Below are 72089 nucleotides of genomic sequence, written 5' to 3' on the forward strand. Positions count from 1 at the left end.
AGCCAGGTACATTACATTTACATTACATTTAAGTCATTTAGCAGACGCTCTTATCCAGAGCGACTTACAAATTGGTGAATTCACCTTCTGACATCCAGTGGAACAGCCACTTTACAATAGTGCATCTAAATCATTTAAGGGGGGTGAGAAGGATTACTTATCCTATCCTAGGTATTCCTTGAAGAGGTGGGGTTTCAGGTGTCTCCGGAAGGTGGTGATTGACTCCGCTGTGCTGGCGTCGTGAGGGAGTTTGTTCCACCATTGGGGGGCCAGAGCAGCGAACAGTTTTGACTGGGCTGAGCGGGAACTGTACTTCCTCAGTGGTAGGGAGGCGAGCAGGCCAGAGGTGGATGAACGCAGTGCCCTTGTTTGGGTGTAGGGCCTGATCAGAGCCTGGAGGTACTGCGGTGCCGTTCCCCTCACAGCTCCGTAGGCAAGCACCATGGTCTTGTAGCGGATGCGAGCTTCAACTGGAAGCCAGTGGAGAGAGTGGAGGAGCGGGGTGACGTGAGAGAACTAGGAAGGTTGAACACCAGACGGGCTGCGGCGTTCTGGATGAGTTGTAGGGGTTTAATGGCACAGGCAGGGAGCCCAGCCAACAGCGAGTTGCAGTAATCCAGACGGGAGATGACAAGTGCCTGGATTAGGACCTGCGCCGCTTCCTGTGTGAGGCAGGGTCGTACTCTGCGGATGTTGTAGAGCATGAACCTACAGGAACGGGCCACCGCCATGATGTTGGTTGAGAATGACAGGGTGTTGTCCAGGATCACGCCAAGGTTCTTAGCGCTCTGGGAGGAGGACACAATGGAGTTGTCAACCGTGATGGCGAGATCATGTCAGAAGGTGAATTCACTAATTTGTAAGTCGCTCTGGATAAGAGCGTCTGCTAAATGACTTAAATGTAAATGTAAAAATCATGGAACAGGCAGTCCTTCCCCGGGAGGAAGAGCAGCTCCGTCTTGCCGAGGTTCAGCTTGAGGTGGTGATCCGTCATCCACACTGATATGTCTGCCAGACATGCAGAGATGCGATTCGCCACCTGGTCATCAGAAGGGGGAAAGGAGAAGATTAATTGTGTGTCGTCTGCATAGCAATGATAGGAGAGACCATGTGAGGTTATGACAGAGCCAAGTGACTTGGTGTATAGCGAGAATAGGAGAGGGACTAGAACAGAGCCCTGGGGGACACCAGTGGTGAGAGAGAGTGGCGAGGAGACAGATTCTCGCCACGCCACCTGGTAGGAGCGACCTGTCAGGTAGGACACAATCCAAGCGTGGGCCGCACCGGAGATGCCCAACTCGGAGAGGGTGGAGAGGAGGATCTGATGGTTCACAGTATCGAAGGCAGCCGATAGGTCTAGAAGGATGAGAGCAGAGGAGAGAGAGTTAGCTTTAGCAGTGCGGAGCGGAGCGCCTCCGTGATACAGAGAAGAGCAGTCTCAGTTGAATGACTAGTCTTGAAACCTGACTGATTTGGATCAAGAAGGTCATTCTGAGAGAGATAGCGGGAGAGCTGGCCAAGGACGGCACGTTCAAGAGTTTTGGAGAGAAAAGAAAGAAGGGATACTGGTCTGTAGTTGTTGACATCGGAGGGATCGAGTGTAGGTTTTTTCAGAAGGGGTGCAACTCTCACTCTCTTGAAGACGGAAGGGACGTAGCCAGCGGTCAGGGATGAGTTGATGAGCGAGGTGAGGTAAGGGAGAAGGTCTCCGGAAATGGTCTGGAGAAGAGAGGAGGGGATAGGGTCAAGCGGGCAGGTTGTTGGGCGGCCGGCCGTCACAAGAAGCGAGATTTCATCTGGAGAGAGAGGGGAGAAAGAGGTCAGAGCACAGGGTAGGGCAGTGTGAGCAGAACCAGCGGTGTCGTTTGACTTAGCAAACGAGGATCGGATGTCGTCGACCTTCTTTTCAAAATGGTTGACGAAGTCATCTGCAGAGAGGGAGGAGGGGGGAGGGGGAGGAGGATTCAGGAGGGAGGAGAAGGTGGCAAAGAGCTTCCTAGGGTTAGAGGCAGATGCTTGGAATTTAGAGTGGTAGAAAGTGGCTTTAGCAGCAGAGACAGAGGAGGAAAATGTAGAGAGGAGGGAGTGAAAGGATGCCAGGTCCGCAGGGAGGCGAGTTTTCCTCCATTTCCGCTCGGCTGCCCGGAGCACTGTTCTGTGAGCTCGCAATGAGTCGTCGAGCCACGGAGCGGGAGGGGAGGACCGAGCCGGCCTGGAGGATAGGGGACATAGAGAGTCAAAGGATGCAGAAAGGGAAGAGAGGAGGGTTGAGGAGGCAGAATCAGGAGATAGGTTGGAGAAGGTATGAGCAGAGGGAAGAGATGATAGGATGGAAGAGGAGAGAGTAGCGGGGAGAGAGAGCGAAGGTTGGGACGGCGCGATACCATCCGAGTAGGGGCAGTGTGGGAAGTGTTGGATGAGAGCGAGAGGGAAAAAGATACAAGGTAGTGGTCGGAGACTTGGAGGAGTTGCAATGAGGTTAGTGGAAGAACAGCATCTAGTAAAGATGAGGTCGAGCGTATTGCCTGCCTTGTGAGTAGGGGGAAGGTGAGAGGGTGAGGTCAAAAGAGGAGAGGAGTGGAAAGAAGGAGGCAGAGAGGAATGAGTCAAAGGTAGACGTGGGGAGGTTAAAGTCGCCCAGGACTGTGAGAGGTGAGCCGTCCTCAGGAAAGGAGCTTATCAAGGCATCAAGCTCATTGATGAACTCTCCGAGGGAACCTGGAGGGCGATAAATGATAAGGATGTTAAGCTTGAAAGGGCTGGTAACTGTGACAGCATGGAATTCAAAGGAGGCGATAGACAGATGGGTAAGGGGAGAAAAGAGAGAATGACCACTTGGGAGAGATGAGGATCCCGGTGCCACCACCCCGCTGACCAGAAGCTCTCGGGGTGTGCGAGAACACGTGGGCGGACGAAGAGAGGGCAGTAGGATTAGCAGTGTTATCTGTGGTGATCCATGTTTCCGTCAGTGCCAAGAAGTCGAAGGACTGGAGGGAGGCATAGGCTGAGATGAACTCTGCCTTGTTGGCCGCTGATCGGCAGTTCCAGAGGCTACCGGAGACCTGGAAGTCCACGTGGGTCGTGCGCGCTGGGACCACCAGATTAGGGTGGCCGCGGCCACGCGGTGTGGATCGTTTGTATGGTCTGTGCAGAGAGGAGAGAACAGGGATAGATAGACACATAGTTGACAGGCTACAGAAGAGGCTACGCTAATGCAAAGGAGATTGGAATGACAAGTGGACTACACGTCTCTAATGTTCAGAAAGTTAAGCTTACGTAGCAAGAATCTTATTGACTAAAATGATTGAAATGATACAGCACTGCTGGAGTAGGCTAGCTGGGAGTGGCTGCGTTGTTGACACTACACTAATCAAGTCGTTCCGTCGAGTGTAATAGTTTCTACAGTGCTGCTATTCGGGGGCTAGCTGGCTAGCTAGCAGTGTTGATTACGTAACGTTACGTTAAAAGAACGACAATAGCTGGCTAGCTAACCTAGAAAATCGCTCTAGACTACACAATTGTCTTAGATACAAAGACGGCTATGTAGCTAGCTAGCTACGATCAAACAAATCAAACAGTTGTACTGTAATGAAGTGAAATGAAAATGTGATACTACCTGTGGAGCGAACCCTAATGTTGGCCGGGTTGCTAGGTTCAATTCGGTAGACGTTGGCTAGCTGTTGGCTAGCTAGCTCGCTGTATCTCCTACGTTAAGGACGACAAATAGCTGGCTAGCTAACCTCGGTAAATTAAGATAATCACTCTATGTCTACACACTCTAACTACACAATTATCTTGGATACGAAGACAGCAAGGACAAATATGTAGCTAGCTAACACTACACTAATCGAGTCGTTCAGTTGAGTGTAATAGTTTCTACAGTGCTAGTGGACGTTAGATAGCTGCTGGGCAGATAGCAGTGTAGACTAGCAGGTACAATAAAACACTCTGACCCTCAGAAACACCTGACTAGCCAGGTACAATACAATACAACACTCTGACCCTGAGAAACACCTGACGAACCAGGTACAATACAACACTCTGACCCTCAGAAACACCTGACTAGCCAGATACAATACAATACAACACTCTGACCCTCAGAAACACCTGACTAACCAGGTACAATACAACACTCTGACCCTCAGAAACACATGACTAACCAGGTACAATACAACACTCTGACCCTCAGAAACACCTGACTAGCCAGGTACAATACAATACAACACTCTGACCCTCAGAAACACCTGACTAGCCAGGTACAATACAATACTCTGACCCTCAGAAACACCTGACAAGCCAGGTACAATACAATACTCTGACCCTCAGAAACACCTGACTAGCCAGGTACAATACAATACTCTGACCCTCAGAAACACCTGACTAGCAGGTACAATACAATACAACACTCTGACCCTGAGAAACACCTGACAAGCCAGGTACAATACAATACAACACTCTGACCCTCAGAAACACCTGACTAGCCAGGTACAATACAATACTCTGACCCTCAGAAACACCTGACTAGCAGGTACAATACAACACTCTGACCCTCAGAAACACCTGACTAGCCAGGTACAATACAATACAACACTCTGACCCTCAGAAACACCTGACTAGCCAGGTACAATACAACACTCTGACCCTCAGAAACACCTGACTAGCCAGGTACAATACAATACAACACTCTGACCCTCAGAAACACCTGACTAGCAGGTACAATACAACACTCTGCCCCTCAGAAACACCTGACTAGCCAGGTACAATACAACACTCTGACCCTCAGAAACACCTGACTAACCAGGTACAATACAACACTCTGACCCTCAGAAACACCTGACTAGCCAGGTACAATACAATACAACACTCTGACCCTCAGAAACACCTGACAAGCCAGGTACAATACAACACTCTGACCCTCAGAAACACCTGACTAGCCAGGTACAATACAATACTCTGACCCTCAGAAACACCTGACTAGCAGGTACAATACAACACTCTGACCCTCAGAAACACCGGACTAGCCAGGTACAATACAATACAACACTCTGACCCTCAGAAACACCTGACTAGCCAGGTACAATACAATACAACACTCTGACCCTCAGAAACACCTGACTAGCCAGGTACAATACAATACAACACTCTGACCCTCAGAAACACCTGACTAGCCAGGTACAATACAACACTCTGACCCTCAGAAACACCTGACTAGCCAGGTACAATACAATACAACACTCTGACCCTCAGAAACACCTGACTAGCAGGTACAATACAACACTCTGCCCCTCAGAAACACCTGACTAGCCAGGTACAATACAACACTCTGACCCTCAGAAACACCTGACTAGCCAGGTACAATACAATACAACACTCTGACCCTCAGAAACACCTGACAAGCCAGGTACAATACAACACTCTGACCCTCAGAAACACCTGACTAGCCAGGTACAATACAATACAACACTCTGACCCTCAGAAACACCTGACTAGCAGGTACAATACAACACTCTGACCCTCAGAAACACCTGACTAGCCAGATACAATACAATACAACACTCTGACCCTCAGAAACACCTGACTAACCAGGTACAATACAACACTCTGACCCTCAGAAACACATGACTAACCAGGTACAATACAACACTCTGACCCTCAGAAACACCTGACTAGCCAGGTACAATACAATACTCTGACCCTCAGAAACACCTGACTAGCCAGGTACAATACAATACTCTGACCCTCAGAAACACCTGACTAACCAGGTACAATACAATACTCTGACCCTCAGAAACACCTGACTAGCAGGTACAATAAAACACTCTGACCCTCAGAAACACCTGACTAACCAGGTACAATACAATACTCTGACCCTCAGAAACACCTGACTAGCAGGTACAATAAAACACTCTGACCCTCAGAAACACCTGACTAACCAGGTACAATACAACACTCTGACCCTCAGAAACACCTGACTAACCAGGTACAATACAATACTCTGACCCTCAGAAACACCTGACTAGCCAGGTACAATACAACACTCTGACCCTCAGAAACACCTGACTAACCAGGTACAATACAATACTCTGACCCTCAGAAACACCTGACTAGCAGGTACAATACAACACTCTGACCCTCAGAAACACCTGACTAGCCAGGTACAATACAATACAACACTCTGACCCTCAGAAACACCTGACTAGCAGGTACAATACAACACTCTGACCCTCAGAAACACCTGACTAGCCAGGTACAATACAATACAACACTCTGACCCTCAGAAACACCTGACTAGCCAGGTACAATACAATACAACACTCTGACCCTCAGAAACACCTGACTAGCCAGGTACAATACAACACTCTGACCCTCAGAAACACCTGACTAGCCAGGTACAATACAATACTCTGACCCTCAGAAACACCTGACTAGCCAGGTACAATACAATACAACACTCTGACCTCAGAAACACCTGACTAGCCAGGTACAATACAACACTCTGACCCTCAGAAACACCTGACTAACCAGATACAATACAATACAACACTCTGACCCTCAGAAACACCGGACTAGCCAGGTACAATACAACACTCTGACCCTCAGAAACACCTGACTAGCAGGTACAATACAACACTCTGACCCTCAGAAACACCTGACTAGCCAGGTACATTACAATACTCTGACCCTCAGAAACACCTGACTAGCCAGGTACAATACAATATTCTGACCCTCAGAAACACCTGACTAGCCAGGTACAATACAATATTCTGACCCTCAGAAACACCTGACTAGCCAGGTACAATACAATATTCTGACCCTCAGAAACACCTGACTAGCCAGGTACATTACAATACTCTGACCCTCAGAAACACCTGACTAGCCAGGTACAATACAATATTCTGACCCTCAGAAACACCTGACTAGCCAGGTACATTACAATACTCTGACCCTCAGAAACACCTGACTAGCCAGATACAATACAACACTCTGACCCTCAGAAACACCTGACTAGCCAGGTACAATACAATACTCTGACCCTCAGAAACACCTGACTAGCCAGGTACAATACAACACTCTGACCCTCAGAAACACCTGACTAGCCAGGTACAATACAACACTCTGACCCTCAGAAACACCTGACTAACCAGGTACAATACAACACTCTGACCCTCAGAAACACCTGACTAGCAGGTACAATACAACACTCTGACCCTCAGAAACACCTGACTAACCAGGTACAATACAACACTCTGACCCTCAGAAACACCTGACTAGCCAGGTACAATACAACACTCTGACCCTCAGAAACACCTGACTAGCAGGTACAATACAACACTCTGACCCTCAGAAACACCTGACTAACCAGGTACAATACAACACTCTGACCCTCAGAAACACCTGACTAGCAGGTACAATACAACACTCTGACCCTCAGAAACACCTGACTAACCAGGTACAATACAACACTCTGACCCTCAGAAACACCTGACCAGCAGGCTGTGTGTTACCGATTCACTGTGTCAGAGTTTTTAAGGCTCCATTTGATACCTTATCTCTTCAACAGTCATGTGGTGGAGTGGCACCCTGTGGCCTTGCATTTCTCCTCTGTGTCGTTAGCAGGAGCAACTAGACATCAGTATAACTGCCATGGGGGGCCTTTGAGCTACCCCCCCCCCCTCCCTCCCCAACACTGGGACACAGTGAGTATGACTGACAGGACATCCTCGTGAGTAATATTAGAACCTCATTAAACCAGAGGAGAGGGAAAAAAAACACATTTCCAGGCCTGTCTAATTAGTTTTATCTTTACCTGGCCGCCCGTCCGTCCCAGCGTTTCAGCTTTACCCAGTTCTGTCCCATAATGCCCTGTGAAACTGGACTATACTTGTCACTTGTCTCTATTTAAAGTTTGTGTCACATCGTGAGTGATCGGATGAGCACCCATGTTTTAAAATGCCCTGGGGCAATGTTGGAAACCATCTCATTAATGGGTTGCAGGTTTTCAACAAGGGTTTAAAATATTAAATGTTGGAGTCAGAGGATGTGTGTGTGCCAGTGGAATTGCCATGACACATTTGGAAGAAAGTTACTGACGATAAATAATTTCACACAGTTTGTTAATAAAACAAAACGAATGCACCTGGATAAGACAAACATTTAAATCTGTTCTCTCGTGCCTGGGCTCGTTGCCTTCTACCTGGAACCCTCTGTGTTTCTGGTTGGTGGTTCTTGACATTGGTAAATCATTTGGGGATTGTTTCATTTAACTTAACACCATTTGAATATTGGTGAAACATAGAAATGTAGCAATTCTACTGGATAAAAAAAGCTAATCGACATTCTTAACATTGTGTCTTTATCTTAAAAAGTGAAAGACTCCTTTACTTGCTGTTGATTAGTTTACTACCTCCTCGGTGCCAGCGAGGGACAACTAATTAGCAGTGAAATAATTTACTCTCCTTGAAAAGCTTTAAAACAACAACAGACAAAATAAACAGGGAGATGAAAGTAACAACCTCTAAGACAGAAAAGCATTTTCTCAGAGCAGCACAACCCTTTATTTAATCACATGAAGTGCATCCCAAATGGCACCCTATTCCCTATATAGTATACTACTTTTGACCAGCGCCCTATGGGACTTGGTCTATAGTAGTGCACTACTTTTGACCAGAGCCCTATGGGACATGGTCTATAGTAGTGCACTACTTTTGACCAGAGCCCTATGGAAATTGGTCTATAGTAGTGCACTACTTTTGACCAGAGCGCTATGGGACATGGTCTATAGTAGTGCACTACTTTTGACCAGAGCCCTATGAGATTTTGTCTACAGTAGTGCACTACTTTTGACCAGAGCCCGATGAGACTTGGTCTATAGTAGTGCACTACGGGGAAAAGGCTACAATTTGGGATGCACTATGATGGTCCATTGCATTAGCAGCTCTAGCCAGATCTCCTCTGTAACTGCTCATTGCTTCCCAGCTGGTGATGGCTAGGCCACAGACCACAGACTCTCTCTCCCACTAGGAAGACAGACTACATTCCTGAACTAACATCTCATCATCTTCACTTGCAAGCCTAAGAGTATGTGGAGGTAGAGGAGGAGGTGGAAGAGGAGGAAGTGGAGATGGAGGAGAAGGTGGAGGAGGAGGAGGTGGAGGAGGAGGAGAAGGTGGAGGAGGAGGTGGAAGAGGAGGAAGTGGAGATGGAGGAGGAGGAGGAGGAGGTGGAAGAGGAGGAAGTGGAGGTGGAGGAGGAGGAGGTGGAGGAGGAGTAGGAGGAGGTGGAGGAGGAGGTGGAGGAGGAGCAGGTGCAGAAGGAGCAGGTGCAGAAGGAGCAGGTGGAGGAGGTGGAGGAGGAGGAGGTGGAAGAGGAGGAAGTGGAGATGGAGGTGGAGGAGGAGCAGGTGGAGGAGGAGCAGGTGGAGGAGGAAGTGGAGATGGAGGAGGAGGAGGAGGAGGTGGAGGAGAAGGAGGTGGAAGAGGAGGAGGTGGAAGAGGAGGAGGTGGAAGAGGAGGAAGTGGAGATGGAGGAGGACATTAAAGCAGAGTTGTAGAACAGCATTTCCTGTTAACAAACGATAGATGTTTTTTGGTGTTTGTGTTGATGAACCTCACCGATATTGTCTTGGTGTTTGTGTTGATGAACCTGACCGATGTCTTGGTAATGGTGTTGATGAACCTCACAGATGTTGGCTTGGTGTTTGTGCTGATGAACCTCACATATGGTATCTTGGTGTTTGTGTTGATGAACCTCACATATGGTATCTTGGTGTTTGTGTTGATGAACCTCACAGATGTTGGCTTGGTGTTTGTGCTGATGAACCTCTCATATGGTATCTTGGTGTTTGTGTTGATGAACCTCACATATGGTATCTTGGTGTTTGTGTTGATGAACCTCACATATGGTATCTTGGTGTTTGTGTTGATGAACCTCACATATGGTATCTTGGTGTTTGTGTTCATGAACCTCACAGATGTTGTCTTGATGTTTGTGTTGATGAACCTCACAGATGTTGTCTTGATGTTTGTGCTGATGAACCTCTCATATGGTATCTTGGTGTTTGTGTTGATGAACCTCACTGATGTTGTCTTGATGTTTGTGCTGATGAACCTCTCAGGTTTCTTGTAGATACAGATGAGGCATCTGCACTAGTTTAATGTATTAATATACTGGCTATAAGCAGAACTGAACAGTGATTGTTAACATTTACTCTGTGATTTTAACCTAACATATATTATTGGCTGCACTGTATGACCTTGTGATTGGACACACGAGCTCAGCAGACTCACAACTCTGGATCATAGGTGTATTTCTGTTTAGCAAAACGTTAATGGATGTATTACAGTGTAGATGAGACTGATCCTTCTTACTGCAGAATCTCAACACCAGACTGATCCTTCTTAGAGCAGAATCTCAACACCAGACTGATCCTTCTTAGAGCAGAATCTCAACACCAGACTGATCCTTCTTAGAGCGGAATCTCAACACCAGACTGATCCTTCTTAGAGCAGAATCTAAAACACCAGACTGATCCTTGTTAGAGCAGAATCTAAAACACCAGACTGATCCTTCTTAGAGCAGAATCTAAAACACCAGACTGATCCTTCTTAGAGCAGAATCTCAACACCAGACTGGTCCTTTTAGTGCAGAATCTCAACACCAAACTGGTCATTCTTAGAGCAGAATCTCAACACCAGACTGATCCTTTTAGAGCAGAATCTCAACACCAGACTGATCCTTCTTAGAGCGGAATCTCAACACCAGACTGATCCTTCTTAGTGCAGAATCTCAACACCAGACGGATCCTTCTTAGAGCAGAATCTCAACACCAGACTGGTCCTTTTTAGTGCAGAATCTCAACACCAAACTGGTCCTTCTTAGAGCAGAATCTAAAACACCAGACTGATCCTTCTTAGAGCAGAATCTAAAACACCAGACTGATCCTTGTTAGAGCAGAAGCTCAACACCAGACTGATCCTTCTTAGTGCAGAATCTCAACACCAGACTGGTCATTCTTAGAGCAGAATCTAAAACACCAGACTGATCCTTGTTAGAGCAGAATCTAAAACACCAGACTGATCCTTCTTAGAGCAGAATCTAAAACACCAGACTGATCCTTCTTAGAGCAGAATCTAAAACACCAGACTGATCCTTCTTAGAGCAGAATCTAAAACACCAGACTGATCCTTCTTAGAGCAGAATCTAAAACACCAGACTGATCCTTCTTAGAGCAGAATCTCAACACCAGACTGGTCCTTCTTAAAGCAGAATCTCAACACCAGACTTGTCATTCTTAGAGCAGAATCTCAACACCAGACTGATCCTTCTTAGAGCAGAATCTCAACACCAGACTGATCCTTCTTAGAGCAGAATCTCAACACCAGACTGATCCTTCTTAGAGCAGAATCTCAACACCAGACTGGTCCTTGTTAGAGCAGAATCTCAACACCAGACTGATCCTTCTTAGAGCAGAATCTCAACACCAGACTGATCCTTCTTAGAGCAGAATCTCAACACCAGACTGATCCTTCTTAGAGCAGAATCTCAACACCAGACTGGTCATTCTTAGAGCAATATCTAAAACACCAGACTGATCCTTGTTAGAGCGGAATCTCAACACCAGACTGGTCATTCTTAGAGCAATATCTAAAACACCAGACTGATCCTTCTTAGAGCAGAATCTCAACACCAGACTGATCCTTGTTAGAGCAGAATCTCAACACCAGACTGATCCTTCTTAGAGCAGAATCTCAACACCAGACTGGTCCTTCTTAGAGCAGAATCTCAACACCAGACTGATCCTTCATAGAGCAGAATCTCAACACCAGACTGATCCTTCATTAAATCCCCAAGGGACTCTAAGTCAAATGCAGTAAGGCACCTGAGATGAATAAGTGTTTGTCTGACATACAACTTAATGTAACCTCCAGTACCCTTTAGACTTCAATTACAGCATGTGACAAATGGTTCAGATTTCTATTTAACGTGAGGATGGTATTAAATCAAGCAGGTTTCCCCTCTCCCTGTAAGTCTTAGATCAGAACTGATTAAATACCCACCCCATAAAGGGTAAGCAAATGTCAGCTAACGTGTAATTGAAAGGGGGGGGATTCAAACTTGCTTAAAATGTGCCGCTCCAAAATGTCTACAGGTAAATAAATGCAGACTCTGTGTTGAGTACAGTACTACTCTAATCACTGCCAATTTGCAAAGAAAGTCTCTTTTTCTAACCCATTTACAATGAAACCTAACAATTCCATTGCTTTATTTAACAGAAATAGCTTATTCTTTTTATTTATTTTTTAAGTCCTATTACAATGTCTTGTTCTTGCACATAATATTGATCTGCTTCAGTATACTGTACCAATTTGGACACTATTCCCCTTAAAATATAGATACTAGTAATTCTCCCTGGCGCTCACCCAGCTCACAGATACCCTGAGTGTCCCTGGTGGTTAGCTTTGCAGGTGCTGATCAATAGCTCTTTCCATATCTATTTTTTTGGTAAAAAAAAAGATTGCTTCACTTGAGGTAAAAGATATATAACTGGCAAGCTCCATTGATGTTCCTCTCTACCTCCCTGACAGAGAGATTTGTTTGAATTCATCCAGCTATGATTAACCTTCAGAACTACGCAGGTCTTGTCTCATTCGTTTGTAGGGATTTCTTTGTGTTTAAGGTGAGGGCACCATGAAGGCTGAAGAGGGGACTGTCTTTTCCTCTGAGGGTTTCTCCATATTTTTATCTTAAGAGTTTACCCTCTTACACAGTTACGTTATCTTTGCGAAAAAAAGAACATACTAAAGTTGGATAAAGTTTATATAAAGTCATTTAAATGTCATTTGACAACATGTATTTTTTAACATCTAATTTCCTATTCTTACACTCCTTGGAAAAAAATAGTTGCTAAAAAGGGTTATTCAGCTGTCCCCATAGGAGAACCCTTTGAAGAACCTGTTTTGGTTCCATGTAGAACCCTTTCCACAGAGGAAAGGAGTTCTATCTTGAACCAAGAGGTTCTACCTGGAACCAAAATAGGTTCTACCTGGAACCAAAAGAGGTTCTACCTAGAACCAAAAAGGGTCCTCCTATTTAGGACAGCTGTAGAACCAGTTTCAAACCCTTTTCTTCCCTAAGATTGTACCAGCGATGGGGTATCCATCTTGCAGTCTCAATGTCTCACACTAGTATAGGGCCTTTATTGTGTGCTTTATCCTGTTACATGTTGGCACTGTACCCCAACACCGAGCATCAGCTGCCACTATGAAGTCATTCCAGTTCATTTCACAACTCACCTCCGGGAGGAATATTTTTTATTTTTGTTGGAAAAGTAAAAGGTTCCAATAAGAGCTGAGTTTTCCGTCTTGGGTCCCCCCTCCCCCCATAATTCTCCTGTGCCTAACCTTGCATCCAACTCAATCAATACCGCCTACTGTGCCTCAGGCTACACTACAGAAAATACTACATCCAATTTACACACAGAAATAACCAACTTTCCAACAGGTACCACATAATCACCACACAAAAAGAGCTCGGACAAATCTGTTATATATTCTAAACAGCTCTTCTGAACCCCATTTACATGTGAAAAATCACACCATTTCTCCGCTGCCATGTCTCGCACATCAAGTGGCAGCCAAATGCCGCTTCCTGTTTGTTTAACAAAAAAAAAAGCGAATGTTTTGTCTGGTTGTGTCACACCTTAGCATATTGCTCCGATGTTTGTGTACCGTCGGGCTTGAGTTGTATTCCCCTGTTGGTCTGTCTGAACACTGCCTATACCTGGGTGTTCTCAGAGGAGGCAACTTGGGCCACTCGCTCGCGGAGCGCGGAGAAGAAAGTCATTTCACAACGGCAGGTTTTTTTTGTATTTTTTTAAATCACACAACGTTAGGCTAGGAGTGGCATTGACAGAGAACATAGCGTTGCAGCTCGGCCGGCAGGGCGGGTGAGAATGACTTGTCTTCGACAATAAATTAACAACTAGTGCCAAGATGACACCTTACTCAACCACGTCACTTGTCTCTGATGTCGAGAAAAAAACACGGCAGCCGTGAATCATGTGACGACACGACCACTTTCTATTTGTTAAGAGACAGATCAGTTTAAATCTAGCAGTGGGCCTGCCCTACAATCCACGCAGGTCACCTGACCCAGGATGGGAAAGCACAATTGTGTTAAAAGAAAGAGATGTGGGAGGAAACAACTAACTGTGGTGTGGGACAGCTTTGGACAATACGAACACCATTTTGAAATATTAGATTGAAGTTTACAAAGGGGTGCAATCAAAATTGGTGTTTTTTAATGTGTAAATGCTGTTTTATAACCTCTTAGATTTTAATCTAAATGTACCAAAGATCCTCTGTTATTAAGAGACATCACACTGACCTCCATGACACCCTTCTTTGTCCGTGTCTATGAATCTCTCCCAGAAAGTGTCAGTGTGTGAATTACAATAATTTATTTTGTCTGTGTGTGTCTGCGTGTGTGTGTCTGAAAGTGCGTGTGTCTGTGTGTGTGTGTGTCTGTGTGTGTGTGTGTCTGTGTGTGTGTGTGTGTCTGTGTGTGTGTCTGTGTGTGTGTCTGCATGTGTATGTGTGTCTGCGTGTGTCTGCGTGTGTCTGCGTGTGTGTGTGTGTGTGTGTGTGTGTGTGTGTGTGTGTGTGTGTGTGTCTGTATGTGTGTCTGTGTGTGTGTGTGTGTGTCTGTGTGTGTGTCTGTATGTGTGTCTGCGTGTGTGTGTGTGTGTCTGTGTGTGTGTCTGTATGTGTGTCTGCGTGTGTGTGTGTGTGTGTGTGTGTGTGTGTGTGTGTGTGTGTGTGTGTGTGTGTGTGTGTGTGTGTGTGTGTGTGTGTGTGTGTGTGAGACACAAAGAAGGATGAATGGTTGGACAGAAATGCATTATCCATGTGTTGGGCTGCCAGTTGCTGAACTCATATAACCCCCATTTCACTTGCAGAAAATTGGTGAGATTTCAAATAAATTGTGATTTCTTTTTCAGTATCCCTGTGTTTTAATACTATTGAGCAAATATAGGGGTCAATTGTGAAACATGCTGGAAAAAGTAGTCCCAACTAAAATATATAGGTTTCTGAAAAATCAACGAACGCTTCTAGCAGCTAACGTTATCTCAACGAGAGTAACCATTTAAAACACAGGGGTTTTATTCTAATGACCCATTGGCCTAACCAATCATGTGACGTGCGGTATTTCCCATGACCCTAATCGTCCCGTTAGCATCGCAAATCAACGTTCCCTTTTTTTGCACTTTGTTTACTGTACATGCCAATAGTGTAATATTATTCAACAACAGCGTGTCCTGCGCCACAATGATTGATTATGACAGGGAGCCAAGGTCACAGTGGAGGAACAGCCCTGGTGTAGACAGGCCTGTCTGACTCACACAGTTAACACTATATCCACATTGTATGAATGTCACCAGCAATCCAGTGATTTATTGCTCGGAAGGTTATGTTAAAAAAAATAAAAAATCTGCCCCTCCTGCGTAGCTGACCAAATTGCACCTTTTTTTGGGGGGAAAGGTAGCACAAATATTTCAGAGCATAGATTATCTCATCTCTGTTTAGCTCTATTGTACAGAATGTTCCTTGTTTTATTCCTTCCTTGTTATATTCCTTCCTTGGCATTTTACTTCCATGTTATATTACTTCCTCGTTATATTCCTTCCTTGTTATTTTACTTCCTTGTTATTTTACTTCCTTGGCATTTTACTTCCTTGTTATATTACTTCCTCGTTATATTCCTTCCTTGTTATATTCCTTCCTTGTTATATTACTTCCTCGTTATATTCCTTCCTTGTTATATTCCTTCCTTGTTATATTAGTTCCTTGTTATATTACTTCCTTGTTATATTACTTCCTCGCTATATTACTTCCTTGTTATTTTACTTCCTTGTTATATTACTTCCTTGTTATTTTACTTCCTTGTTATATTCCTTCCTTGTTATATTCCTTCCTTGTTACATTACTTCCTTGTTATATTACTTCCTCGTTATATTACTTCCTTGTTATATTCCTTCCTTGTTATATTACTTCCTTGTTATATTTTTTGTTTTTTCTTAAAGGTTGATAAGCATTAGATATTTTATTAATTATATTTTAAAATAATAAAATATGACTATATATATAGCAAGATATTTGTGTGTCCTTTCGCCATCCCTTGTTGTGTGTAATTGAAAATAGAATTGATTTTGGTTGAATGCACTTCCTAGGTCATACGCGTGTACCGTGAGAGATTGTGTTCTCGTCCACTGGACCATTCATCTGGACGTTTGACCTCAGACCTGTGTAGAGTTGGCTGTTTCCAATTTAATGTGATGTACAATCACTGCTTCCAAAGAAACACAAACTGACAGGAACAACAACAACAAAAATATGTAAATGTCATGCAAATGTAGTCAGATAAAAAATAAAATAATTTATTAACACACACAGTAAAAAAAATAAAGAATCATTTCCTCAAACACAACGACTTAAAAAGAAGAAATCCAAGAACCCTGTCATCGACTAAAAGAACATTCAGGTGATTCAAACAACGAATCACAGTAGCGCTGAGAGGAATCAGTCGTGAAACGATGTGGAAACGTAACCCTGCGAGTTACAACATCTAGGCTGACACCTGTTAGACTCCGTAGGTTGTTAATGATCTGGGAACAGACGGTGAGACAATCCTTCCTGTGGAGCGAAACCAAATGTAGATGACATGAATAAGCTAGGTGAGTACGGAGCTGTCCCACATTTCACACTCTCTCTCTCTCTCTCTCTCTCTCCTCCACATGGCTCTCTCTCTCTCTCTCTCTCTCTCTCTCTCTCATCACCTCCACAGAGCTCTCTCTCACTACCTCCACCGGGCTCTCTCTCTCTCATCACCTCCACAGAGCTCTCTCTCACTACCTCCACCGGGCTCTCTCATCACCTCCACATGGCTCTCTCTCTCTTATCACCTCCACAGGGCTCTCTCTCTCATCACCTCCACAGAGCTCTCTCTCACTACCTCCACGGGGCTCTCTCTCTCAGTACCTCCACAGGGCTCTCTCTCTCACTTCCTCCACAGAGCTCTCTCTCTCACAACCTCCACAGAGCTCTCTCTCTCACTAACTCCACAGGGCTCTGTAGGTGGAAGGGGGATGACAGGGTGGTGGAGGAGGGCGGAGCAGTAGAATCACATACCATCATGCAGTGGAGCTGTTCTGCATGCACTTTGTCATGTCACGTCTGAAGGAGCAACCTCACTACCTCAATCCCAGCCATGGCTCTCTCTGAGCTGAGCCTCCCCTTCTCTGTCTGCTGAGCCTGTCTCCTCTTCTCACTCTGAGCTGAGCCTGTCTCCTCTTCTCTGTCTGCTGAGCCTGTCTCCTCTTCTCTCTCTGAGCTGAGCCTGTCTCCTCTTCTCTGTCTGAGATGAGCCTGTCTCCTCTTCTCTCTCTGAGCCTGTCTTCTCTTCTCTCTCTGAGATGAGCATGTCTCCTCTTCTCTCTCTGAGCCTGTCTCCTATTTTCTCTCTGAGCTGAGCCTGTCCTCTCTTCTCTCTCTGAGCTGAGCCTGTCTCATCTTCTCTCTCTGAGCTGAGCCTGTCTCATCTTCTCTCTCTGAGCTGAGCCTGTCTCCTCTCTCTCTCTGAGCTGAGCCTCTCTCCTCTGAGCTGAGCCTGTCTCCTCTTCTCTCTCTGAGCTGAGCCTGTCTCCTCTTCTCTCTCTGAGCTGAGTCTGTCTCCTCTTCTCTCTCTGAGCTGAGCCTGTCTCATCTTCTCTCTCTGAGCTGAGCCTGTCTCCTCTTCTCTCTGAGATGAGCCTGTCTCCTCTTCTCTCTCTGAGATGAGCCTGTCTCCTCTTCTCTCTCTGAGCCTCTCTCCTCTTCTCTCTCTGAGCCTGTCTCCTCTTCTCTCTGAGATGAGCCTGTCTCCTCTTCTCTCTCTGAGATGAGCCTGTCTCCTCTTCTCTCTCTGAGCCTCTCTCCTCTTCTCTCTCTGAGCCTGTCTCCTCTTCTCTCTGAGCTGAGCCTGTCTCCTCTTCTCTCTCTGAGCATGTCTCCCCTTCTCTCTCTGAGCTGAGCCTGTCTCCTCTTCTCTCTCTGAACTGAGCCTGTCTCCCCTTCTCTCTCTGAGCATGTCTCCTCTTCTCTTTGAGCTGAGCCTGTCTCCTCTTCTCTCTCTGAGCATGTCTCCTCTTCTCTTTGAGCTGAGCCTGTCTCCTCTTCTCTCTCTGAGCTGAGCCTGTCTCCTCTTCTCTCTCTGAGCCTGTCTCCTCTTCTCTCTGAGCTGAGCCTGTCTCCTCTTCTCTCTCTGAGCCTGTCTCCTCTTCTCTCTGAGCTGAGCCTGTCTCCTCTTCTCTCTCTGAGCTGAGCCTGTCTCCTCTTCTCTCTCTGAGCTGAGCCTGTCTCCTCTTCTCTCTCTGAGCTGAGCCTGTCTCCTCTTCTCTCTCTGAGCCTGTCTCCCCTTCTCTCTCTGAGCTGAGCCTGTCTCCCCTTCTCTCTCTGAGCATGTCTCCTCTTCTCTTTGAGCCGAGCCTGTCTCCTCTTCTCTCTCTGAGCTGAGCCTGTCTCCGCTTCTCTCTCTGAGCTGAGCCTGTCTCCTCTTCTCTCTCTGAGCTGAGCCTCTCTCCTCTGAGCTGAGCCTGTCTCCTCTTCTCTCTCTGAGCTGAGCCTGTCTCCTCTTCTCTCTCTGAGCTGAGCCTGTCTCCTCTTCTCTCTCTGAGCTGAGCCTGTCTCATCTTCTCTCTCTGAGCTGAGCCTGTCTCCTCTTCTCTCTGAGATGAGCCTGTCTCCTCTTCTCTCTCTGAGCCTCTCTCCTCTTCTCTCTCTGAGCCTGTCTCCTCTTCTCTCTGAGATGAGCCTGTCTCCTCTTCTCTCTCTGAGATGAGCCTGTCTCCTCTTCTCTCTCTGAGCCTCTCTCCTCTTCTCTCTCTGAGCCTGTCTCCTCTTCTCTCTGAGCTGAGCCTGTCTCCTCTTCTCTCTGAGCTGAGCCTGTCTCCTCTTCTCTCTCTGAGCCTGTCTCCCCTTCTCTCTCTGAGCTGAGCCTGTCTCCCTTTCTCTCTCTGAGCATGTCTCCTCTTCTCTTTGAGCTGAGCCTGTCTCCTCTTCTCTCTCTGAGCCTGTCTCCCCTTCTCTCTCTGAGCTGAGCCTGTCTCCTCTTCTCTCTCTGAGCATGTCTCCTCTTCTCTTTGAGCTGAGCCTGTCTCCTCTTCTCTCTCTGAGCTGATCCTGTCTCCTCTTCTCTCTCTGAGCCTGTCTCCTCTTCTCTCTGAGCTGAGCCTGTCTCCTCTTCTCTCTCTGAGCCTGTCTCATCTTCTCTCTGAGCTGAGCCTGTCTCCTCTTCTCTCTCTGAGCTGAGCCTGTCTCCTCTTCTCTCTCTGAGCTGAGCCTGTCTCCTCTTCTCTCTCTGAGCTGAGCCTGTCTCCTCTTCTCTCTCTGAGCCTGTCTCCCCTTCTCTCTCTGAGCTGAGCCTGTCTCCCCTTCTCTCTCTGAGCATGTCTCCTCTTCTCTCTCTGAGCTGAGCCTGTCTCCTCTTCTCTCTCTGAGCTGAGCCTGTCTCCTCTTCTCTCTCTGAGCTGAGCCTGTCTCCCCTTCTCTCTCTGAGCCTGTCTCCTCTTCTCTCTCTGAGCTGAGCCTGTCTCTTCTTCTCTCTCTGAGCTGAGCCTGTCTCCTCTTCTCTCTCTGAGCTGAGCCTGTCTCCCCTTCTCTCTCTGAGCATGTCTCCTCTTCTCTTTGAGCCGAGCCTGTCTCCTCTTCTCTCTCTGAGCTGAGCCTGTCTCCTCTTCTCTCTCTGAGCATGTCTCCTCTTCTCTTTGAGCCGAGCCTGTCTCCTCTTCTCTCTCTGAGCTGAGCCTGTCTCCTCTTCTCTCTCTGAGCTGAGCCTGTCTCCTCTTCTCTCTCTGAGCTGAGCCTGTCTCCTCTTCTCTCTCTGAGCATGTTTCCTCTTCTCTCTATGAGCTGAGCCTGTCTCCTCTTCTCTCTCTGAGCTGAGCCTGTCTCCTCTTCTCTCTCTGAGCTGAGCCTGTCTCCTCTTCTCTCTGAGCTGAGCCTGTCTCCTCTTCTCTCTCTGAGCTGAGCCTGTCTCCTCTTCTCTCTCTGAGCTGAGCCTGTCTCCTCTTCTCTCTCTGAGCTGAGCCTGTCTCCTCTTCTCTCTCTGAGCTGAGCCTGTCTCCTCTTCTCTCTCTGAGCTGAGCCTGTCTCCTCTTCTCTCTCTGAGCTGAGCCTGTCTCCTCTTCTCTCTCTGAGCTGAGCCTGTCTCATCTTCTCTCTCTGAGCTGAGCCTGTCTCCTCTTCTCTCTCTGAGCTGAGCCTGTCTCCTCTTCTCTCTCTGAGCTGAGCCTGTCTCCTCTTCTCTCTCTGAGCTGAGCCTGTCTCCTCTTCTCTCTCTCTCTTCCCTCTAAATGACTGCCTCTTGTGACAGATGACAACTCCAGGGCTGAAAATACAGAAAGTACCAGAGCCATGAAAGTGTAGTCAGTCACAAACACAGCTACAAAAGATGTGACACATTTTATACCCTTATAGCTTCCTCCTTTATTGACTGGTGCTCACAGCTAACGACTGACTTCACTACTGTGATTTATTCACGTTCAGGGCGGACGTCTTAGGGATCCCGACGACTGTTAGTCTGTTAATAAGGATGGAGGTTATTACCTCGAGCGTAGAGGATGTGTTGTGTAGATGGGATGTTAGTTAAGAGTGAATCTGAAACTTGATAGAATATTTACAGAGATTGTTAAAAAACAAAAACATTTGTACACGGCACTAATGTGTTTGTTACTGTGTGAGTTCAAGCAGAAATCAGAGAGAGCACAGACGTCCTTTAACGCTACATCGCAGGCATACGTACGTTGTAACATATCTGTCATGGCTTCATATCTATAAGTTCACATAAATGTATTAAATTAAATCCGTGCAAAGATGTTTGAATACTACCATTGCTACTTTGGCTAAAGGGCAGATTTTCCGTTGTCCTGATTTTCAAAGCCAGATTAAATTATCCATTAAACGTAAACACGTCACCTCCCACTGTTTCCCCGCTAGTGTCGGAACTACCCAGGGGGTTGCAGAACATGTAAATTGTGATAGAGCATGTAATTCCTGCTTTGGCTCCCTAATGACTTTGATTAAAATCTGACTTGTGCCAGACAGACATTTCCTCCATTTCTTTTTTTTTTTTTTTTTTTACCGATGATGAAAATGAGAAGATGAGATGATGCAAGGTGACAATTAATTCTGTCCTCTCTGGTGTTCAGGGTTCAAACATTAAATGCTAGAATACTTGTAGAATACTTGTATATATCATATATATATATAAACTTGTATATATATTAATGTGTCAGGTGATAGTAAAATCAATCGTTGTGGTATGTCGTATTGTATTATGTGTGCTGCATACGAGACCTTTTAAGGTTCAATACGTTCAAGTATAACGGTCTTAGTTACTTCAATGATACAGACTTACTTAGATGCCAAGCAGTGCGATTTAATAGGAGGTTCGCTGGCGTACAACGGTAAGACTGCTGCCAATGTTCAGAAGGTTATTCTGTCCTGTAAGTACATTCTAAAGGGGTCACCAGTCAACAACATGAGTGTAGATCTTACTGCCATGTTCAGAAGGTTATTCTCTCCAGTAAGTACATTCTAAAGGGGTCACCAGTCAACAACATGAGTGTAGATCTTACTGCCATGTTCAGAAGGTTATTCTCTCCTGTAAGTACATTCTAAAGGGGTCACCAGTCAACAACATGAGTGTAGATCTTACTGCCTGAGTAAAAGAGTAGATGAGGCTTCCCGGGGAGGCTAAATGCAGAGTCATGTTAAACCTTATCAAGCCCCCCTCCCCCTCCCTCTTTATGTAAATATTTTAGAGCCATTTCATTTCATTCCACTCAAATGCCCGTACCCGGGAGTCTGAAAGAGAAATGCTACATTTTAATATTGCATCGATGATAAATTATAGCCTCATCCTAAAACAGTCCGACGTTAGTTGTTAATAGATAAGAGTTTCTGGGTGAAAAGGATTCGACTGGTGTAAGGATGACACAGTTGAATAATGAATGGGGATTGGAACTGAAACACACGGCTGAACTGTGTTAAAGGGATGGAGCAGGACGGTGGCTCTCGTCGGGACATCTGACATCGACAGACGCCGTTTAACTTCATACTCATTCCAACGAGAACCTCGACCTGACAAAGGAGGGGTTTCAAAAACAAAAACACTCTTTCAAAACAATTACCCCCAAAAAAAACAAAAACAATACAAGTATTGCTGAAGGTTCTTCTGGCAAGTTAAAATGTTACGTTTCAGAAGTGGAAGCAGAGTCCGTAGCCGATTAATATCCTTTGTTGCAGATATTTTTGGTGCTTAGATACAACAGGTTACTGTCACGACTGACTTCAGTGTCTTGCCGGATCAGATCAGAGAGAGGGCAGCTGTCTGAGTCACTCCTCTCCTTCCCTGTAACTCTTCCCCAGGTCGTTGCTGGATCAGATCAGAGAGAGGGCAGCTGGCTGAGTCACTCCTCTCCTTCCCTGTAACTCTTCCCCTGGTCGTTTCTGGATCAGATCAGAGAGAGGGCAGCTGTCTGAGTCACTCCTCTCCTTCCCTGTAACTCTTCCCCAGGTCGTTGCTGGATCAGATCAGAGAGAGGGCAGCTGGCTGATTCACTCCTCTCCTTCCCTGTAACTCTTCCCCAGGTCGTTGCTGGATCAGATCAGAGAGAGGGCAGCTGGCTGATTCACTCCTCTCCTTCCCTGTAACTCTTCCCCTGGTTGTTGCTGGATCAGATCAGAGAGAGGGCAGCTGGCTGAGTCACTCCTCTCCTTCCCTGTAACTCTTCCCCTGGTTGTTGCTGGATCAGATCAGAGAGAGGGCAGCTGGCTGAGTCACTCCTCTCCTTCCCTGTAACTCTTCCCCGGGTCGTTGCTGGATCAGATCAGAGAGGGCAGCTGGCTGATTCACTCCTCTCCTTCCCTGTAACTCTTCCCCAGGTCGTTGCTGGATCAGATCAGAGAGAGGGCAGCTGGCTGAGTCACTCCTCTCCTTCCCTGTAACTCTTCCCCTGGTCGTTGCTGGATCAGATCAGAGAGAGGGCAGCTGGCTGAGTCACTCCTCTCCTTCCCTGTAACTCTTCCCCTGGTCGTTTCTGGATCAGATCAGAGAGAGGGCAGCTGTCTGAGTCACTCCTCTCCTTCCCTGTAACTCTTCCCCAGGTCGTTGCTGGATCAGATCAGAGAGAGGGCAGCTGGCTGATTCACTCCTCTCCTTCCCTGTAACTCTTCCCCAGGTCGTTGCTGGATCAGATCAGAGAGAGGGCAGCTGGCTGATTCACTCCTCTCCTTCCCTGTAACTCTTCCCCTGGTCGTTGCCGGATCAGATCAGAGAGAGGGCAGCTGGCTGATTCACTCCTCTCCTTCCCTGTAACTCTTCCCCTGGTCGTTGCCGGATCAGATCAGAGAGAGGGCAGCTGGCTGAGTCACTCCTCTCCTTCCCTGTAACTCTTCCCCAGGTCGTTGCTGGATCAGATCAGAGAGAGGGCAGCTGGCTGAGTCAATCCTCTCCTTCCCTGTAACTCTTCCCCAGGTCGTTGCTGGATCAGATCAGAGAGAGGGCAGCTGGCTGATTCACTCCTCTCCTTCCCTGTAACTCTTCCCCGGGTCGTTGCTGGATCAGATCAGAGAGAGGGCAGCTGGCTGAGTCACTCCTCTCCTTCCCTGTAACTCTTCCCCTGGTCGTTGCCGGATCAGATCAGAGAGAGGGCAGCTGGCTGAGTCACTCCTCTCCTTCCCTGTAACTCTTCCCCAGGTCGTTGCTGGATCAGATCAGAGAGAGGGCAGCTGGCTGAGTCAATCCTCTCCTTCCCTGTAACTCTTCCCCAGGTCGTTGCTGGATCAGATCAGAGAGAGGGCAGCTGGCTGATTCTCTCCTTCCCTGTAACTCTTCCCCTGGTCGTTTCTGGATCAGATCAGAGAGAGGGCAGCTGTCTGAGTCACTCCTCTCCTTCCCTGTAACTCTTCCCCAGGTCGTTGCTGGATCAGATCAGAGAGAGGGCAGCTGGCTGATTCACTCCTCTCCTTCCCTGTAACTCTTCCCCAGGTCGTTGCTGGATCAGATCAGAGAGAGGGCAGCTGGCTGATTCACTCCTCTCCTTCCCTGTAACTCTTCCCCTGGTCGTTGCCGGATCAGATCAGAGAGGGCAGCTGGCTGATTCACTCCTCTCCTTCCCTGTAACTCTTCCCCTGGTCGTTGCCGGATCAGATCAGAGAGAGGGCAGCTGGCTGAGTCACTCCTCTCCTTCCCTGTAACTCTTCCCCAGGTCGTTGCTGGATCAGATCAGAGAGAGGGCAGCTGGCTGAGTCAATCCTCTCCTTCCCTGTAACTCTTCCCCAGGTCGTTGCTGGATCAGATCAGAGAGAGGGCAGCTGGCTGATTCACTCCTCTCCTTCCCTGTAACTCTTCCCGGGTCGTTGCTGGATCAGATCAGAGAGAGGGCAGCTGGCTGAGTCACTCCTCTCCTTCCCTGTAACTCTTCCCTGGTCGTTGCCGGATCAGATCAGAGAGAGGGCAGCTGGCTGAGTCACTCCTCTCCTTCCCTGTAACTCTTCCCCAGGTCGTTGCTGGATCAGATCAGAGAGAGGGCAGCTGGCTGAGTCAATCCTCTCCTTCCCTGTAACTCTTCCCCAGGTCGTTGCTGGATCAGATCAGAGAGAGGGCAGCTGGCTGATTCTCTCCTTCCCTGTAACTCTTCCCTGGTCGTTTCTGGATCAGATCAGAGAGAGGGCAGCTGTCTGAGTCACTCCTCTCCTTCCCTGTAACTCTTCCCCTGGTCGTTGCTGGATCAGATCAGAGAGAGGGCAGCTGGCTGATTCACTCCTCTCCTTCCCTGTAACTCTTCCCCTGGTCGTTGTTGGATCAGATCAGAGAGAAGGCAGCTGGCTGAGTCACTCCTCTCCTTCCCTGTAACTCTTCCCCAGGTCGTTGCTGGATCAGATCAGAGAGAGGGCAGCTGTCTGAGTCACTCCTCTCCTTCCCTGTAACTCTTCCCTGATCGTTGCTGGATCAGATCAGAGAGAGGGCAGCTGGCTGAGTCACTCCTCTCCTTCCCTGTAACTCTTCCCCTGGTTGTTGCTGGATCAGATCAGAGAGAGGGCAGCTGGCTGAGTCACTCCTCTCCTTCCCTGTAACTCTTCCCCAGGTCGTTGCTGGATCAGATCAGAGAGAGGGCAGCTGGCTGAGTCACTCCTCTCCTTCCCTGTAACTCTTCCCCGGGTCGTTGCTGTAAAAGACAATGTCTTCTCAGTCAACTGAACTGGCAAAAATAAGGGTCAAATAAAAATAACATACCGGATTGCTCACAAAGTCAAAGTCAACATATCCTGTACACTCTAAGTCAGATGGGTCCACGTGGTTACGGAGAACAGAACAGAAGAGGATCATTTAGAGGCAGGGAAACCCCCTCTGTCCTCCAGCCTTTCAGTTTACATTCACAGATTTACAATGTAGAATTTTTATGTAAAATCTCTGAGGTCTCTCTTGACAGGGCCTACCACCCTAATGAGGTCTCTATAGACAGGGCATACCACCCTAATGAGGTCTCTATAGACAGGGCCTAACACACTAATGAGGTCTCTATAGACCGGGCCTACCACCCTAATGAGGTCTCTATAGACCGGGCCTACCACCCTAATGAGGTCTCTATAGACAGGGCCTACCACCCTAATGAGGTCTCTATAGACAGGGCCTACCACCCTAATGAGGTCTCTATAGACCGGGCCTACCACCCTAATGAGGTCTCTATAGACCGGGCCTACCACCCTAATGAGGTCTCTATAGACCGGGCCTACCACCCTAATGAGATCTCTATAGACAGGGCATACCACCCTAATGAGGTCTCTATAGACCGGGCCTACCACCCTAATGAGGTCTCTATAGACCGGGCCTACCACCCTAATGAGGTCTCTATAGACAGGGCATACCACCCTAATGAGGTCTCTATAGACCGGGCCTACCACCCTAATGAGGTCTCTATAGACCGGGCCTACCACCCTAATGAGGTCTCTATTGACAGGGCCTACCACCCTAATGAGGTCTCTATAGACCGGGCCTACCACCCTAATGAGGTCTCTATAGACCGGGCCTACCACCCTAATGAGGTCTCTATAGACAGGGCATACCACCCTAATGAGGTCTCTATAGACAGGGCATACCACCCTAATGAGGTCTCTATAGACAGGGCATACCACCCTAATGAGGTCTCTATAGACCGGGCCTACCACCCTAATGAGGTCTCTATAGACCGGGCCTACCACCCTAATGAGGTCTCTATAGACCGGGCCTACCACCCTAATGAGGTCTATAGACCGGGCCTACCACCCTAATGAGGTCTCTATAGACCGGGCCTACCACCCTAATGAGGTCTCTATAGACCGGGCCTACCACCCTAATGAGGTCTCTATAGACTGGGCCTACCACCCTAATGAGGTCTCTATAGACAGGGCATACCACCCTAATGAGGTCTCTATAGACCGGGCCTACCACCCTAATGAGGTATCTATAGACCGGGCCTACCACCCTAATGAGGTCTCTATAGACCGGGCCTACCACCCTAATGAGGTCTCTATAGACAGGGCATACCACCCTAATGAGGTCTCTATAGACAGGGCCTACCACCCTAATGAGGTCTCTATAGACCGGGCCTACCACCCTAATGAGGTCTCTATAGACAGGGCCTACCACCCTAATGAGGTCTCTATAGACAGGGCCTACCACCCTAATGAGGTCTCTATAGACCGGGCCTACCACCCTAATGAGGTCTCTATAGACAGGGCCTACCACCCTAATGAGGTCTCTATAGACAGGGCATACCACCCTAATGAGGTCTCTATAGACCGGGCCAACCACCCTAATGAGGTCTCTATAGACAGGGCCTACCACCCTAATGAGGTCTCTATAGACAGGGCATACCACCCTAATGAGGTCTCTATAGACAGGGCCTACCACCCTAATGAGGTCTCTATAGACCGGGCCTACCACCCTAATGAGGTCTCTATAGACCGGGCCTACCACCCTAATGAGGTCTCTATAGACCGGGCCTACCACCCTAATGAGGTCTCTATAGACAGGGCCTACCACCCTAATGAGGTCTCTATAGACAGGGCCTGCCACCCTAATGAGGTCTCTATAGACAGGGCCTACCACCCTAATGAGGTCTCTATAGATTGGCAGGATAGCCAGTTTTACGAGGGTATGTCTGGCAGCATGAGTGAAGGATGCTTTTTTTGTGAAATAGGAAGCCGATTCTAGATTTTATTTTGGATTGGAGATGCTGAATGTGAGTCTGGAAGGAGAGTTTACAGCCTAACCAGACACCTAGGTATTTGTAGTTATCTATGTATTATCCACGTAAGTCAGAACCGTCCAGAGTAGTGTTGCTGGACGGCGGGCAGGTGTCGGCAGCGATCGGTTGAAGAGGATACATTTAGTTTTTCTTGCATTTAAGAGCAGTTGAAGTCCACAGAAGGAGAGTTGTATGGCATTGAAGGTCGTCTGGAGGTTACTCAACACAGTGTCCAACGAAGAGCCAGAAGTATACAGACTGATGTCGTCTACGTAGAGGTGGATCAGAGAATCACCAGCTGCAAGAACAACTTCATTGACGTATACAGAGAAAAGAGTCGGCCCGAGAATTGAACCCTGTTGCACCCCCATAGAGACCGCCAGAGGTCCGGACAACAGGACAACAACTCTGTCTGAGAAGTAGTTGGTGAACCAGGCGAGGCAGTCATGTGAGAAACCAAGGCTGTTGAATCTGCCGATAAGAATGTGGTGATTGACAGAGTCAAAGGCCTTGGCCAGGTCGATGAATAGCGCTGCACAGTATTGTCTCTTATCAATGGTGGTTATGATATTGTTTATGACCTTGAGCATGGCTGAGGTGCACCCATGACCAGATCGGAAACCAGATTGCATAGCGGAGAAGGCATGGTGGGATTCGAAATGGTCAGTGATCTGTTTGTTAACTTGGCATTCGAAGACCTTAGAAAGGCAGGGTAGAATATATATAGGTCTGTAGCAGTTTGAGTCTAGATTGTCTCCCCCTTTGAAGAGGGGGATGACCGCGGCAGCTTTCCAATCTTTGGGGATCTCAGATGATAGAAAAGAGAGGGTGAACAGGCTAGTAATAGGGGTTGCAACAATTTCGGCAGATAATTTTAGAAAGAGAGGGTCCAGATTGTCTAGTCCTGCTGGTTTGTAGGGGTCCAGATTTTTCAGCTCTTTCAGAACATCAGCTATCTGGATTTGTGTGAAGGAGAAATGGGGGATGCTTGGGCAGCTTAGTCCTGGGGCATGGTCCTAGGGCTCAGGTCCTCCAAGAGATAGAAAGAGAGAGAGAAGGAGAGAATTAGAGAACGCACACTTAGATTCACACAGGACACCAAATTGGACAGGAGAAGTACTCCAGATATAACAAACTGACCCCAGCCCCCCGACACATAAACTACTGCAGCATAAATACTGGAGGCTGAGACAGGAGGGGTCAGGAGACACTGTGGCCCCATCCGAGGACACCCCCGGGCAGGGCCAAACAGGAAGGATATAACCCCACCCACTTTGCCAAAGCACAGCCCCCTCACCACTAAAGGGATATCTTCAACCACCAACTTACCATCCTGAGACAAAGCTGAGTATAGCCCACAAAGATCACCGCCATGGCACAACCCAAGGGGGGGCGCCAACAAAGACAGGATGACCACATCAGTGAATCAACCCACTCAGGTGACGCACCACTTCCAGGGACGGCATGAGAGAGCCCCAGTAAGCCAGTGACTCAGCCCCTGTAATAGGGTTAGAGGCAGAAAATCCCAGTGGAAAGAGGGGAACCGGCCAGGCAGAGACAGCAAGGGCGGTTCGTTGCTCCAGAGCCTTTCCGTTCACCTTCCCACTCCTGGGCCAGACTACACTCAATCGTATGACCCACTGAAGAGATGAGTCTTCAGTAAAGACTTAAAGGTTGAGACCGAGTTTGCGTCTCTGACATGGGTAGGCAGACCATACCATAAAAAATGGAGCTCTATAGGAGAAAGCCCTGCCTCCAGCTGTTTGTTTAGAAATTCTAGGGACAATTAGGAGGCCTGCGTCTTGTGACCGTAGCGTACGTGTAGGTATGTACGGCAGGACCAAATCAGAGAGATAGGTAGGAGCAAGCCCATGTAATGCTTTGTAGGTTAGCAGTAAAACTTTGAAATCAGCCCTTGCTTTGACAGGAAGCCAGTGTAGGGAGGCTAGCACTGGAGTAATATGATCAAATTTTGGGGTTTTAGTCAGGATTCTAGCAGCCGTATTTAGCACTAACTGAAGTTTATTTAGTGCTTTATCCGGGTAGCCGGAAAGTAGAGCATTGCAGTAGTCTAACCTAGAAGTGACAAAAGCATGGATTAATTTTTCTGTATCATTTTTGGACAGAAAGTTTCTGATTTTTGCAATGTTACACATATGGAAAAAAGCTGTCCTTGAAATGGTCTTGATATGTACTTCAAAAGAGAGATCAGGGTCCAGAGTAACGCCGAGGTCCTTCACAGTTTTATTTGAGACTACTATACAACCATTAAGATTAATTGTCAGATTCAACAGAAGATCTCTTTGTTTCTTGGGACCTAGAATAAGCATCTCTGTTTTGTCCGAATTTAAAAGTAGAAAGTTTGCAGCCATCCACTTCCTTATGTCTGAAACACATGCTTCTGGCGAGGGCAATTTTGGGGCTTCACCATGTTTCATTGAAATGTACAGCTGTGTGTCATCCGCATAGCAGTGAAAGTTAACAGCATGTTTTCGAATAACATCCCCAAAAGGTAAAATATATAGTGAAAATAATAGTGGTCCTAAAACGGGACCTTGAGAAACACCGACATTTACAGTTGATTTGTCAGAGGACAAACCATTCACCAAGACAAACCAAATCTTTCCGACAGATAAGATCTAAACCAGGCCAGAACTTGTCCGTGTAGACCAATTTGGGTTTCCAATCTCTCCAAAAGAATGTGGTGATCGATGGTATCAAAAGCAGCACTAAGGTCTAGGAGCACGAGGACAGATGCAGAGCCTCGGTCCGATGCCATTAAAATGTCATTTACCACCTTCACAAGTGCCGTCTCAGTGCTATGATGGGGTCTAAAACCAGACTGAAGCATTTCGTATACATTGTTTGTCTTCAGGAAGGCAGTGAGTAGCCTTTTCTAAAAATTTTGAGAGGAATGGAAGATTCGATATAGGCCGATAGTTTTTTATATTTTCTGGGTCAAGGTTTAAAAAAAAAAGCAGTGAGTAAAACAAACTTCTAAGCTTCTAATATTAACATGCATGAAACCAAGGCTTTTTCGGTTACAGCAGTCAACAAATGGGAGTGCCTGGGGAATGGGAGTGGAGCTAGGCACTGCATGGCCTGGATTAACCTCTTCATCACCAGAGGAGTAGAGGAGGAGTAGGATAAGGGTACGGCTAAGAGCTATAAGAACTGGTCATCTTGTATGTTCGAAACAGAGAGTAAAAGGAGCAGGTTTCTGGGCGAGGTAGAATAGGTTCAATGCATAATGTACAGATAAAGGTATGGTGGGATGTGAATACAGTGGAGGTAAACCAAGGCACTGAGTGATGATAAGAGAGGTATTGTCTCTAGAGACATCAATTAAACCAGGTGAGGTCACTGCATGTGTGGGAGGTGGGACAAGAGGGTCAGCTGAGGCATATTGAGCAGGGCTGGAGGCTCTATAGTGAAATAAGACAATAATCACTAACCAAAACAGCAGTGGACAAGGCATATAGACATTAGGGAGAGGCATGCATAGCCGAGTGATCACAAGGTCCAATGAGTAGCTGGACGGGCTGGAACCACGACGATTCATACAGCTCGTGGGCCGGGGCAAGCAGGCTAGCAATAGGGCCTTAGAGGGACGTCGTGATGGAAGAAGTCTGTTGTATCCCCCTCGTGCGTATTACGTCAGCAGACCAGTCGTGATGGATCAGCAGACCTCCGTGTCGTAAAAGGGTCCAGGCCAGTTGGCAAAATTCTTGTAGCCCAAGAAGTTGACGGATGGACCACTTCAGCTAACAGTCCGGTATGTTCTAAACAGCTAGAGGGTCGCGGCGAGCAGGCTAGCAGATGGGCATTCAGGGGACGTCGCGACGGAGGGGCCTGTTGAAAAAAAACCTCGGGCGGATTACGCCGGTAGTCCAGTCGTAATGGATCGGTGGGACTCCGTATCGGCAATAAAAGGCGTCCAGGCCAATTGGCAATATAAGTATTGTAGCCCAAGGAGTGGCTGATGGACCTCTTCAGTTAGCTAGTTGGTGCTTGCTTCGTGACCGGGACATTAGCCAGGAGAAGCCAATCAGGATAGCAGCTAGCTAGCTGCGATGATCCAGGTGAAGAGGTTCAGACCTTGCGGTAGGAATCCAGGGATATGGAGAAAAGGAGTCCGTTAAGCTCTGGGTTGAATCACGCCGTGCAGACTGGCAGGAGTTGTCCAGGCTAAAGGTTAGCTGATGACTGCTAGCAGTGGCTAGCTGACTACTAGCTAGTAACTAGTTAGCTGGCTAGCTCTGTTGGGGGTTCCGGTTCTGAAGTAAAGAAGATAGCAGAACCATACCACATTGGATGAGGCGGGTTGCAGGAGAGTGTGTTAAAGTTGCGGTTAAGACAAATATAAAAATATATATATAAAGATAAATCCACGGGACACAGGATCTGGGGGCACGTAATCATTTCTAACTCTAAAAAGGAACACCAAAGAGAGGAAAACAGAAGGCTTCTTGCAAATGTTTAAAAAAGCTTCTGTAGGATTTGCGGTTTTGTAGAGACAAAATGTTCCTCGTTAAACTAATATAACAACTAAATTAAAACGCTACGTATAGTCACATTTTAACAATGATGAATAAGTGTGCGCCATGAAATTTACAAGGTGTGGTATTTAAACACGTGACAGAGGTTGTGGTGAACTGCACGGAAACCGATGATGTCATCATCCTGGCATTTATACCTGAATCAGAAGTAGATCCATCATGGTCAGGACGTGTGTCATAGACTAAAAATAAAATATTCATTATTAGGAAACTTCAATCCCATAATGAAGTCTTTCATATGCTCTCTGGATTGGAGGCGTCTGTCTTTATTAGCCACGAGGGGTTAGGAGGCAGCTTTTATTATCAAGCAAAATTAAAAGGGTTGCCTGCTTCTATTTGACGAGGACACCATTCTGGATCTCATAATTCTCATAATCACAAACGCCATGTAACGAGAAAAAGAAAAAACGTCTTAGGAACATTAAAACTCTAGAATGATTTGAATTCAGTGTGGAAGCCATATTGCTTTTGTTACATTTAGCCTGATTCATAAATAACCAGTAATCATATACTTTATGTACTGTACTTTATATCTTATGGTGTGCAATTAGGACATCTAGGAATAGTACCTTATTTCATTAGTATATTTAATTAGGACATCTAGGAATAGTATATTTTATTTCATTTGTATATTTAATTAGGACACCAGTAATCATATACTTTATGTACTGTACTTTATATATTATGGTGTACAATTAGGACATCTAGGAATAGTACCTTATTTCATTAGTATATTTAATTAGGACATCTAGGAATAGTACCTTATATTTAATTACTATATTTAATTAGGACATCTAGGCATAGTACCTTATATTTAATTACTATATTTAATTAGGACATCTAGGCATAGTACCTTATATTTAATTACTATATTTAATTAGGACATCTAGGCATAGTACCTTATACAGTATATTTAATGATGTTTCTAGGAATAGTACCTTGTACAGTATATTAAATTAGAATGTTTAGGTAAAGAACCTTGTACAGTATATTAAATTAGAATGTTTAGGTAAAGTACCTTGTACAGTATATTTAATTAGGACTTCTAGGAAAAGTACCTTATACAGTATATTTAATTAGGACTTCTAGGAATAGTACCTTATACAGTATATTTAATGATGTTTCTAGGAATAGTACCTTATTTCATTAGTATATTTAATTAGGACATCTAGGAATAGTATATTTTATTTCATTTGTATATTTAATTAGGACACCAGTAATCATATACTTTATGTACTGTACTTTATATATTATGGTGTACAATTAGGACATCTAGGAATAGTACCTTATTTCATTAGTATATTTAATTAGGACATCTAGGAATAGTACCTTATATTTAATTACTATATTTAATTAGGACATCTAGGCATAGTACCTTATATTTAATTACTATATTTAATTAGGACATCTAGGCATAGTACCTTATATTTAATTACTATATTTAATTAGGACATCTAGGCATAGTACCTTATACAGTATATTTAATGATGTTTCTAGGAATAGTACCTTGTACAGTATATTAAATTAGAATGTTTAGGTAAAGAACCTTGTACAGTATATTAAATTAGAATGTTTAGGTAAAGTACCTTGTACAGTATATTTAATTAGGACTTCTAGGAAAAGTACCTTATACAGTATATTTAATTAGGACTTCTAGGAATAGTACCTTATACAGTATATTTAATGATGTTTCTAGGAATAGTACCTTTGTACAGTATATTAAATTAGAATGTTTAGGTAAAGAACCTTGTACAGTATATTAAATTAGAATGTTTAGGTAAAGTACCTTGTACAGTATATTAAATTAGACTGTTTAGGTAAAGAACCTTGTACAGTATATTAAATTAGAATGTTTAGGTAAAGTACCTTGTACAGTATATTAAATTAGACTGTTTAGGTAAAGTACCATCTACAGTATATTAAATTAGAATGTTTAGCTAAAGTACCTTGTACAGTATATTAAATTAGAATGTTTAGGTAAAGTACCATCTACAGTATATTAAATGAGAATGTTTAGGTAAAGTACCTTGTACAGTATATTAAATTAGAATGTTTAGGTAAAGTACCATCTACAGTATATTAAATGAGAATGTTTAGGTAAAGTACCATCTACAGTATATTTAATTAGAATGTTTAGGTAAAGAACCTTGTACAGTATATTAAATTAGAATGTTTAGGTAAAGTACCATCTACAGTATATTAAATGCACTTAACTTTCTGTTCTGACATTGAGTAAACCCTGTCTTAAAACCTTTTACAAGAAACCATCAAACCAGGCCTTTACCTTCCTGTAGAAGTGCACAGTAACTGTACAGACAACATCTATATAATATTTATTACTCACTGTCATGGTATTGTTGTTAAGGCCTCTCCCTGCATTGTTACCTTGGTTGCTAGAAAGAGCTGACAAGCAGCAGTGCAGGAGAATAAGAACCTCTGCGGTCCAAAGCACATTTTTTGGCTCTCAATAAATCATCTGTCATTGTGGCCCCACACATAATGAGCAATAAAGTTTCCTCGCGGACCGAATGAAGACTGTCATGAAGAAGAAGAAAAACACAGGAGGAGGAAGAGGCTGCTTCCTCTTTCTCCAGAGTTCCATAAAAGATCTGCCTCCTCTTGCATTTTTCATACACTATTTTCAAATGTGTTGAATAAACAGTATAATGACTTGATTGTGTCACCAAACACCAAAGAAACAGAGTGTTGCTGAGACATTATGGATTGTTTTTGTATAGGGAGCAAAACTCATCGGACGTTACAGGGAGGTCAGAATCACACCTTACAGGGAGGTCAGAATCACACCTTACAGGGAGGTCAGAATCACACCTTACAGGGAGGTCAGAATCACACCTTACAGGGAGGTCAGAATCACACCTTACAGGGAGGTCAGAATCACACCTTACAGGGAGGTCAGAATCAGAAAGGGAGGTCAGAATCACACCTTACAGGGAGGTCAGAATCAGAAAGGGAGGTCAGAATCACACCTTACAGGGAGGTCAGAATCACACCTTACAGGGAGGTCAGAATCACACCTTACAGGGAGGTCAGAATCACACCTTACTGGGAGGTCAGAATCACACCTTACAGGGAGGTCAGAATCACACCTTACAGTGAGGTCAGAATCACACCTTCCAGGGAGGTCAGAATCAGACAGGGAGGTCAGAATCAGACCTTACAGGGAGGTCAGAATCAGACAGGGAGGTCAGAATCACACCTTACTGGGAGGTCAGAATCACACCTTACAGGGAGGTCAGAATCACACCTTACAGGGAGGTCAGAATCACACCTTACAGGGAGGTCAGAATCACACCTTACAGGGAGGTCAGAATCACACCTTACAGGGGGGTCAGAATCACACCTTACTGGGAGGTCAGAATCACACCTTAATGGGAGGTCAGAATCACACCTTACAGGGAGGTCAGAATCACACCTTACAGGGAGGTCAGAATCACACCTTACAGGGAGGTCAGAATCACACCTTCCAGGGAGGTCAGAATCAGACAGGGAGGTCAGAATCACACCTTACAGGGAGGTCAGAATCAGACAGGGAGGTCAGAATCACACCTTACAGGGAGGTCAGAATCACACCTTACAGGGAGGTCAGAATCACACCTTACAGGGGGTCAGAATCACACCTTACAGGGGGTCAGAATCACACCTTACAGGGAGATCAGAATCACACCTTACAGGGGGTCAGAATCACACCTTACAGGGAGGTCAGAATCACACCTTACAGGGAGGTCAGAATCACACCTTACAGGGAGGTCAGAATCAGACAGGGAGGTCAGAATCACACCTTACAGGGAGGTCAGAATCACACCTTACAGGGAGGTCAGAATCACACCTTACAGGGAGGTCAGAATCACACCTTACAGGGGGTCAGAATCACACCTTACACGGGGGTCAGAATCACACCTTACAGGGAGGTCAGAATCACACCTTACAGGGAGGTCAGAATCACACCTTACAGGGAGGTCAGAATAACATCTTACAGGGAGGTCAGAATCACACCTTACAGGGGGTCAGAATCACACCTTACAGGGAGGTCAGAATCACACCTTACAGGGAGATCAGAATCACACCTTACAGGGAGGGCAGAATCACACCTTACAGGGAGGTCAGAATCACACCTTACAGGGAGGTCAGAATCACACCTTACAGGGAGGTCAGAATCACACCTTACAGGGAGATCAGAATCACACATTACAGGGAGGGCAGAATCACACCTTACAGGGAGGTCAGAATCACACCTTACAGGGAGGTCAGAATCACACCTTACAGGGAGGTCAGAATCACACCTTACAGGGAGGTCAGAATCACACCTTACAGGGGGGCAGAATCAGACCTTACAGGGAGGTCAGAATCACACCTTACAGGGAGGTCAGAATCACACCTTACAGGGAGATCAGAATCACACCTTACAGGGAGGTCAGAATCACACCTTACAGGGAGGTCAGAATCACACCTTACAGGGAGGTCAGAATCAGACAGGGAGGTCAGAATCACACCTTACAGGGAGGTCAGAATCAGACAGGGAGGTCAGAATCACACCTTACAGGGAGGTCAGAATCACACCTTACAGGGAGGTCAGAATCAGACAGGGAGGTCAGAATCACACCTTACAGGGAGGTCAGAATCAGAAAGGGAGGTCAGAATCACACCTTACAGGGAGGTCAGAATCACACCTTACAGGGAGGTCAGAATCACACCTTACAGGGAGGTCAGAATCACACCTTACTGGGAGGTCAGAATCACACCTTACAGGGAGGTCAGAATCACACCTTACAGTGAGGTCAGAATCACACCTTCCAGGGAGGTCAGAATCAGACAGGGAGGTCAGAATCACACCTTACAGGGAGGTCAGAATCACACCTTACAGGGAGGTCAGAATCACACCTTACAGGGAGGTCAGAATCAGACAGGGAGGTCAGAATCACACCTTACTGGGAGGTCAGAATCACACCTTACAGGGAGGTCAGAATCACACCTTACAGGGAGGTCAGAATCACACCTTACAGGTAGGTCAGAATCAGACAGGGAGGTCAGAATCACACCTTACAGGGAGGTCAGAATCACACCTTACAGGGAGGTCAGAATCACACCTTACAGGGAGGTCAGAATCACACCTTACAGGGAGGTCAGAATCACACCTTACAGGGAGGTCAGAATCACACCTTACTGGGAGGTCAGAATCACACCTTAATGGGAGGTCAGAATCACACCTTACAGGGAGGTCAGAATCACACCTTACAGGGAGGTCAGAATCACACCTTACAGGGAGGTCAGAATCACACCTTCCAGGGAGGTCAGAATCAGACAGGGAGGTCAGAATCACACCTTACAGGGAGGTCAGAATCACACCTTACAGGGAGGTCAGAATCACACCTTACAGGGGGGTCAGAATCACACCTTACAGGGGGTCAGAATCACACCTTACAGGGAGATCAGAATCACACCTTACAGGGGGGTCAGAATCACACCTTACAGGGAGGTCAGAATCACACCTTACAGGGGGGTCAGAATCACACCTTACAGGGAGATCAGAATCAGACAGGGAGGTCAGAATCAGACAGGGAGGTCAGAATCACACCTTACAGGGAGATCAGAATCACACCTTACAGGGAGGTCAGAATCACACCTTACAGGGAGGTCAGAATCACACCTTCCAGGGAGGTCAGAATCAGACAGGGAGGTCAGAATCACACCTTACAGGGAGATCAGAATCACACCTTAATGGGAGGTCAGAATCACACCTTACAGGGAGGTCAGAATCACACCTTACAGGGAGGTCAGAATCACACCTTACAGGGAGGTCAGAATCACACCTTCCAGGGAGGTCAGAATCAGACAGGGAGGTCAGAATCACACCTTACAGGGAGGTCAGAATCACACCTTACAGGGAGGTCAGAATCACACCTTACAGGGAGGTCAGAATCACACCTTACAGGGAGGTCAGAATCACACCTTACAGGGAGGTCAGAATCACACCTTACAGGGAGGTCAGAATCACACCTTACAGGGGGGTCAGAATCACACCTTACACGGGGGTCAGAATCACACCTTACAGGGAGATCAGAATCACACCTTACAGGGAGGGCAGAATCACACCTTACAGGGAGGTCAGAATCACACCTTACAGGGAGGTCAGAATCACACCTTACAGGGAGGTCAGAATCACACCTTACAGGGAGATCAGAATCACACATTACAGGGAGGGCAGAATCACACCTTACAGGGGGCAGAATCACAGCTTGCAGGGAGGTCAGAATCAGACAGGGAGGTCAGAATCACACCTTACAGGGAGGTCAGAATCACACCTTACAGGGAGATCAGAATCACACCTTACAGGGAGGTCAGAATCACACCTTACAGGGAGGTCAGAATCACACCTTACAGGGAGATCAGAATCACACCTTACAGGGAGGTCAGAATCACACCTTACAGGGAGGTCAGAATCACACCTTACAGGGAGGTCAGAATCACACCTTACAGGGAGATCAGAATCACACCTTACAGGGAGGGCAGAATCAGACAGGAGGTCAGAATCACACCTTACAGGGAGGTCAGAATCACACATTACAGGGAGGGCAGAATCACACCTTACAGGGAGGGCAGAATCACACCTTACAGGGAGGTCAGAATCAGACAGGGAGGTCAGAATCACACCTTACAGGGAGGTCAGAATCACACCTTACAGGGAGGTCAGAATCACACCTTACAGGGAGGTCAGAATCACACCTTACAGGGAGGTCAGAATCACACCTTACAGGGAGGTCAGAATCAGACAGGGAGGTCAGAATCACACCTTACAGGGGGTCAGAATCACACCTTACAGGGAGGTCAGAATCAGACAGGGAGGTCAGAATCACACCTTACAGGGAGGTCAGAATCACACCTTACAGGGGGTCAGAATCACACCTTACAGGGAGGTCAGAATCACACCTTACATGGGGGCAGAATCACACCTTACAGGGAGTTCAGAATCACACCTTACAGGGAGGTCAGAATCACACCTTACAGGGAGGTCAGAATCACACCTTACTGGGAGGTCAGAATCACACCTTACAGGGAGGTCAGAATCAAACACAACATGGCAGCATCACATGGTAGAACAAAAACATGGCTGCAACACATGGTAGCACAACAACATGGTAGCAACACAACATGGTAGCACAAAAACATGGTAGCACAACAACATGGTTGCACCACAACATGGTAGCACAACAACATGGCAGAAAAACAACATGGCAGCAACACATGGTAGCACAGCAACATGGTAGCAACACATGACAGCAACACAACATGATAGCAACACAATATGACAATAACACAATATGGCAGCAACACATGGTAGCACAACAACATGGTAACACAACAACATGGTAGAAACACAAAATGGCAGCAACACATGGAAGCACAACAACATGCCAGCAACACAACATGGTAGCACAACAACATTCTAGCACAACAACATGGTAGCGCAACAAAATGGCAGCACCACAACATGGTAGCACCACAACATGGTAGCACAACAACATGGTAGCAACACAACATGGCAGAAAAACAACATGGCAGAAACACATGGTAGCACAGCAACATGGTAGCAACACATGACAGCAACACAACATTACAGCAATACAATATGGCCGCAACACATGGTAGCACAACAACATGGTAGCACAACAAAATGGTAGAAACACAACATGACAGCAACACATGGTAGCACAACAACTTTGCCAGCAACACAACATGGTAGCACAACAACATGGTAGCACAACAACATGGCAGCAACACAACATGGTAGCACAACAACATGGTAGCACGGCAACATGGTAGCACAACAACATGGCAGCAACACAATGTGGTAGCACAACAACATGGTAGCACAACAACTTTGCCAGCAACACAACATGGTAGCACAACAACATGGTAGCACAACAGCGTGCCAGCAACTCAACATGGTAGCACAACAACATGGTAGCACAACAACATGGTAGCACAACAACATGGCAGCAATATAACATGGCAGCACAACAACATGGTAGCAATACAACATGGTAGCAAGACAACATGGCAGCAACACAACATGGTAGCACAACAACATTGCCAGCAACACAACATGGTAGCACAACAACATGATAGCACGACAACATTGCAGCAACACAACATGGTAGCACAACAACATGGTATCACAACAACATGGTAGCACAACAACGTGCCAGCAACACAACATGGTAGCACAACAACATGGTAGCACAACAACGTGCCAGCAACACAACATGGTAGCACAACAACATGGTAGCACAACAACATGGCAGCAATACAACATGGCAGCAATACAACATGGTAGCAAGACAACATGGCAGCAACACAACATGGTAGCACAACAACATGGCAGCAATACAACAATGTAACACAACAACATGGTAGCACAACAACATGGAAGCAACGCAACATGGTAGCAACACATGGCAACACAGCATGGTAGCAACATCACATGACAACAACATGGTAGCAACACAACATGGCTGCAGCACAACATGGTAGCAGCACAAAACATGATACAAACATTTTTGGGCACAGACCACAGCTCAAAGGGGCAAGAAGGTAGAGACAACATCATACCCAGATGTAATGTTACCAAGTCAAGGCTTGCAAAAGGCTGGGCAGTCAAAACAGGCTGGTCAGAGATTGTTAGTGCATTAACTTGACACATGAACACAGACTGCGTTGGGAAAGTAACACCTGGGTAGAGACAATAAAGCAATTACTCTGTAAAACACACCTGAGACTCTCTCACCTCTCAATAAGAGTCTGTAGAACTGTCAACATCTCCACTCATCCTCGGTCTAGACCTGAGACTCTCTCACCTCTCAATAAGAGTCTGTAGTACTGTCAACATCTCCACTCATCCTCGGTCTAGACCTGAGACTCTCTCACCTCCCAATAAGAGTCTGTAGAACTGTCAACATCTCCACTCATCCTGAGTGTAGACCTGAGACTCTCTCACCTCTCAATAAGAGTCTGTAGAACTGTCAACATCTCCACTCATCCTCAGTCTAGACGAGGTGCATCAGTCGTAGAGTCAACAGAACATTGTTGGAGAACATAACATTACTGTTGGGTTAGGCCCTGATGGGGTTTAACCAATCCGTAATTCCTCTTTGCTCTCTTCATCCAGACGCTTACAGTGAGGTAAGAACCTGAGACAATGACAACGAGACAATGAAGAGATCCGCATGTTGTCTGGGATTGGGTGACCCACCGACAAATGATAAATGATAATTGTTGAAGCCTGGTTTCCAACATGAAGACAATCCACATGCTCCTGACGCTCGGACGTATTCCCTGTATTCTGAAGAAGAGAATGACAAGTAACTTTACTAATAAATGCTGACCCAGATAAGATAATTCCCTGACAGGAAGAGTCGAGGGCTGGTTGGACACTCACATCCTTTCTGGGTCATGGACTGTGTCTGAAATGGCTCCCTTGTATAGTGCATACGTCTCTGGTCGAAAGTAGTGCACTCTATAAGGAATAGGGTGCCATTTTGGACACGACCATGCATTCCCATGACATAGCCCCCCTCCACTCCAATCCTCATCACCCCACCCCCTTCTGTCAAGAGTCAGGAGGCTTTCCATGGAAGCTGTGTAGCCATCCTCTCATATCCTCTGGTCTTACAATATGGAACAAAGGTAGGCTGAACTAATGGCATATATTTGTAATTATTATACTAGTTCTTGTTACATGGTTTAAGGTCACTGTCAAGGTCAGCTAGTTACATAGAGGTACTTGTAAGTGTAGCCAGGAACACAGAAGGTTAAGTAAATCCTATAGTCTGGAAATATAACCTCTAATCCAACAGAATTCCTCAATTCAAAAGACCATTTATTCTTATGATGCAATTAATGTAGAAAAGGTTTGAGGCGACTTTGCTTTAGGTAATGCTGCCCTGCGTGACACATGAAAACAAACCAAAACAGCCAGGCAGTCAATCCACTTTGTTTTGACCAGACACATAATGAGTCTTCAGGGACATGCTAAGGGGGAAAGAGCTAATGATTCATGCCATACTGTTAAACCATTCTGCATGTTACAAGGTTGCGAACGTCAACTGTTCGACGTAGAGAATGGCTCAAGGAAAGGCTGCTGAAGGAGGGTTGGTAACAGTAATGACTGCTGCTGAAGGAGGGTTGGTGGTAACAGTAATGACTGCTGCTGAAGGAGGGTTGGTATCAGTAATGACTGCTGCTGAAGGAGGGTTGGTATCAGTAATGACTGCTGCTGAAGGAGGGTTGGTATCAGTAATGACTGCTGCTGAAGGAGGGTTGGTGGTACATGTAATGACTGCTGCTGAAGGAGGGTTGGTGGTACATGTAATGACTGCTGGTGAAGGAGGGTTGGTGGTATCAGTAATGACTGCTGCTGAAGGAGGGTTGGTACCAGTAATGACTGCTGCTGAAGGAGGGTTGGTATCAGTAATGACTGCTGCTGAAGGAGGGTTGGTATCAGTAATGACTGCTGCTGAAGGAGGGTTGGTGGTATCAGTAATGACTGCTGGTGAAGGAGGGTTGGTGGTATCAGTAATGACTGCTGCTGAAGGAGGGTTGGTACCAGTAATGACTACTGCTGAAGGAGGGTTGGTAACAGTAATGACTGCTGCTGATGGAGGGTTGGTACCAGTAATGACTGCTGCTGAAGGAGGGTTGGTGGTATCAGTAATGACTGCTGCTGATGGAGGGTTGGTATCAGTAATGACTGCTGCTGATGGAGGGTTGGTACCAGTAATGACTGCTGCTGAAGGAGGGTTGGTGGTATCAGTAATGACTGCTGCTGATGGAGGGTTGGTATCAGTAATGACTGCTGCTGATGGAGGGTTGGTACCAGTAATGACTGCTGGTGAAGGTGGGTTGGTAACAGTAATAACTGCTGCTGAAGGAAGGTTGGTGGTATCAGTAATGACTGCTGCTGAAGGAGGGTTGGTATCAGTAATGACTGCTGCTGAAGGAGGGTTGGTATCAGTAATGACTGCTGCTGAAGGAGGGTTGGTAACAGTAATGACTGCTGCTGAAGGAGGGTTGGTGGTATCAGTAATGACTGCTGGTGAAGGGGGGTTGGTATCAGTAATGACTGCTGCTGAAGGAGGGTTGGTGGTATCAGTAATGACTGCTGCTGAAGGAGGGTTGGTAACAGTAATGACTGTTGCTGAAGGAAGGTTGGTGGTATCAGTAATGACTGCTGCTGAAGGAGGGTTGGTGGTAACAGTAATGACTGCTGCTGAAGGAGGGTTGGTATCAGTAATGACTGCTGCTGAAGGAAGGTTGGTGGTATCAGTAATGACTGCTGCTGAAGGAGGGTTGGTATCAGTAATGACTGCTGCTGAAGGAGGGTTGGTGGTATCAGTATGACTGCTGCTGAAGGAGGGTTGGTATCAGTAATGACTGCTGCTGAAGGAGGGTTGGTACCAGTAATGACTGCTGCTGATGGAGGGTTGGTGGTAACAGTAATGACTGCTGGTAAAGGTGGGTTGGTAATAGTAATGAACCACAGATGCGGCTCTATCCGATGCATTGACCCCAACGTGGGGGCCTTTACTTTCAGCCTCCTTTCAACACACGACCCCCACATGAGGGAGAAGGTCTTCTACTCATCATGAAGGATGAATCTCCGGTGTGAGGACCAGAGGGAGCCAGTTTAAAACACATACCATATGCAGTTGGGAAAGAGCTCATTTATCAGTTTGGAAATACAGTTTTCTTGCTATCCCTTCCATGCCTTCTATCCTCTCCACTCCTCTTCCCCGAGAGCACAATCTCCTCCTAACTGTGTGATTTGACACATTTCAAGAGGCAGAAATGTAATCTCAAGTGCTGCCTAGTGTCTGGTCCTGTGTGAATCTCGCTGTGGTAGGGAAGGGACAGGAAGGTGAATCATGTAAAGGTAATGAGGGAATGCACTAGAACTAGTAGGTTCTAATGAGATCCTGTAGTAAGAGACAGCAGCAGGGAGAAATGGAGACGGATAAGTACCTACTATGAGGAGACTATTGTTTGCAGTGTTCCCGCCATGGAAAATGGATCCGAGCCAAACCTGGACAATTTGTTTGAAGCGTCAGAAATAATGTGGAAGGTTGACAATCTACAACGGGCATATGGTGCAACCCTGGCCATTTGTTATTGCTAATGACCTAATCGTCATTTAGCAAAGCCTGTAAAATAATTCTAAAGAAGATGATGAGGGGCCAATGCAAGCATGTGAGATGGGGGAAAAAAGCTTTGCTTGACAAATGTCTTGGTAGGTGTCTAACCATGTGTCTATTTCGCCCAGCAACGGTCTCTTTATCCCGAACAGCAGGTGCTCTAATCATGTTCAGTGGTCCACTGCATTTATCCTCTGAATGAAAAGGTCCTATGCATCGTGTGTGTGTGTCTTTTAGGTGATGACAGCAGCAACTCAACTATAGGTTTAATCCAGGTCTCAGCAACTCAACTATAGGTTTAATCCAGGTCTCAGCAACTCAACTATAGGTTTAATCCAGCTCTCAGCAACTCAACTATAGGTTTAATCCAGCTCTCAGCAACTCACCTATAGGTTTAATCCAGCTCTCAGCAACTCAACTATAGGTTTAATCCAGCTCTCAGCAACTCACCTATGGGTTTAATCCAGGTCTCAGCAACTCACCTATAGGTTTAATCCAGGTCTCAACAACTCAACTATAGGTTTAATCCAGCTCTCAGCAACTCAACTATAGGTTTAATCCAGCTCTCAGCAACTCACCTATGGGTTTAATCCAGGTCTCAGCAACTCACCTATAGGTTTAATCCAGGTCTCAACAACTCAACTATAGGTTTAATCCAGGTCTCAGCAACTCAACTATAGGTTTAATCCAGCTCTCAGCAACTCAACTATAGGTTTAATCCAGCTCTCAGCAACTCACCTATGGGTTTAATCCAGGTCTCAGCAACTCACCTATAGGTTTAATCCAGGTCTCAACAACTCAACTATAGGTTTAATCCAGGTCTCAGCAACTCACCTATAGGTTTAATCCAGCTCTCAGCAACTCAACTATAGGTTTAATCCAGCTCTCAGCAACTCAACTATAGGTTTAATCCAGCTCTCAGCAACTCAACTATAGGTTTAATCCAGCTCTCAGCAACTCAACACGTTGAAATAGCAGACAAAACTCTAACTTGATATATTGATTCTTTAAAATTCATACAGGATCTATTAAACCAATCTAACATAGCATAGTATTTAAGTGCTAAAACTAGTCTTAAATAACAACATGACTGCAGTTTCTAAGGACCGGCAGTAAGATTAGCACACTGAGAAACCTTGGTTTACAAAATGCTGCTCTGTACACCACCAATACATGCTACTCTATACATCACCAATACATGCTACTCTATACATCACCAATACATGCTACTCTATGCATCACCAATACATGCTGCTCTGTACACCACCAATACATGCTGCTCTATACATCACCAATACATGCTGCTCTATACATCACCATTACATGCTGCTTTGTACATCACCAATACATCACCATTACATGCTGCTCTGTACATCACCAATACATCACCATTACATGCTGCTCTGTACATAACCAATACATCACCAATACATGCTGCTCTGTACATCACCATTACATGCTGCTCTGTACATCACCATTACATGCTGCTCTGTACATCACCAATACATCACCATTACATGCTGCTCTGTACATCACCAATACATCACCATTACATGCTGCTCTGTACATCACCTATACATGCTGCTCTGTACATCGCCAATACATCACCAATACATGCTGCTCTGTACATCACCAATACATCACTATTACATGCTGCTCTGTACATCACCAATACAAATGATGTGGCTGTGAGAGCAGAGGGAATTGTGCTGACTTTAACTTGGCCTGTGTCCCAAATGGCACCCCATAGGCCCTGTTCAAATGCAGTGCACCATAAAGGGAGTAGGGTTTCATTTTTTAATGACTAACTTAGTCTGACCTTGAGTTGGGGTTTAGAGGAGGCAGGCCTTGATGGAGTGTGGAGCCACCTCATAATTTACTGCCCTTATCCCAATTAAAGAACTGTAAAAACATTCAAATTAATGCAGTCTTAACTTCTGGAGCAGGCCCTACTTTTCTTAATTAGTGCATAATTATTCCGATTTTGATATCCGCTGAAAACGATCACATGGAAATTATTTCAGGCTCTGTAACAATAGCTCTTGTATGATATATAAATACATATATATATATATATATATGCTCTTCTGCTAAAATCTCTATTAACATGTGGAAGTAATTAACTGGTAATTACATTGGAAGTACAACGACCATTAGGAAGTTTGATAGCCTCTGGTCTGTCACTCAGGCCAGAAAGTTCAGCCATCTGTGAAAAATGATGGTCACTCCATGAAGAAGCTCGGATAGTAAACTAACACAACATTGTAGCTCAGACAGGACACTAACAAGAGATTGTGGCTCAGACAGGACACAAACAAGACATTGTAGCTCAGACAGGACACTAACAAGCCATTGTATCTCATACAGGACACAAACAAGACATTGTAGCTCAGACAGGACACTAACAAGACATTGTATCTCATACAGGACACGGACAAGACATTGTAGCTCAGACAGGACACTAACAAGACATTGTATCTCATACAGGACACGAACAAGACATTGTAGCTCAGACAGGACACTAACAAGAGATTGTAGCTCATACAGGACACTAACGAGACATTGTAGCTCAGACAGGACACTAACAAGACATTGCAGCTCAGACAGGACACTAACAAGACATTGTAGCTCAGACAGGACACTAACAAGACATTGTATCTCATACAGGACACCAACAAGACATTGTAGCTCAGACAGGACACTAACAAGACATTGTAGCTCAGACAGGACACTAACACGTCATTGCAGCTCAGACAGGACACAAACAAGACATTGTAGCTCAGACAGGACACAGACAGGACACTACCATGGCATTGTAGCTCAGACAGGACACTAACAAGACATTGCAGCTCAGACAGGACACTAACACGACATTGTAGCTCAGACAGGACACTAACAAGACATTGTAGCTCAGACAGGACACTAACAAGACATTGTAGCTCAGACAGGACACAGACAGGACAATAACAAGACATTGTAGCTCAGACAGGACACTACCATGGCATTGTAGCTCAGACAGGACACTAACAAGACATTGTATCTCAGACAGGACACTACCACGGCATTGTAGCTCAGACAGGACACTAACAAGACATTGTATCTCAGACAGGACAATAACAAGACACAGTAGCACATACAGGACACTAACACGTCATTGTAGCTCAGACAGGACACTAACAAGACATTGTATCTCAGACAGGACAATAACAAGACACAGTAGCACATACAGGACACTAACACGTCATTGTAGCTCAGACAGGACACTAACAAGACATTGTATCTCAGACAGGACAATAACAAGACATTGTAGCTCAGACAGGACACTACCATGGCATTGTAGCTCAGACAGGACACTAACAAGACATTGTATCTCAGACAGGACACTAACAAGACATTGTATCTCAGACAGGACAATTACAAGACATAGTAGCACATACAGGACTATAACAAGACACAGTAGCACATACAGGACAATAACACATCATTGTATCCACTATTGACAAGGTGGAAATTACAGATCTTAATGAAATCATTGGTCAGCTATAAAAATAAAAATATATATATTTTTTAAACATAGTCAGTTTATCATCTATTTACTCTGAACCAGAACTGTTAATTTAAATATTTACTTGAATAGAATAGTGTTACATTTCCTGTTTTTAGGGAGTAGTGGGACCTTTGGTTGTTTTAAACAGTAACACAGGACTTCTTGGTTGTTTTGAGGGATGTACGGATGACTTAATACTAGATAGATTGTACGAAAAGGAAAGATAAACAGTCTTTTCATATCAAGAAAAAAGTAATCGAAGCTGGCTGGGAGAGAGACAGCCTACACTGGGCTAAGAATATGACTCTCTAAAGTACAGCGCTGTTTTTTCCTCTTAAACTTTTGCTGGATAGAACATGGGGATTGAGGGACGATTTAGTCAGCAAGCCATATCCACTATCTACTACCTGTGGAAAGGGGAAGTGTATCCTGCATATCCTGCAGTGTGAGACATTGTATCCTGCAGTGTGAGACCAGAGCTGGAGGCCCGAGTACACGGACAGAACATGGAAAGTACACGGACAGTACACGGACAGTACACGGACAGTACACGGACAGAACACGGACAGAACACGCACAGAACACGGACAGAACATGGACAGAACACGGACAGTACACGGACAGAACATGGACAGTACACAGACAGTACACGGACAGAACACGGACAGTACACAGACAGGACACGGACAGAACACGGACAGTACACGGACAGAACACGGAGAGTACACGTACAGTACACGGAGTGTACACGGACAGAACACGGACAGTACACGGACAGTACACGGAGACTACACGTACAGTACACGGAGTGTACACGGACAGAACACGGACAGTACACGGACAGTACACGGACAGAACACGGACAGTACACGGACAGAACACGGACAGAACACGGACAGTACACGGACAGTACACGGACAGAACACAGCTGCCCTTTCAACTCCTGACCCCATCCACTTGCAGGGTCAACAAATGAGTGCTCTGGATGTGTTGACGAGGGAATATAATGTCTTTCCTCTGACTCAACTGTTTACGTAACTGAGAAACCTTTAATGAGGCCATGTCATGTGGCCAGAGAGAAATGCGTCATTTTATCTGCGGTGAGCTACTATAGAAACAATATTTATAGAACCACCAATGAAAACATGAGAATATTTAATTAGGAATAGTTTGAATGGCGATGGGAAACAATGAATAGTGTATCCGGTCAAAGTAATGTTTTGCTTTGGTTCCAGACAAAATCTGAGAAAATCTGTTCAAAACTCGGAAATAAGATACGCGGGAACAATCAGGTGATAAAGATGATACACGTTTCACAATCATGTTTCCGACTTCAAATCTCATAGGAACGAATCCAAAATCCGAACTTTACGTAAATCAGGTATTGATGTCAATGCGATATTTTCGAGTATCGGATAAATACTTGGGGTGAGTGGGGTAACATTCAACATCACTCCGTCAAGGAAAATAAAATATTATTTCCAACAAAGATATCTAAATATGTTTCAGGATGTTGTGTATTCCTGGAAATAATCAGAATGTATGTAATCATAAACATTTTAAAAGCCCAGCTTAAGTATCTTGGCACAACTTACCCCACAGGTACATAACATAATATTTTTTTTAAATTAAATTTCTGTAGCACTTTTCATAACAATCAAAAAGTGCTCCAAAATAAGAAATGTAATCAAAAATACAGGTACATTATCATTTGTAGCCTAGCTATAGTTAGAGCAGCCTAGCTATAGTTAGAGCAGCCTAGCTATATATAGAGTACCTAGCTGTATTTAGAGCAGCCAAGCTATATTTAAAGTAGCCTAGCTATAGTTAGAGCAGACTAGCTATATATAGAGTAGCCTAGCTATAGTTAGAGCAGCCTAGCTATATTTAAAGTAGCCTAGCTATAGTTAGAGCAGCCTAGCTATATTTAAAGTAGCCTAGCTATATTTAAAGTAGCCTAGCTATAGTTAGAGCAGCCTAGCTATATTTAAAGTAGCCTAGCTATAGTTAGAGCAGCCTAGCTATATTTAAAGTAGCCTAGCTATAGTTAGAGCAGACTAGCTATATATAGAGTAAACTAGCTATATTTAGAGCAGCCTAGCTATATTTAAAGTAGCCTAGCTATAGTTAGAGCAGCCTAGCTATATATAGAGTAGCCTAGCTATATTTAAAGTAGCCTAGCTATAGTTAAAGTAGCCTAGCTATAGTTAGAGCAGACTAGCTATAGTTAGAGTAGCCTAGCTATATTTAAAGTAGCCTAGCTATAGTTAGAGCAGCCTAGCTATAGTTAGAGCAGCCTAGCTATATATAGAGTAGCCTAGCTGTATTTAAAGTAGCCTAGCTATAGTTAGAGCAGCCTAGCTATATTTAAAGTAGCCTAGCTATAGTTAGAGCAGCCTAGCTATATTTAAAGTAGCCTAGCTATAGTTAGAGCAGCCTAGCTATATATAGAGTAGCCTAGCTATAGTTAGAGCAGCCTAGCTATATTTAAAGTAGCCTAGCTATAGTTAGAGCAGCCTAGCTATATATAGAGTAGCCTAGCTATATTTAAAGTAGCCTAGCTATAGTTAAAGTAGCCTAGCTATAGTTAGAGCAGACTAGCTATAGTTAGAGCAGACTAGCTATATATAGAGTAGCCTAGCTATATTTAAAGTAGCCTAGCTATAGTTAGAGCAGCCTAGCTATATTTAAAGTAGCCTAGCTATAGTTAGAGCAGCCTAGCTATATTTAAAGTAGCCTAGCTATAGTTAGAGCAGCCTAGCTATATTTAAAGTAGCCTAGCTATAGTTAGAGCAGACTAGCTATATATAGAGTAAACTAGCTATATTTAGAGCAGCCTAGCTATATTTAAAGTAGCCTAGCTATAGTTAGAGCAGCCTAGCTATATATAGAGTAGCCTAGCTATATTTAAAGTAGCCTAGCTATAGTTAAAGTAGCCTAGCTATAGTTAGAGCAGACTAGCTATATATAGAGTAGCCTAGCTATATTTAAAGTAGCCTAGCTATAGTTAGAGCAGCCTAGCTATAGTTAGAGCAGCCTAGCTATATATAGAGTAGCCTAGCTGTATTTAAAGTAGCCTAGCTATAGTTAGAGCAGCCTAGCTATATTTAAAGTAGCCTAGCTATAGTTAGAGCAGCCTAGCTATATTTAAAGTAGCCTAGCTATAGTTAGAGCAGCCTAGCTATATATAGAGTAGCCTAGCTATAGTTAGAGCAGCCTAGCTATATTTAAAGTAGCCTAGCTATAGTTAGAGCAGCCTAGCTATATATAGAGTAGCCTAGCTATATTTAAAGTAGCCTAGCTATAGTTAAAGTAGCCTAGCTATAGTTAGAGCAGACTAGCTATAGTTAGAGCAGACTAGCTATATATAGAGTAGCCTAGCTATATTTAAAGTAGCCTAGCTATAGTTAGAGCAGCCTATCTATAGTTAGAGCAGCCTAGCTATATATAGAGTAGCCTAGCTGTATTTAAAGTAGCCTAGCTATAGTTAGAGCAGCCTAGCTATATTTAAAGTAGCCTAGCTATAGTTAGAGCAGCCTAGCTATATTTAAAGTAGCCTAGCTATAGTTAGAGCAGCCTAGCTATATATAGAGTAGCCTAGCTATAGTTAGAGCAGCCTAGCTATATTTAAAGTAGCCTAGCTATAGTTAGAGCAGCCTAGCTATATATAGAGTAGCCTAGCTATATTTAAAGTAGCCTAGCTATAGTTAAAGTAGCCTAGCTATAGTTAGAGCAGACTAGCTATAGTTAGAGTAGCCTAGCTATATTTAAAGTAGCCTAGCTATAGTTAGAGCAGCCTAGCTATATATAGAGTAGCCTAGCTATATTTAAAGTAGCATAGCTATAGTTAGAGCAGCCTAGCTATATATAGAGTAGCCTAGCTGTATTTAAAGTAGCCTAGCTATAGTTAGAGCAACCTAGCTATATTTAAAGTAGCCTAGCTATATTTAAATTAGCCTAGCTATAGTTAGAGCAGCCTAGCTATATATAGAGTAGCCTAGCTATAGTTAGAGCAGCCTAGCTATATTTGGAGTAGCCTAGCTGTAGTTAGAGCATTCTAGCTATATTTAAAGTAGCCTAGCTATAGTTAGAGCAGCCTAGCTATATATAGAGTAGCCTAGCTATAGTTAGAGCAGCCTAGCTATATTTGGAGTAGCCTAGCTGTATTTAGAGAAGCTTAGCTGTATTTAGAGAAGCTTAGCTGGTAGCAGGGTAGCCTAGTGGTTAGAGTGTTGGACTAGTAACCAGAAAGTTGCAAGTTCAAATCCCAGACCTGACAAGGTACAAATCTGTCAGGCGGTTAACTCACTGTTCCTAGGCCGTCATTGAAAATAAGATTTTTTTCTTAACTGACTTGCCTAGTTAAATATAGGTAAAATATATATATATTTTTAGAGCAGCCTAGCTATATTTAGAACAGCCTAGCATACTCTGAATAGACTTAGGTTACTCTAACTATTACCAGACTTCTCTAACTATGGCTAGGCTACTCTAACGACAGCTAGGCTACTCTAAATATAGCTAGGCTAGTCTAAATATAGCTAGGCTACTCTAAATATAGCTAGGCAACTTTAACTTTAGCTAGACTACTCTAAATAAAACCAGGGTACTCAAAATATAGCTAGACTACTCTAAATATAGCTAGACAACTCTGAACATAGCTAGGCTACTCTAAATATAGCTAGACTACTCTGAATATAGCTACACTACTCTAAATATAGCTAGGCTACTTAAATATAGCTAGACTACTCTAAATATAGCCAGGCTACTCCAAATATAACCAGACTACTCAAAATATAGCCATGCTACTCTAAATTAACCTAGGCGGTAGGCTACTCTAAATATAGCTAGTGTAACGGTTTTCATGAGGTGAAAGAGAGTCGGACCAAAATGCAGCGTGTAGATTGCGATCCATGTTTAATGAACAAAACGTAACACGAATCTAAATACAAACACTACAAAACAAAGAACGTAACGAAAACCGAAACAGCCTATACTAGTGTAAATTAACAGATACAGGAACAAGGACACTAAGGACAATCACCCACGAAACACACAAAGAATATGGCTGCCTAAATATTGTTCCCAATCAGAGACAACGATAAACACCTGCCTCTGATTGAGAACCACTTTAGACAGCCATAGACTTAACAAGAACACCCCACTAAGCTACAAACACAATACCAACACACCACATACAATAACCCCATGCCACACCATGGCCTGACCAAATAAATGAAGATAAACACAAAATACCTTAACCAGGGCGTGACAGAACCCCCCTAAGGTGCGGACTCCCGGACGCACCTCAATACAATAGGGAGGGTCCGGGTGGGCGTCTGTCCATGGTGGAGGCTCCGGCGCGGGACGTGGACCCCACTCAATCACCGTCTTAGTCCCTCCTCCTCGCGTCCTTGGATAGTCCACCCTCGCCGCCGACCATGGCCTAGTAGTCCTCACCCAGAACCCCACTGGACTGAGGAGCAGATCGGGACTGAGGGGCAGCTCGGGACTGAGGGGCAGCTCAGCACTGAGGGGCAGCTCAGCACTGAGGGGAAGCTCAGCACTGAGGGGAAGCAGCACTGAGTGGAAGCTCAGCACTGAGGGGAAGTTCGGGACTGAGAGGAAGCCCAGCACTGAGAGGAAGCCCAGCACTGAGAGGAAGCTCAGCCAGGTAGTTGAATCCAGCAGATCCTGGTGGCTGGCAGTTCTGGCAGATCCTGGCTGACTGGTGGATCTGGAAGAGTCTGGTTGACTGGCAGATCTGGAAGAGTCTGGTTGACTGGCAGATCTGGACGAGTCTGGTTGACTAGCAGATCTGGAAGAGTCTGGTTGACTAGCAGATCTGGAAGAGTCTGGTTGACTAGCAGATCTGGAAGAGTCTGGCTGACTGTCAGATCTGGAAGAGTCTGGCTGACTGGCGGATACTAGCAGACTGACGGCTCTGGCTGCTCCACGCTGACTGGCTGCTCTGGCTGCTCCATGCTGACTGGCGGCTCTGGCTGCTCCATGCAGATTGGCAGCTCTGGCGGCTTCTTGCAGACTAGCAGCTCTGGCAGCGCCTTGCAGACTGGCAGCGCCTTGCAGACTGGCAGCTCCTTGCAGACTAGCAGCTCCTTGCAGACTGGCAGCTCTGGTTGCTCCATGCAGACTGACAGCTCGGGCTGCGCTAAACCGGCAGGAGACTCCAGCAGCGCAGGAGAGGAGGAAGGCTCTGGCTGCGCTGAACAGGCAGGAGACTCCGGCAGCGCAGGAGAGGCGAGGCGCACAGTAGGCCTGATGCGTGTGTTGGCACTGGTGGTACTGGGCCGAGGACACGCAAAGGAAGCCTGGTGCGGGGAGCTGCCACCGGAGGGCTGGGGTGTGGAGGTGGTACTGGGTAGACCGGACCGTGCAGGCGCATTGGAGCTCTTGAGCACCGAGCCTGCCCAACCTTACTTGGTTGAATACTCCCGGTTGCTCTGCCAGTGCGGCAAGGTAGAATAGCCCGCACTGGGTTATGCAGGCGAACCGGGGACACCGAGCGTAAGGCTAGTGACATGTAAGCCGGCCCAAGGAGACGCACTGGGGACCAGATGCGTAGAGCCGGCTTCATGGCATTTGGCTCGACGCTCAATCTAGCCCGGCCAATACGCGGAGCTGGAATAGAATGCACCGGGCTATGCACCCGCACTGGAGACACCGTGCGCACCGCAGCATAACACGGTGCTTGCCCGGTCTCTCTAGCCCCCGGTAACCACAGGAAGTTGGCGCAGGTATCCTACCTAGCATCGCCATACTCCCTGTGACCCCCTCCCAAGAAATTTTTGGGGCTGACTCCCGGGCTTCCAACCGCGTCGCCGCGCTGCCTCCTCATACCTGCGCCTCTCAGCTCTCTCCGCCTCTAGTTCTTCTTTGGGACGGCGATATTCTCCAGGCTGATCCCAAGGTCCTTCTCCGAAGATTTCCTCCTCCCATGTCGATACCTCCTTTTGTTGCTCCTTGGGCGGCTACACTCCCTGGTTATTCCAGGGTCCTCTCCCGTCGAGGATTTCCTCCCAAGTCCAAAAGTCCTTTTTACACTGCTCCTGCTGCTGCCTTTTCTGTTTCTCCCGTGGCTCCTGCCTGTTGACACGCTGCTTGGTCCGTTTGTGGTGGGTGATTCTGTAACGGTTTTCATGCTGTGAAAGAGAGTCGGACCAAAATGCAGCGTGTAGATTGCGATCCATGTTTAATGAACAAAACGTAACACGAATCTAAATGCAAACACTACAAAACAAAGAACGTAATGAAAACCGAAACAGCCTGTACTAGTGTAAACCAACACAGACACAGCAACAAGGACACTAAGGACAATCACCCACGAAACACACAAAGAATATGGCTGCCTAAATATGGTTCCCAATCAGAGACAACGATAAACACCTGCCTCTGATTGAGAACCACTTCAGACAGAACACCCCACTAAGCTACAAACCCAATACCAACACACCACATACAAAAACCCCATGCCACACCCTGGCCTGACCAAATAAATGAAGATAAACACAAAATACCTCGACCAGGGCGTGACAGCTAGATTACTCTTACTATAGCTAGACTACACTAAATATAGCTATACCACTCTAAATTTTGCTGGGCTATATGTTGCACCTGTAGGACAGTATGCAAGCGTGTGTGCATGGACTGTGCAGATGTATGTCTCACATTTGAAACACATAGTATTTGTTTTACAGTCATTCTTTGGGGGGCAGAATTGGCATCTCCTCCTCTTGCCTGCCCCAGCTGCAGCCTCAGGTGGATCAGGACAAGATTCAGCCCCCTGAACAGCTTTCACAAGCGCTGCAGAGGTTGCTGTGGGGGAGGCGCTCCCTTCTTTGAATGTTTCCCAGCGGCTCCAGGAACACCCTCCTCTTGTTCCACTTATCAGGCATCCAGGTAGGGTTGATCTTGTTCCATATCACAAAGGCATTGTATGATGACACATCAATGATGTTTTTTGTTTTTTTTACCTTTATTTAACCAGGCAAGTCAGTTAAGAACAAATTCTTATTTTCAATGACGGCCTAGGAACAGTGGGTTAACTGCCTGTTCAGGAGCAGAACGACAGATTTTGTACCTTGTCAGCTCGGGGATTTGAACTTGCAACCTTTTGGTTACGAGTCCAATGCTCTAACCACTAGGCTACACTGCCACCCCGTTATGGAAGATGACCAGGGGCAAGGGGCAGTCATCCTCCTGAAGCTGTAAGTTCCAATCACCTTGTCCAGGTTGTCCACACCTCCTTTGTTGTGGTTGTAGTCCAGGATGATGGCTGGTTTCCTGTCCTCACGATCACTGATCTCAGCCGTTTTGTGCAGTGTCCTCAGGAGGACCACATTCTTGTTCCTCTTTGGGAGGTAAGAAACTCGAGTGATGGTGGGGGTGAAGGAAAACTTCGATGAGAAGGACTCTCTCGCCCTTGTTACGAGGAATGGTTGCAGCCATGTTGATCGTCCTCTTCAGGAGCTGCTGGCTGAGTTCATAAAAGGTGAAGAATTGGTCACACGTGACATTGTACCCACTGAGTCCATCCGTCACATCAAGCACAACCCGCATCCCCTGGTTATTTCCAAGGCCTCCACTAGTCGGCTTCCCAGTGTAGACTTGTATCTTCCAGGCATAGCTGGATTGTGAACAATATAATGAACAGTGAAAATCACTTGTATTACATATAGGACAATTAAAATGTACCTCTAAATGGAACCAGTTGCTCATCCACTGTTACTTCAGGCCCGGGGTTGTAGAGGTATGGCAGACCCACTTCTCCCAGTCTCTCTTATGGCTCCACCCACTTCTCCCAGACCTCTCTTATGGCTCCACCCACTTCTCCCAGACCGCTCTTATGGCTCCACCCACTACTCCCAGACCGCTCTTATGGCTCCACCCACTGCTCCCAGACCTCTCTTATTGCTCCACCCACTGCTCCCAGACCTCTCTTATGGCTCCACCCACTTCTCCCAGACATCTCTTATGGCTCCACCCACTTCTCCCAAACCTCTCTTATGGCTCCACCCACTATCTCCCAGACATCTCTTATGGCTCCACCCACTTCTCCCAGACATCTCTTATGGCTCCACCCACTATCTCCCAGACCTCTCTTATGGCCGCCAGTTTGTCTTGCAGCACTTGTCTCACTGTTATCAAATTGTAGCAATCTTGAGAAAATGTGAAAGTCTTTCGTTGGCATCATGGCACGGAAAAAATCACCCTTCCACTCTCTGAATATCAGAGACTACATGTAGCCTCGCCTTGGGACCTATACACACCCGCCAAGATTAATTAACAGCCCTATGTAGGCACGCAGGTCAATCTCATCCATCCTTTTCCAGTTGTCTCCATATTTACAGAAATCCTCCAACTTTGTCTTCTCCAGGATGATTTTTTCAACGGCTGGTGTGATGAACATGTAGAATGTTGAGGCGCCTTCCTGGGCATGGACAACTGCATGTCTTGGGGGTCATGGGGGTCATCCTTATGACATGTTGTGCTGCCATCCTGCCCTGGTCGTCATGTGGTGACAAGGAACATGTTATTTTGCTTTTCTTTGACAAAAATGTCTTCTCTTTCAGCTTCAGGGATTTCTTCTTCATCTGAAGATGATGCATCATGCTCTGGGTTGTAATTCTTCTCAGTCCTCTTCTTCAGATACCTCCTCCTCTTCTAAATCATTGTTCCTCCTGGACATCCGAATACATCAGATCTACGACCTGTTGGGCACTGAAACGTTGCACTCATGGCTTCAGCAAAGAGAGAACTGGGGAGGGACTGTCATCTGCAGCACCTTTATAGCCTCTGACTGCATTCCCCATTAGTAAACAGTGCTATCAAGACTTGTTTAATTTGTCTGAAATGTTGTTTATTTTGTGTGTGAACTAGAGTCATGTTGACATGAGTGAATTTATCGCATGTAGATGAACATCATTAGGGGGTGTACTCTGGGTAAATTGTCTAATATTTCACAGTTACAGGGAGTTAAACAGTACTATAGCACTGTAGAAATCACTGTTATAGGGGAATATACAGTACTATACAATACACTGTAGAAATCACTGATCTGAATGTAATTGTCTTTATATGTCAAATGTCTATATTATCTAATTCACATGGGCAAATACTAGACTTTAATTGAAGCTGAGAGCTCCTGTGTGTCATTATGAAGATGTTTCAGGGCAGCGGAGGTCTCAGAGACACCACACATATTGTTATTCATTTCCTGGTTGTAGTTTACTGTCTGTACATATTGTTATTCATTTCCTGGTTGTAGTTTACTGTCTGTATATATTGTTATTCATTTCCTGGTTGTAGTTTACTGTCTGTACATATTGATATTCATTTCCTGGTTGTAGTTTACTGTCTGTACATATTGTTATTCATTTCCTGGTTGTAGTTTACTGTCTGTACATATTGTTATTCATTTCCTGGTTGTAGTTTACTGTCTGTATATATTGTTATTCATTTCCTGGTTGTAGTTCACTGTCTGTACATATTGTTATTCATTTCCTGGTTGTAGTTCACTGTCTGTACATATTGTTATTCATTTCCTGGTTGTAGTTTACTGTCTGTACATATTGTTATTCATTTCCTGGTTGTAGTTCACTGTCTGTACATATTGTTAAAATTGTAATGTCAATGTTTGCAACACATAAAACAATATATGTAGACTTTATTTTCCAAAGAGGGGGCAACCTCTAAAGTTTGGTTATGTAAAATAAAATAAATTACCCCTCTCTCAGTTTACTACAAATTAATCCTTAGAGACCCACCCCCCCCCCCCCACCCATGTTCCCCACTCATTACTATCAAGCAAAGAGGTGTAGCTACAATTAGTACACGCCTTTCATTACAATATGGATATTCCCTACTTGTCCTTGGGACACCAACACATCTTACAATCCACAGGAACACCTCCCCCACCCCCTCCCCCCGACCTACCGGCAACCCCCTGCCGTGCCTTCCAAGGCGTTTCGTGTCGACGCGGTGCCGGAGCTTAAGGTGCTTGTCCTGGTAAATTGAAGAGCGCTGGAAAGCAAAGGAGTTAATATTACATTTCAATTGTGTCAAAAAGGTGTTTCTTACTGTGTTAATGGAGCCCAATACGTTTTGTCTGTGAGGCTGAACGCTCCTCTAACCAGCTGATGATAAAGGCCTCTGAAGATTAAAACCAGCACATGCTGTTCTAATATGATGTCATTGTGTAGATTATAGAATGGAAGCCGTTCACCATTCATTACTCTACCATTAAACACTTCTCAGTGGACACATCGTTTGAACGTTTTTTTTTTTTTGTTACATTTTATTGAAACTTTATTTAACTTAGACAAGTCAGTGAAGAACCAATTCTTATTTACAATGACGGTCTACCCCGGCCAAAACACGGACGACGCTGGGCCAATTGTGCGCCGCCCTATGGGACAACCAATCACGGGCCGGATGTGATGCAGCCTGTGATACACATCAATGACAATGACACTATTTGTCTATTTCTAACAAATTAATTTGCATTTCAAGGTATTATTTTTTTTGTGGTGTAGTAATTCTATATTGAGCCTGCCGGTAGGCAGTAGAGCGGCACACATGTGTCTGTAGACGACACAGGAAATGGGTGTTGAACAGAGCAACAGGATTCACGCAGAGCTTCTCACACTTCCTGCTCTATCTCCTATCAGACGGTGAGAGTAGAGAGGGAGGGAGGGAAGGAGGGATGGAGGAGGGAGGGACGGCAGCGAGAGAAGGAGGGAAGGAGAGCGAGAGAGGGAGGGAAGGAAGGAGAGCGAGAGAGGGAGGGAAGGAAGGAGAGCGAGAGAGGGAGGGAGTGAAGGAGAGCGAGAGAGGGAGGGAAGGAAGGAGAGCGAGCGAGGGAGGGGAGGATGGAGAGCGAGAGAGGGAGGGAAGGAAGGAAAGCGAGAGAGGGAGGGAGGGAGTGAAGGAGAGTGAGAGAGGGAGGGAGTGAAGGAGAACGAGAGAGGAAGGGAGTGAAGGAGAGCGAGAGGGAGGGAGGGAGGGAGGGAGGGAGTGAGGGAGGGAGGGCGAGAGAGGGAGGGAAGGAAGGAGAGCGAGAGAGGGAGGGAAGGAAGGAGAGCGAGAGAGGGAGGGAGTGAAGGAGAACGAGAGAGGAAGGGAGTGAAGGAGAGCGAGAGGGAGGGAGGGAGCAAGTGAGGGAGGGAAGGAAGGAGAGTGAGAGAGGGAGGGAAGGAAGGAAAGTGAGAGAGGGAGTGAGGGAGTGAAGGAGAGCGAGAGAGGGAGGGAGTGAAGGAGAACGAGAGAGGAAGGGAGTGAAGGAGAGCGAGAGGGAGGGAGGGAGGGAATGGGAGAAGGGAGTCTGAGAAAGAGAGAGAGAAACAGAACATCTGCATAGCGGAGGTATAACTGACAGCTGGGGTCAGACCCTCTCTGTTTAATGACACTGACACTTACACATTTTGAATAGTTTAAATATCTACACTTTCAACAATCATCAACTCACCGGTTCCACTCTTCATACCAACCAGCCTAACCTGACACATAATTACACACTTACTGATGGCATTGCCAGGGCCGATAATTAAACGCTGCCCCGGGAGGATTGGTATTGCTGGTCTACAGCTGGGATGTTGTCGAGAGGTGGAAAGAAAAGCAGCATTTAACCAGATCCTCTTAAAGAAGTCGGACCAGAGGTTCTGCTGTTGCGTTAATGGCGTAAGTCTCTGCACACCAATCACCATGTGTGTGTGTGTGTCTACAACGGTTCCCTATTCCCTATCTGGTGCACTATTTTTTACCCCGGGGCACATAGGTACCAGGGTGCTTTTTTTTGGGGAAGCAAGCCAATGTCTCTCACCCAACAAGTGATACACAAACAGTGTTACCTGAGGGTTAAACAGCTCCGTCAGGCCCGAGTCTGGGTCTGTCTGTCCATTCATCTATTATCGTCCATTACAGCAACACTCACACGTTTGATTTGGCAACGTGTCACCCTGCAAAAAGGCCATTTCGGACACCTTTACGATTCAACCAACACAGATCTGAAAAGGCACAAAGACAACGAATAGGACACATATGCTCAGCATATAACTAGATTTATCTCTCCTGAGGGGAAACAATAACTCAATATATCTAGATTTGTCTCTTCTGAGGGGAAACAATACCTCAATATATCTAGATTTATCTCTCCTGTCCTGAGGGGAAACAATACCTCAATATATCTAGATTTATCTCTCCTGAGGGGAAACAATACCTCAATATATCTAGAATATATCTAGATTTATCTCTCCTGTCCTGAGGGGAAACAATACCTCAATATATCTAGATTTATCTCTCCCGAGGGGAAACAATACCTCAATATATCTAGATTTATCTCTCCTGTCCTGAGGGGAAACAATACCTCAATATATCTAGATTTATCTCTCCTGAGGGGAAACAATACCTCAATATATCTAGATTTATCTCTCCTGAGGGGAAACAATACCTCAATATATCTAGATCTATCTCTCCTGAGGGGAAACAATACCTCAATTGTTCTAGTTTTATCTCTCCTGAGGGGAAACAATACCTCAATATATCTAGTTTTGTCTCTCCTGAGGGGAAACAATACCTCAATATATCTAGATTTATCTCTCCTGAGGGGAAACAATACCTCAAAATATCTAGATTTATCTCTCCTAAGGGGAAACAATACCTCAATATATCTAGATGTATCTCTCCTAAGGGGAAACAATACCTCAATATATCTAGATTTGTCTCTCCTGAGGGGAAACAATACCTCAATATATCTAGATTTATCTCTCCTAAGGGGAAACAATACCTCAATATATCTAGTTTTGTCTCTCCTGAGGGGAAACAATACCTCAATATATCTAGATTTATCTCTCCTGAGGGGAAACAATACCTCAATATATCTAGTTTTGTCTCTCCTGAGGGGAAACAATACCTCAATATATCTAGATTTATCTCTCCTGAGGGGAAACAATACCTCAATATATCTAGATTTATCTCTCCTAAGGGGAAACAATACCTCAATATATCTAGATTTATCTCTCCTGAGGGGAAACAATACCTCAATATATCTAGATTTGTCTCTCCTGAGGGGAAACAATACCTCAATATATCTAGAATATATCTAGATTTATCTCTCCTGTCCTGAGGGGAAACAATACCTCAATATATCTAGATTTGTCTCTCCTGAGGGGAAACAATACCTCAATATATCTAGATTTATCTCTCCTGAGGGGAAACAATACCTCAATATATCTAGTTTTGTCTCTCCTGAGGGGAAACAATACCTCAATATATCTAGATTTATCTCTCCTGAGGGGAAACAATACCTCAATATATCTAGATCTATCTCTCCTGAGGGGAAACAATACCTCAATATATCTAGTTTTATCTCTCCTGAGGGGAAACAATACCTCAATATATCTAGATCTATCTCTCCTGAGGGGAAACAATACCTCAATATATCTAGATTTGTCTCTCCTGAGGGGAAACAATACCTCAGTATATCTAGATTTGTCTCTCCTGAGGGGAAACAATACCTCAGTATATCTAGATTTATCTCTCCTGAGGGGAAACAATACCTCAATATATCTAGATTTGTCTCTCCTGAGGGGAAACAATACCTCAATATATCTAGAATATATCTAGATTTATCTCTCCTGTCCTGAGGGGAAACAATACCTCAATATATCTAGATTTGTCTCTCCTGAGGGGAAACAATACCTCAATATATCTAGATTTATCTCTCCTGAGGGGAAACAATACCTCAATATATCTAGTTTTGTCTCTCCTGAGGGGAAACAATACCTCAATATATCTAGATTTATCTCTCCTGAGGGGAAACAATACCTCAATATATCTAGATCTATCTCTCCTGAGGGGAAACAATACCTCAATATATCTAGTTTTATCTCTCCTGAGGGGAAACAATACCTCAATATATCTAGATCTATCTCTCCTGAGGGGAAACAATACCTCAATATATCTAGATTTGTCTCTCCTGAGGGGAAACAATACCTCAGTATATCTAGATTTGTCTCTCCTGAGGGGAAACAATACCTCAGTATATCTAGTTTTATCTCTCCTGTCCTGAGGGGGAAGGCATCACACTCATTGTTTTTCAGAGCCAACATTTTTATTGTGACAAAGTGAGACTATTTTGGGCCCATTTTTGTTTTCATTTAAAGCATTTATAATAGAAACCAGTCACGTCATACTCTGCTGTACAGGAACTTGCTCTCACTGTGGACACATGTATTTTCAACATTAAAAAAAGCCATTTAAAAGCAATACACGGCCTGAACTTTGTACTTTCCACAGATCTCAACAGGCCCTGATATTTCCTTATATGAAGTTGTGAAGCCCACTGAGTCAAGGGAAGTTTTGCGGTCCAGACAGATCTGAAGGAGCCAACTCCATGGTGGAACAGGAACAGGAACGGGAACGGGAACAGAGACAGGGACGGGAACCGGAACGGGAACAGGGACAGGGACGGGAACGGGAACGGGAACGGGAACGGGAACAGGGACAGGGACGGGAATGGGAACGGGAACGGGAACAGTCACGGGAACAGGGACGGAAGGGAACGGGAACAGGGACAGGGACAGGGACAGGGACGGGAATGGGAACGGGAACGGGAACAGGAACAGGGACAGGAACAGGGACGGGAACGGGAACAGGAATGGGGACGGGAACGGGAACAGTGACGGGAACAGGAACGGGAACAGGGACGGGAATGGGAACAGGGACCGGAACAGCCACCCGTCCTGACCCCTCACCGTAGGGTATGTCCTTTTCATCTCCATGAACCTCAGTCCCTGCTCCCTGCCGTGAAAACAAATCACACATCTCTATTCAAGAAGCCAGTGAATAATGTCCCATTAACCAATCAGGACAGGTATATACACGTTCACATACTACCATCCTCAGACTGGGCAAGATAGAAACACTGTGTCTTCCCTTCATCTCTATTCTGTTCACCCTGAATATATATATATACATATATTTATTCCACCTTTATTTAACCAGGTAGGCTAGTTGAGAATAAGTTCTCATTTACAACTACGACCTGGCTGTAACGAGATTCCTCCTGAGAAGGAGAGAAGGACCAAAATGCAGCGTGGTTACAATTCATGGTTCTTTAATAATGAAACTATACATGAATAAACTACAACACAAGAACCGTGAAAACCCAAAACAGTCCCGTGTGGTACAAACACTGACGCAGGAGACAACCATCCACAAAACCCAACACCAAACAGGCTACCTAAATATGGTTCCCAATCAGAGACAATGACTAACACCTGCCTCTGATTGAGAACCATATCAGGCCAGACATAGAAACAGACACACTAGACATCCAACATAGAATGCCCACTCAGATCACACCCTGACCAAACAAAACATACAAACATACAAAGCAAACTATGGTCAGGGTGTGACACTGGCCAAGATAAAGCATAGCAGTGTGAACAGACAACAACACATGGAGGTAAACAATAAACAAGTCAATAATAATAAAAAGTCTGTATACATTGTGTGCAGAAGGCATGAGGAGTTAGGCGGATAATTACAATTTTGCAGATTAACACTGGAGTGATAAATTATCAGATGGTCATGTACAGGTAGAGATACTGGTGTATCTGACCCCCAACAGGTGTCAGTACAGACAGACAGACAGACAGACAGACAGACAGACAGACAGACAGACAGACAGACAGACAGACTCAAAACCCCAAAACAGGATGTATCCAGGGTGTCCTACATCTTCAAAACATTTACATTTTAGACACAACTGTAACTTAAATATTTTAAAATGTAAAAAAAATTATGAAAAATATAAAAGTAGAAATCTACAGGAAGAAAGAAAACAACATGGTGGTAATTTATTGCTCAAGAATTTTCTAGAAAGGTTAGAAAGGTTAGCTCTACATAACGGCCAGATGCAAACCTGTACTTTCCAGGTAGTCCTGTGTAGCCCACTAGGGGAAGCCACAGAACTCGGCTGTAATTCATGTCTCACGTTTCATACACAAATAACATGGGTCATGACACGAATTGTGGTTCATATTAACCATATTCCCATAAGGCCCTTTTCTATAATTACTTTTTTTGATATCGCATCGTAAAGACGAAGGTAATTGAACAAAGATTTTCACAGCTTCTCGATCTGAGAGTGGTGAAAATTGGCAGGTATTGTTCTGAAATTGTTGATAAATAAATGTGACTAGAAAACCGAAAGCTCAGATCAAAAGCGATCTACTGTGTACTTTACAAGGAGTAGCTATATGAACCCTCCTGGACCACGGTCCCTTATCCCTGAAGCTATACTTTTGGGAGATGGTATCATCACAAATTATAGTGCCGATCACAGTCCTGCAAAAAAAAAAAAGAAATTTTGTTCCTAATCATTGACCGAATTAGTCTTGCATGTTCTTGACCAAAGTCAGATGTCATCGTCATCTAATTGTTCCAAATGACACAGGCCAAATACATGACAAAAGAGTTGTGGAAATGTCCTCAGGCCAGAAACATGCTGAGGTAAATGATGGTAAAGAGAACGTGGCAGTGTCTCTAAACGTGGCTTGGCAGCGAGGTTGCTGTCTCATCAAGGGTTCTCAGCAAGGGCCACGCAAGGCCTTTCACTTCGAGGTTGCTGCCTCATTTCCTGCCGACGGCTCTTTAGGGCCAACTGCTGATGGCTTCTGGAGCCCTGCCTCCGAGAGGACAGGTGTCCGCCGTTGTGAAATTTCTAGCACAGCTGGTAGCATCTGGCACACAGCACTCTATTCACGGGCCTGGCAAAGACCTGGCGTCCAACCTGGCGTTCCCGGGTCTGCAGAGAAGGAATGTCAAGGGTAGCCGTGGTACAAGCTTACTCACAGGGCAACCCGGGCCCCCTTGGGAGAGCCTACAACTGAGGGTAGAGGGTCATTTGGTTTCCACACCCACGCTAGGCCTGGCCTCCACGGGAATGGCAACAATGAGCCTCATCAATGCCAAATGTTGTAATTGCTGCTGCTGTGTATATGTGAGTGTGTGTGTGTGTGTGTGTGTGTGTGTGTGTGTGTGTGTGTGTGTGTGTGTGTGTGTGTGTGTGTGTGTGTGTGTGTGTGTGTGTGTGTGTGTGTGTGTGTGTGTGTGTGTGTGTGTGTGTGTGTGTGTGTGTGTGTGTGTGTGTGTGTGTGTGCGAGAGAGACAACCGATTCATTAAAATCTGGGCAACAAAAGACATATCCCATGAAGCAAAAAAAAAAAAAAGGACAACAGCAGTCATATCCCATGTAGCAGAAACAGGGCAACAGCAGTCATATCCCATGTAGCAGAAACAGGGCAACAGCAGTCATATCCCATGTAGCAGAAACAGGGCAACAGCAGTCATATCCCATGTAGCAGAAACAGGGCAACAGCAGTCATATCCCATGTAGCAGAAACAAGGCAACAGCAGTCATATCCCATGTAGCAGAAACAGGGCAACAGCAGTCATATCCCATGGAGCAGAAACAGGGCAACAGCAGTCATATCCCATGTAGCAGAAACAGGGCAACAGCAGTCATATCCCATGGAGCAGAAACAGGGCAACAGCAGTCATATCCCATGGAGCAGAAACAGGGAAAGAAAGAACATATATATATATTGTCCACTTCATTCTGTGTATGTCTGCCCCATGTGGGTACAGTCCCCAGTGGAGCATGTTGTCTATGATCACAGAGCAGGCCTGATACTCTCCAGGTTTCCCTGTAAATACCTGCGAGTCTAGATGCTGCAGCAACAAAACCCCACTATGTAAGACGTCTGACCTAGAAAGCCTGAGAAAACCATATGGAATACAGGAAGCAGGGGAAAACGGCAGATTTAGTATGGCTAAAGGTCTTGTAGGATGTTGTGTTGTTTCTCCAAGAGCAGCCTCATAGGAACCATGGCCTAAATCCCTGGTTGGTGTAACCGTGATGGGAGCTAGGGCTGTAGTATGCTCTAATAACTTAATGATAACCTAGTGGTTTATAGTCTGTTCTCTACTCATTAACTTAATGATAACCTACTGGCCTACAGTCTGTTCTCTACTCATTAACTTAATGATAACCTAGTGTTATATAGACTGTTCTCTACTCATTAACTTATTGATAACCTAGTGTTATATAGACTGTTCTCTACTCATTAACTTATTGATAACCTAGTGATCTATAGACTTAATGATAACCTAGACTTAATGATAACCTATGGATCTATAGACTTAATGACAACCTACTGGTCTATAGTCTTTTCTCAATTCATTAATTTAATGACAACCTAGTGATCTATAGACTGTTCTGTATTCATTACCTTAATGATAACCTAGTGTTTCTATAGACTGTTCTGTATTCATTACCTTAATGACAACCTAGTGTTCTATAGACTGTTTTGTATTCATTACCTTAATGATAACCTAGTGTTCTATAGACTGTTCTGTATTCATTACCTTAATGATAACCTAGTGTTCTGTAGAATGTTCTGTATTCATTACCTTAATGATAACCTAGTGTTCTATAGACTGTTCTGTATTCATTACCTTAATGATAACCTAGTGTTCTATAGACTGTTCTGTATTCATTACCTTAATGATAACCTAGTGTTCTATAGACTGTTCTGTATTCATTACCTTAATGATAACCTAGTGTTCTATAGACTGTTCTGTATTCATTACCTTAATGATAACCTAGTGTTCTGTAGAATGTTCTGTATTCATTACCTTAATGATAACCTAGTGTTCTATAGACTGTTCTGTATTCATTACCTTAATGATAACCTAGTGTTCTATAGACTGTTCTGTATTCATTACCTTAATGACAACCTAGTGATCTATAGACTGTTCTGTATTCATTACCTTAATGATAACCTAGTGTTTTATAGACTGTTCTGTATTCATTAACTTAATGATACGCTAGTGTTCTTGTCAATGCTGTCCTGTATATTTAGGGATGCAAAGGGGATATAGACACACCTAGTATTTATATGTGATGCGTTGTTCTTCTTCTGTAGTCGAACAATCTAATAAACGGTATTAGATAAACCTTCACAATGTGAATCTATTGGATTTGCTGCAGGGGCAATGGACGAACCACTATGTATATGTCGTCTCATGTTATACGGGTGGATGACTCCATTGGTAATAAATATGGATCAAGAGGCCATTTTACATTGGAAATAATAAAAACAGATATCGCCGTGATATAAGCGACCACTTTGCGATGTTACGGTGAAATTGCTCGGGCACGTTGTGCAGAATACAAAATCTAATTTCTGTGAGCAACCCTCTTCCACCCACTGTCGTCTCCTCAGATCATCTTTATTCATAGCGGGTAGGACGTATAGCCGAGAACAACGCCAGTGATCTATTTACCGCCAAGCATCCCAGGCCTTTACAGGCAGTTTTGGACAGCCGTGATAGACACATGCTGGTCTCAGAAACATCTTCAAGCACTCAGCCGATCTAATACATTGATTAAACTTTGCCTGTACCAATCATCTTCCTGTACCTTCCCCTGTCTGCCGGGCTCCACCTGAAGGATCGCTGCCTACTTACGTGGAACCACAACGGAGAAGGAAATGGTTTAATTGAAGTACCTGACGTTTTGAGAACTGTCACGACTCTTTCACCGGAATGATATATGGTCTTATAAGGACACGCTTCCCCTTCAAGCTGTGAATGATATTACCCAGCGGTCTGAGAACCCCGTTTTAATGGTGCTGTGATGGCAGTATTACGGCCCAATCAGCAGAACAGCAGGACCAGGAAAAAAACAGCCCCTATGACGATTGTAAAATGCCTTGTTTATTTGTTGAAGTTCCCAACATTTCAAATGGGATTTGAATCGGACACGCAGTCAGATCTGTGACTGGCAGTAGACTCTACTGTGGGTAAGAGCTTCTGGATCCTTTCACCAGTCTCACAAACGATCCAGACTGATCCATACATAATATTCACTTCATACGATGAACATGGGCGATAAACGCTGATTAACACCGCTATATAATATTATTAAATATGTTACAGAATAATCACTATATATTATATTATTACATATGTTTTAGGATTAACACCACTATATAATATTATTAAATATGTTATAGGATTAAAACTCTATATTATATTATTAAATATGTTACAGTATTTACAAACTATATTATATTATTAAATATGTTACAGTATTAACAAACTATATTATATTATTAAATATGTTACAGTATTAAAACTCTATATTATATTATTAGATATGTTACAGTATTTACAAACTATATTATATTATTAAATATGTTACAGTATTATCAAACTATATTATATTATTAAATATGTTACAGTATTAACAAACTATATTATATTATTAAATATGTTACAGTATTAACAAACTATATTATATTATTAAATATGTTACACGATTAAGACTCTATATTATATTATTAAATATGTTACAGGATTAAAACTCTATCTATATAATATCATTATATTATTATCATCAACCCCAAACATAAGTGTAGAGTAAATCACTATACTAGAAAAATGGTTGGTACCTTAAGGACCAATACATTTTTAGGTAATCAAATATCTACTCCTCTATAAACCGACCAATGAGTTGACCAGTCACAATGTTGTTTCCTCAGAGAGCAGGCGCTGACTGTTATAGAAAGTCCTACCGTACACTATGTAAAATAACACTGGTAGAGTTCTCTACGAGAGAGATGGACAGTACTGTACACTATGTAAAATAACACTGGTAGAGTTCTCTACGGGAGAGATGGACAGTACTGTACACTATGTCAAATAACACTGGTAGAGTTCCCTACGAGAGAGATGGACAGTACTGTACACTATGTAAAATAACACTGGTAGAGTTCTCTACGAGAGAGATGGACAGTACTGTACACTATGTAAAATAACACTGGTAGAGTTCTCTACAAGAGAGATGGACAGTACCGTACACTATGTAAAATAACACTGGTAGAGTTCTCTAGGAGAGAGATGGACAATACTGTACACTATGTAAAATAACACTGGTAGAGTTCTCTAGGAGAGAGATGGACAGTACTGTACACTATGAAAATAACACTGGTAGAGTTCTCTAGGAGAGAGATGGACAGTACTGTACATTATGTAAAATAACACTGGTAGAGTTCTCTAGAGAGAGATGGACAGTACTGTACATTATGTAAAATAACACTGGTAGAGTTCTCTAGAGAGATGGACAGTACTGTACACTATGAAAATAACACTGGTAGAGTTCTCTAGGAGAGAGATGGACAGTACTGTACACTATACTTACAGGGGTTGTCTATAACAGAGACAGACTGTACAATTTGCAATATGATACTGATAGGTTTCTCTGGGAGAGGTAGAGACCTCCGGTAGGTTAGCTACTATAATACTGGTAGGTTTGTCTGGTAGAGACCTACGGTAGGTTAGCTACTATAATACTGGTAGGTTTGTCTGGGAGAGGTAGAGACCTACGGTAGGTTAGCTACTATAATACTGATAGGTTTGTCTGGGAGAGGTAGAGACCTACGGTAGGTTAGCTACTATAATACTGATAGGGTTGTCTGGTAGAGACCTACGGTAGGTTAGCTACTATAATAATGGTAGGTTTGTCTGAGAGAGGTAGAGACCTACGGTAGGTTAGCTACTATAATACTGATAGGTTTGTCTGGTAGAGACCTACGGTAGGTTAGCTACTATAATACTGGTAGGTTTCTCTGGGAGAGGTAGAGACCTACGGTAGGTTAGCTACTATAATACTGATATGTTTCTCTGGGAGAGGTAGAGACCTACGGTAGGTTAGCTGCTATAATACTGGTAGGTTTCTCTGGGAGAGGTAGAGACCTACAGTAGGTTAGCTACTATAATACTGATATGTTTCTCTGGGAGAGGTAGAGACCTACGGTAGGTTAGCTACTATAATACTGATAGGTTTGTCTGGGAGAGGTAGAGACCTACGGTAGGTTAGCTACTATAATACTGATAGGTTTGTCTGGGAGAGGTAGAGACCTACGGTAGGTTAGCTACTATAATACTGGTAGGTTTGTCTGGTAGAGACCTGCGGTAGGTTAGCTACTATACTACTGGTAGGTTTGTCTGGGAGAGGTAGAGACCTACGGTAGGTTAGCTACTATGATACTGATAGGTTTGTCTGGCAGAAGTAGAGACCTACAGTAGGTTAGCTACTATAATACTGATAGTGTTGTCTGTTCTACTCTGGTGCTGGTCTACTCTGGTCCTGTTCTACTCTGGTCCTGGTCTACTCTGGTCTACTCTGGTCCTGTTCTACTCTGGTCCTGTTCTACTCTGGTCCTGGTCTACTCTGGTCTACTCTGGTCCTGTTCTACTCTGGTCCTGTTCTACTCTGGTCCTGTTCTACTCTGGTCCTGTTTTACTCTGGTCCTGGTCTACTCTGGTCCTGGTCTACTCTGGTCTACTCTGGTCCCTGTTCTACTCTGATCCTGGTCTACTCTGGTCCTGTTCTACTCTGGTCCTGTTCTACTCTGGTCCTGGTCTACTCTGGTCCTGGTCTACTCTGGTCCTGGTCTGGTCCTGGTCTACTCTGGTCCTGGTCTACTCTGGTCTACTCTGGTCCTGTTCTACTCTGGTCCTGGTCTACTCTGATCCTGGTCTACTCTGTTCCTGTTTTACTCTAGTCCTGGTCTACTCTGGTCCTGGTCTACTCTGTTCCTGTTCTACTCTGTTCCTGGTCTACTCTAGTCCTGGTCTACTCTAGTCCTGGTGTACTCTGTTCCTGGTCTACTCTGGTCCTGGTCTACACTGGCCCTGGTCTACTCTGGTCCTGGTCTACTCTGGTCCTGGTCTGGTCCTGGTCTACTCTGGTCCTGGTCTACACTGGTCCTGGTCTACACTGTTCCTGGTCTACTCTGGTCCTGGTCTACTATGGTCCTGGTCTACACTGGTCCTGGTCTACTCTGGTCCTGGTCTACTCTGGTCCTGGTCTACTCTGTTCCTGGTCTACTCTAGTCCTGGTCTACTCTAGTCCTGGTGTACTCTAGTCCTGGTCTACTCTGGTCCTGGTCTACTCTGGTCCTGGTATACACTGGTCCTGGTCTACTCTGGTCCTGGTCTACACTGGTCCTGGTCTACTCTGGTCCTGGTCTACTCTGGTCCTGGTCTGGTCCTGGTCTACTCTGGTCCTGGTCTACGCTGTTCCTGGTCTACTCTGGTCCTGGTCTACTCTGGTCCTGGTCTACACTGGTCCTGTTCTACTCTGGTCCTGGTCTACTCTGGTCCTGGTCTACTCAGGTCCTGGTTTACTCTGGTCCTGTTCTACTCTGGTCCTGGTCTACACTGGTCCTGGTCTACTCTGATCCTGGTCTGGTCCTGGTCTACACTGGACCTGGTCTACTCTGGTCTACTCAGGTCCAGGCCTACACTGGTCCTGGTCTACTCTGATCCTGGTCTACTCTGGTCCTGGTCTACTCTGGTC

Source organism: Oncorhynchus masou, unplaced genomic scaffold (assembly GCF_036934945.1).
Source record: "Oncorhynchus masou masou isolate Uvic2021 unplaced genomic scaffold, UVic_Omas_1.1 unplaced_scaffold_567, whole genome shotgun sequence".
Taxonomy (NCBI): domain Eukaryota; kingdom Metazoa; phylum Chordata; class Actinopteri; order Salmoniformes; family Salmonidae; genus Oncorhynchus; species Oncorhynchus masou.